The sequence below is a fragment of the Elephas maximus genome, chromosome 11 (genome assembly GCF_024166365.1).
Source record: "Elephas maximus indicus isolate mEleMax1 chromosome 11, mEleMax1 primary haplotype, whole genome shotgun sequence".
In the NCBI taxonomy this organism is placed as follows: Eukaryota; Metazoa; Chordata; class Mammalia; order Proboscidea; family Elephantidae; genus Elephas; species Elephas maximus.
Window position 1 is genome coordinate 115,399,065 of NC_064829.1, and position 62,554 is coordinate 115,461,618.

General features: G+C 39.0%; 1 protein-coding gene across 6 annotated transcripts; it reads left to right on the top strand.

Moving 5' to 3' along the window:
• Nucleotides 1–25,128: 25,128 nt before the first annotated feature.
• Nucleotides 25,129–58,075, top strand: LOC126086099 (zinc finger protein 461-like). 6 transcript variants are annotated; one of them, XM_049902230.1, is made up of 5 exons: nt 25,129–25,343; nt 26,352–26,739; nt 46,706–46,832; nt 47,890–47,985; nt 55,260–58,075. In XM_049902230.1, the coding sequence occupies exons 2-5, from the start codon at nt 26,731–26,733 to the stop codon at nt 56,645–56,647; spliced, it is 1,620 nt and encodes a 539-aa protein (XP_049758187.1). In that variant the 5' UTR covers nt 25,129–25,343; nt 26,352–26,730; the 3' UTR covers nt 56,648–58,075. The 6 variants fall into 6 exon arrangements, with proteins under 6 accessions (XP_049758187.1, XP_049758186.1, XP_049758188.1 ...); XM_049902229.1 differs by having other exon boundaries at nt 26,648–26,739; XM_049902231.1 differs by having other exon boundaries at nt 25,130–26,476; nt 26,648–26,739.
• The last annotated feature ends 4,479 nt before the right edge of the window (nt 58,076–62,554 follow it).

Below are 62,554 nucleotides of genomic sequence, written 5' to 3' on the forward strand. Positions count from 1 at the left end.
GACATCAGCAATGATATCCCTGGTTCCACGTCCTCTACTGAAACTGGCCTGAATTTCTGGCAGTTCCCTGTTGATATACTGATGCAGCCGTTTTTGAATGATCTTCAGCAAAATTCTGCTTGTGTGTGATATTAATGATAATTGTTCTATAATTTCCATGTTCGGTTGGATCGCCTTTCCTGGGAATAGGCATAAATATGGATCTCTTGCAGTCAGTTGGCCAGGAAGCTGTCTTCCATATTTCTTGGCATAGATGAGTGAGCACCTCCAGCGCTGCATCTGTTTGTTCAAACATCTCAATTGATATTCCATCAATTCCTGGAGACTTGTTTTTCGCCAATGCCTTCAGAGCAGCTTGGACTTCTTCCTTCAGTACCATCGGTTCCTGATCATATGCCACCTCTTGAAATGGTTGAACATCGACTAATTCTTTTTGGTATGACTCTGTGTTCCTTCCATCTTCTTTTGATGCTTCCTGCGTCTTTTAATGTTTTTACCATAGAATTCTTCACTATTGCAACTCAAGGCTTGAATTTTTTCTTCAGTTCTTTCAGCTTGAGAAACACCCAGCGTGTTCTTCCCTTTTGGTTTGCCATCTCCAGTTCTTTGCACATGTCATTATAATACTTCACTTTGTCTTCTCGAGCTGCCCTTTGAAATCTTCTGTTCAGTTCTTTTACTTCATCAATTCTTCCTTTTGCTTTAGCTGCTTGACGTTTGAGAGCAAGTTTCAGGGTCTCCTCTGACATCCATCTTGGTCTTTTCTTTCTTTCCTGTCTTTTCAATGACCTCTTGCCTTCTTCATGGATGATGTCCTTGATGTCATCCCACAACTCGTCTGGTCTTTGGTCACTAGCATTCAATGCATCAAATCTATTCTTCAGATAGTCTCTAAGTTTAGGTGGGATATACTCAAGGTCATATTTTGGCTCTTGTGGACTTTCTCTGATTTTCTTGAGTTTCTGCTTGAACTTGCATATGAGTAATTGATGGTCTGTTCCACAGTCAGCCCCTGTCCTTGTTCAGACTGATGATACTGAGCTTTTCCATCATCTCTTTCCACAGATGTAGTCAATTTGATTTCTTCATGTTCCATCTGGCGAGGTCCATGCGTATAGTTACCGTTTATGTTGGTGAAAGAAGGTATTTGCAATGAAGAAGTCGTTTATCTTGCAAAATTCTATCATTCGATCTCCAGCATTGTTTCTATCACCAAGGCCATATTTCTCAACTACTGATCCTTCAGCTTTGCTTCTAACTTTCGCGTTCCAATAACCAGTAATTATCAGTGCATCCTGATTGCATGTTCAATCAATTTCAGACTGCAGCAGCTGATGAAAATCTTCTGTTTCTTCATCTTTGGCCCTAGTGGTTGGTGTGTAAATTTGAATAATAGTCGTATTAACTGATCTTCCTTGTAGGCGTATGGATATTATCCTATCACTGACAGCATTGTACTTCAGGATAGATCTTGAAACGTTCCTTTTGACGATGAATGCAACACCATTCCTCTTCAAGTTGTCATTCCCAGCATAGGAGACTATATGATTGTCTGATTCAAAATGGCCAATACCAGTCCATTTCAGCTAACTTATGCCTAGGATACCGATGTTTATGTGTTCCATTTCATTTTTGATGATTTCCAGTTTTCCTAGATTCATACTTCGTACATTCCAGGTTCTGATTATTAATGGATGTTTGCAGCTGTTTCTTCTCATTTTGAGTCGTGCCACATCAGCAAATGAAGGTCCGGAAAGCTTTACCCCATCCACGTCATTAAGGTTGACTTTCTACTTTGAGGAGGCAGCTCTTCCGCAGTCATCTTTTGAGTGCCTTCCAACCTGGGGGGCTCATCTTCCAACACTGTATCAGACAATGTTCTGCTGCTATTCATAAGGCTTTCACTGGCTGATGCTTTTCAGAAGTAGACTGCCGGGTCCTTCTTCCTAGTCTGTCTTAATCTGGAAGCTCAGCTGAAACCTGTCCTCCATGGGTGACCCCGCTGGTATCTGAATACCGGTGGGATAGCTTCCAGCATCACAGCAACATGCAAGCCCCCACAGTACAACAAACTGACAGACAATCAACAGCCATAGAAGCAGCAGTCAAGAAATCAAAAGATGCGTTGCATTGGGTAAATCTGCTGCAAAGGACCTCTTCAAAGTGTTGAAGAGCAAAGATGTCACCTTGAAGACTAAGGTGCTCCTGACCCAAACCATGGTATTTTCAATCGCATCATATGCATGTGAAAGCTGGACAATGAATAAGGAAGACCGAAGAAGAACTGATGCCTTTGAATTGTGGTGTTGGCGAAGAATATTGAATATACCATGGACTGCCAAAAGAACGAACAAATCTGTCTTAGAAGTAGTACAACCAGAATGCTCCTTAGAAGCAAGGATGGCGAGACTGTGTCTTACATACTTGGGACATGTTGTCAGGAGGGATCAGTCCCTGGAGAAGGATACCATGCTTGGCAAAGTACAGGGTCAACAGAAAAGAGGAAGACCCTCAATGAGGTGGATTGACACAGTGGCTGCAACAGTGAGCTCAAGCATAACAATGATTGTAAGGATGGCGCAGGACCGGGCAGTGTTTCGTTCTGTTGTGCATAGGGTTGCTATGAGTCGGAACTGACTCGAAGGTTCCTAACAACAGGCACAAAGGGGTGGCTCACACACCTTCATGACTGTGTGCTTACATTCAACATGAGGGAGGCAAAGGGAGAATCACCACTGGGCAGAGTCCTATGCTTCTCTGGGGGAGAAGGGGGTGGGGGATGATGTTGGTCCCATTGTATAGTCCCAAGACCAGGGATGCAGCTGCAGGTACCAGAATCAGCGGTAATCCGTAAGCAAGAGACTATACCCTTGATCGAAGCCACTGTGTCAGTCCATCTCATTGAGTGGCTTCCTCTTTTTCGCTGACTCTGTACTCTCCTCTGGACAATAAAAAAGGAAGACCGAAGAAGAATTGATGCCTTTTAATTATGGTGTTGGTGAAGAATATTCAGTGTACCATGGACTGCCAGAAGAATGAACAAATCTGTCTTGGAAAAAGTACAGCCAGAATGCTTCTTAGAAGGGAGATGGCAAGACTTCATCTTAGCGGACTTTGGATATGTTATCAGGAGGGACCAGTCTCTGGAGAACATCATCCTTGTTAAAGTAGAGGGTCAGCGAAAAAGAGGAAGACCCTCACTCCTATTTCTAGGGTCAAATCACAAAACGTCCTGGGAATGAAACCTATCTCTTGAGGAGAGTTCTATAGCATCACAATTATGTTCTGTAAATCTACCTCCAGTGTCCCCAAAGGAACCTGTAGCCATTTGCAAGGGAAACCATGTTCTAGGTAAATGGAAATATGCATACTTTTGGGGCTATTATTGAAAACTGTCCCTGAGCTAACAGTAATCCCTGAGGACCCAGAAGACCACTGTGATCCAGTAGTCAGAGTGATGACTTATGAGGGTCAAGTGAAAATTAAAGTCTGAGAATCTTCCTAGGATATATCAAGAGTAGAATTACAGAGCCATTTTATGTGATGATCTTGAATACTTGTTATGTGAGGTGGAGTTGGTTAGGGACCTCATTCTATGTTTTGTCATGTGCTCCTGGAACATACATTCTCAGCATCTAAAAGAACCCCCACGTTAGCTCCAGGTCTCAAGTAGTGAGGCCACTTATGGAAGGAAGGGCCAAGTAAAAGCCCCTGGATGCCCTCTTTCTTTCCAAAATAGTAGACTAAAGGTAATATATCCCTGAGGAAATCGCAATGCCACCACCAAAGACTTAAATTCAAGGTTGATGATTCTCATCATTTTCTATTTTAGTCAGGATTATGTTTTGTTGGAGTGACAAAATTCAAAAATAATTGTGGCTTAAACAAGATAGAGTTTTCTCTCTCATACAGATGCCCATGACTGCAATCTTGATTCATCATATCAAGTAACCACAACTTTTACGTTTTCTTCTACCATCTTCAGCATGTAGCCTACATTCTCACGGATCCCACATTGGTGACTGATCTCCCAGCCAGGTTTACATTTTAGGTAAAGATTATGAAGGAGACACCCCATGCTTCAAGGACAAATCCCAAAAGCTGCATACACTATTTCATATCGGTCTCTTGACTACAAGTAGCTAAAAGAGAGCCTGGGAAATATCTTTATTCCAGGAGCCATGTGCCTAGCTAAAAAAAAAATCAAGGGTTCTACTACCAAAGAAAAATGGATAATGTGGTGACAACTAGCAGTGTCTGCAACAGTAGCCTATTTAATTTCCCTGTTTGGTCTATGAAGAAGGGGAAAATGACAGACAATTTTCATTAGTTAAGTGGCTCCAAACATTGCTGCTCCTCCAGATGTGGTCAGGCCACTGGTACAAACCATCTTTCCCGTTTCCCAATGATCAGACAACACCAAAAGCAGTTTGCCCTCATTTGGTAGGGACCGCAGTATGTCTTGACTAATTTACCACCTAAGGGACAGAACACTGAGCAATGTTTTATTTTACCCAAAAATGATAACCTGAGGCAGATAGCTCAGGTGTTAAGTTTGTCTATGAGCATTTCCTAAGAAAAAGGGCATTATCTACATAATTGCAATACCATTATCACACGTTAGAAAATTAACATTAATTCAATATAATTATGAAATGTACAGCTCATGTTCAAATTTCCCAAATGTGTCAAAAATCTTCATTAAGGAAAAAAAAAATCTAAGACCCAATGAAGTTTTATTCATTGTATAAGACTTACATACTCTTTACTTTCCTTCAGCCTAAAGCAGGAGTTCTCAAGTTTTTAGTCTTGGTACTCCTTAAATTCTTAGCAATTATTGAGACCTTCAAGGAGCTTTTCTTTATCTGGTTTATAACCAACAATTTTTACTGTATTAGAAATTAAAGTTGAGAAATTTTATTAATTTAAAAATAACAACCCATTATATGTTGATGGAAATAACACATTTTGAAATAAAAACTATATTTTCCCAAACAGAAGTTAGTGAAAAGAGTGGCATTATTTTACATTTCTGCAAGTCTTTGTAATGTCTGGCTTAACAGAAGACTGCTGGATTCTCCTATTTCTACAATCTCTAGTAATATATTGTTTTTGTTGAAGTATATGAAGAAAATTCATTGTCTGATACCTATAAAACTGGAATAGGGAAGAGTATTTTAATAGCTTTTTAAGATAATTGTGGATATTTTTGTTTGATATTACACCAAAACTCAACAAGTAGTAGTTTCTTGAGGTTAGTTATAATGTGTAATATGAAACATTAAAAGCAATAAACTTTTTATACTCTGTTCCAATAAAATTTACTTGGTTTATCTTGTGCTTTGAATGGATCTGTCACCCATGCATGATTTTATAATGTGCATTGGTATATCTAAGACCTAAATTTTTTAGTGCTCTCTTGACATCTTTGAGCTTCACAGGGCCCCAGAATGGCCTAACTCTGAGCTCCCCTGTACTCACCAGATATGCTCCCCACCACTTAGCAGGAGAGGCTCCCCTTCTGGCTAGTTCCCTGTCAGCTGGACCAGCTGTACCCTACCCATCTTCAGCCTAAGTTTCCCCTCATTGCCAGCCCACAGAACTATTAAAACATCCTCTCATAGGATCCAGGCATCACCCCATCCCCTGGTTACTACAAAGCTTGCCTCAACAGCCCCTACTGATTCACTCTGCTCCGGAGTGCAACTCCCACGTGTCCCTGCATGGCAATGGTGTGCAATGTCCTCCTACCCAGGACTGTGAGTTACGTAACTAATAAACTACTGTCAATCTCATCTGTCCAGTGTTAGGTATCATGTGTTTGGCCATCTTATACTATTTAAGGGGAGGGAATTCCCCCTTCACCAATGGAGTGAATAAGAAGTAATCAGGACAGCTGGCTGTTTGGAAAATACTGGTTCACTGAGTTTTGCAGATCTTCCATAAGTTGACACATTTCATTATACTATATTAGAGAATTACATTAGTTAATATCAGTACTAATTTTATCCAAAAAGTCTTGAAATACTGGGAAGCTGTCATGCTTATAGTGGAAGATACAAATTTTTGAAAATTCCAAATTTTGCGTAAAAATTCAAATGTTATCATTGGCATCAAATACTCTAAATTGTTTTCCTTGAAGTGACAGACTTCACTCATTTCTGAAAAAACGTCTGCCAAATACACAAGTCTGAAAAATCATAGTCTGTCAGTCCTTTCAAATGAAAATGGTGTTCCTTGAAGAAAAGTGGCTAGTTCAGCTCACAGTTCAATTGCTCACATGCTTCTCTTTGAGACAATAATCTTACTTCAATATACAGCAGAAATGGTTTATGTGTAGTTACCATTTCATCACACTGATTTTAAAGATATGTGCTCAAGTCAACATTTCATAAAAATACATTGTATTTTTTCTTTTGTCATATCTAAGAAACCATTGTCAACCAAGGTGATGAAGATTTACTCCTAAGTTTTCTTCTAAGAGTTTTATAATTTTAGTTTTTACATTAAGATCTCTGATGCATTTTGAGTATATATATATATGTGTGTGTGTATATATATGGTGTGAGGTAGGCAGGGGTTCAACTTCATTCTTTTGCATGTGAATATGCAGCTGTCCCAACATCATTTGTTAAAAAAAAAAAAACTTATTTCACCCTCACCGAATTGTCTTGGCACCCTTGCCAAAAATCTATTGACCACAAATTTAAGGGTTTATTTCTGGACTCTCAATTTTATTCCATTGATCTATATGTGTATCCTTGTGCTAGTACCACAGTGTCTTGATTACTGTAGATTTGTAGTAAGTTTTGAAATTGGGAAATATGAATCCTCCGTTTTCTTCAAGATATTTTTGGCTCTTCTGGGCCCCTTACATTTTCATATGAACTTTAGGATCAGCTTATCAACTTTTCCAAAAAGCCAGTTGGAATTCTGATAGGGCTTATGTTGAATCTGTAGATCAATTTGGTGAGTATTGCAATCTTAACAATATTAAGTCTTCCAATCCTTGAACTTGGAGTGTCTTTCCATTTATTTAGATCTTCCTTTAAACAATGTACTTTTTTGTTAAATTTAATCCGTAAATATTTTATTCTTTTTGATGCTATTGTACCTGGAACCATTTTCTTATATTTTTTTCTTTCATTGCTAATATGTAAAAATACAATTTTTTTTTATTTTGATCTTTTATCCTACAACATTGCTAAATGTATTTATTCCAATTTTTTGTGGGAGTTTCTATATACAAGATTATTTCAACTGCAGAGATAATTTTGCTTCTTCCTTTCCAACCTGGGTGCTGTTTCCTTATTTTTCTTGTCTAACTTCCAGTACCATTTTCCCCCTATTTTGAATAGGCATGTTTATAGCTGTTATACTATACCTGTTCCCACCATTGTATGTTGTGTGTGCGGGGTGAGGGGGCAGATAACTTGTCTCTTTAGTTTCACAGGTCAAGAGAAAGTGTACTTAAGGACCTAAGTACAATGTTCACATCCACCTAGACCTGAATCTCTCTCTGGACTTTGTGCTGATGTTTTAATGGGATGGGACTTTTTGGAGCCTTGGGATATGGTGAGTGTATTTTTCATGTGGGAAGATCATGAATACTGTTGGGCCAGTGAGTAGCCAGTCTCCAAGATGGCCCCTTATGGTCCCTGCCTTACTGGTATTCACAGCCTTGTGTAGTCCTCTCCCACGCTACTATGATTGGTCTTTGTATCTAACGCCATATAGGAGAAGTGAGGGCATATCACTTCTGAGATTAGCTTATTAAAGACTGCAACTTGTGTCTTGGTCTTTCTCTCCTCTCTCTTTATGACTCATAAAAAAAAATTTTTTTTTTTTTTTTTTTTTAAGCAAGCTGCCCTGTTGTGGAGATTATGGAGAGGTTCGTGTAGTGAGGAGTGAAGGCCTCCAGCAACAGCACGCAAGAAATGGAGGCTTTCCAACAACCACTTTTGTGGAAGCAGATTCTTCAGCCCCAGTCAGTCCTTGAGATGACTGCACCCCTGGGCAACAGCTTGAGAGACCAGCAGTCCTGGATTCCATACTAAATCCGTATGAGATAATGTTTGTTGTTTTCAGCTGTTGAATTTTGGGGTAAGTTGTTTTGCAGCAATAGATAGCTAATATACTAGGATCTGCAGTTTGATTGAATTTGATTAAACAGAGTAAAAAAGAGATACTTTGAAACATGTACCTTGTTCTGCAGTTTTTCACTCGGCGGTTGCTGCATCCATTGATGATCCTCACGTGAATCAGTTATGATTAGATGATTGCAAAATCATCATTTTCTACTTCTCTCATTCCTCCTAAATTTATTAGCTGGAATTATTCTTTAGAGAAAAGCTTTCCTTTTTATCTTTTTCATTACTGTGGATTTCTGGATTAAAAAAAAATTAAATTTACCATAATCTATTACCATCGTTACTCTTTTTGATGTTTAGATTGTTCGAAATGGCCACGGGAGCCCCTTCAACCTTCTGACATCACCCACATTGATTTTTTAAAAATTGAAACTAACCATACATTCTCAGAATAAATCCAACTGATCATATCATCCTTTTTATATATTGCTAGATTAACTTGTTAATTATTTTTTATTATTTCTGCATGTTTACTGATGAATGAGAAGAGTCTGTAATTACCCTTATCATAATGTCCTTGTTATGTGTTGATTTCAAGATTCTGCAGACATAAAATAATTTGGGTAGTGTTCATTTTCTAATTCTGGTAAATTTCATGTAAGATTGATGTCATTAATATTTGGAAGAATTTGTTAGTGAAACCATCTGGGTCTGGAGTCTTCTTTGTGGGAAAATTTTTCTCATTTCAATTTATTTAATATTTATAAGACTATTTAGATGCTCTGTTTCTTCCTAATGGAGCACGGGTGGTGTGGTTTGAATTTATTTGTTTATATTATCTAAGTTCTAAATTTATTGACATAAAATGATTCAGAAAGGCATAAATAATGTAATGGGGAAAGGTATATCAGAAAAATACAACAATAAGAAAAGAAAGCAAAGATTGTAATTCTGGTATTATAAAAGGCAGAATTCAAACACCAAAATAATAACTGAGACAAAAATACAACGCTGAAGGCTACACTTCAAGATGAAAGTATAACCATTATGAATCTCTGTAACACCTTAACCACCTTAGTATTGCAGTACTTATACAAGACCCAAGGAGAAATAGAAACACGCTAATATGAGACTTTAACATACCACTCTCAGTTCAAGACAGGTCAGTTGGAAAACCTAACAACATGCTCAATAAGGAGAATATGGACATACATAAAACTTTACACACTGATAATAGAAAATACATAGATTCTTCTCAAACACACCTGGAACATTCATGAAAACTGACTTTATATTAGGTCACAAAGAAACATCAATAAATTATATAAAATAGAAAAAATATAAGTGCAGTAAGTGATCATAATGCAATAAAAATAGAAATTAACAATACAATGTAAAATCAAAAGGCTCTTCCACCTAGAAAATTTAAAGCTATATTAAGCAGCTTTTGAGTGAACATGGAAATTCAATGAAAACTGTCAAAGTAATAATAATAAATATACTATGTATCAGAATATGTGGGATACAATTAAAGCAGCAATCGGAGGAACACTCATAGACTTAAACTTGTGTATTAATAAAAATGAAAGACTAAAGAGAAATGAATCAAAATTTCTAACTGAAAAATCTAGGAATACATCAAAAGACAAAATAAAGCAGAAGAAAATAAATAATAAACACAGAAATTAACTAGATGGAAAACAGAAAAACAGCTCTATAGTAAATGATGATTCTGTAGGAAAAAATCAGTAGATAAGCCAATAGCTAACCTAATCAAGGAAATGGGCAGAAATTTGGGAAATTTTTACATTATGAGATTATTTTGCACAATTCTAAGCAAACAAGTTCAAAATCTTCAGTGGAAAAACATGCACTCATAGAAAAATATACTCTACCAAAATTGACCCCAGTGAATGGAAAGCTGAACCAATTTTCACAGAAGTAGACAGAGTTACAATAGAACTGCCCCACACAAAAGCACTAGGGTCAGATGATTTTACATGGGATGGTACCAAAGTTTTAAAGCCTATCCCAATGATTCTTAAATAGTTTAACAGCATAGAAAAAGAAGGCAATTTTTCATTTTCTTTTTGTGAAACAAGTATAACATCAATATATAAATCTGAGGGAAGACACACACATAAAAAAGACCAGTCTCACTTATGAATATAAATGCCAAATCCTGAATAAAGTATTAGCAAACAGAATCCAACAGCACTTAAAGAAATAATAGATCATGACCAAGTGGAATTTACCCTAGGAATGGAATAATGGTTCACTTTTAGGAAATTCTTAAAATAATTCACTGTATTAATAAATCTGAGGAGAAAAAACCATATGATTACCTCCACAGATGGTAAAAAAAAAGGCCTTTAACAAAGTTCAGTTCCCACATCTGACAAGTCACTCAGTGAAACAGAAATTGATGACTATTCCTTAACAGTGTACGTTTATATATAAATGTTGTCAGCTGCCGTTGAGTTGCACCCCATTCAGGGCACAGTGGAAGCAAATGCTGCCTGATTCTGCACCACCCTCATGATCTGTTACAGACTGGGCCGCTGTGAGCGGCAGGATTATTCAGTGGCTGAGTATTGGAAGTAGGCCGTTAGGCCTTTCTTCCTAGTCTCAGTCTGCAAGCTCAGCTGAAACCTATTCAGCGTACAGCAAGCAACACACAAGCCTGCACTGATCGACCAGTGGTGACTGCGTTAGGTGCACTGGCCAAGGATTGAACCCAGATCTCCCACGCGGAAGGCAAGAACAGAAGGCAAGAATTCCACCACTGAACCACCTCTACTCCATATATGTATGTGTGCGTGTGTGTGCTTACGCCTGTGTGTGTCTACACAAACACAGAACATATATACATACACATATGTGTGTGCGCATGTGTGCGTGTAACATCGGAGTCCCTGGGTGGTGCAGATGGAAAACATGCTTAGCTGTTACCTGACGGGCTGGAGGTCCAGGCCCACTGAGGGCTGCCTCAGCTGTTGAAAATCCTATGGAGCACAGTTCTATTATGACACACATGGGGTCACCATGAGTTGGAATGGACTTGATGGCAATTTTTTAAAAAATGTGGTATTAGCCTTAAAGCTAACCCACCTAGGTCAGAAAGAAAGGAAGGATGCTTTTTATCTCCAATCTTATTTAACACTGTATTGGAGGCATTTGCCAACGCAACCGTAACAATTAAAGCCATACAAATTGAAAAAGAAGTAAAAGTATTTACAGATATGGTAGCATACCTGGAAATACAAGATAATTAATGATAAACTAAAATCATAAGGATCAGGATATAAAATTAACATACAAAATCAATACATTTCATATATGCAAATAATAACCACTTAGAAGAAGAGATAATGATGGAAAAGATAAAATATGTGGGAAAAACAACAAGAAATGTGCAAAACCTATATAAAGGAAATTTTAATACACTTTTTAATTGTGTTGAAAAGATACACACCAAAACATTCACCAATATAACAACTTTCACATTTACAGTTCAACGAGACTCATTATGTTTTTCATGTTGTCACCATTATTGCTATCCTTTTCCAAAATATCCCACCAACATTTACGTGAACTCAGTCCCCTCCCCCTAAACAAAAACTCTCTTTTCCCCACCTTCTCACCCCTGGTAACCATTAATATTCTTTGGTTTCTATATATTTGCTTATTTCATATAAGTGAGGTCATACGATATGTTTTGTGACTGACATATTTTGTTAAGCATAATGTTTTAAAGGTTAATCGATGCTGGGGGATGCATTAGAATTTCGTTTCTTTTTACAGCTGCGTAGGAGTCCATTGTCTGTATAGACCACATTTTGTTTATTTATTCACTTGTTGATGGACATTTCAGTTGCTTCTACCATTTACCTATTGTGGAAAGTGCTGCAATTAACACTGGTGTATGGATTTCTGTTTGCATTCCTGCCTTCACTTCTTCTGGATATATATCTAGGATTGGGATTGCTGGGTCATATGGCATTCTATGTTCAACTTTATGAGGGACCGCCAAACTGTTCCCCACAGGGACTGCACCATTTTACATTCCCACAAACAATGCATGAGTGTTCCAGTTTCTCCACAATCTCACCAACACTTGTTTTCCATTTTTGTTATTGTTTTGTTTTTTATCATTTCCATTTTAATGAGGGTGATATCTCATTGTGGATTTTTTTTCTTCCAGAATGATTTATTACTTAAAACACATTACATTAAAAAAATTTGTCCTTCTTCCTGAAGTAATATTGTTCTATAAGTTTGCCAGAGAGTTGGATTATGAAAATCCAAAGAAGACTGCAGCTGGCCGTATCTATGAAATGATGGCTTCAGTATTTGATGACCTATGTCCTTTCCTTACAGGTAAGCTTGATAAACATCCAGGAGCAGTGAGTGCCCTTTCTTAACATTCTTCATTTTAGAATTTTTTTTTTAATTGTTATCGTGCTTTAAGTTTACAAACCAAGTCAGTGTCTCACACAGAATCATACGCAGCTTGCTACATACTCCCAATTGCTCTCCCCCTCCCTCCCTCCACTCTCTCTTTTCATGTCCATTTCATCAGCTTCTAACCCCCTCTACCCTCTCATCTCCCCTCCAGGGAGGAGATACCAACATAGTCTCAAGTGTCCACCTGATCCGAGAAGCTCATTTCTCACCAGCACCCCTCTCCAACCCACTGTCCAGTCCAATCCCTGTCTGAAGAGTTGTCTTTGGGAATGGTTTCTGTCCTGGGCCAACAGAAGGTTAGGGGGCCACGACCACCGGGGTCCTTCTAGTCTCAGACTATTAAGTCTGATCTTTTTACGAGAAATTGGGGTCTGCATCCCACTGCTCTCTTGCACCCTCAGGGGTTCTCTATTGTGTTCCCTGTCAGGGCAGTCACTGGTTGTAGCTGGGTACCATCTAGCTTTTCTGGTCTCAAGCTGATGTAGTCTCTGGTTTACGTGGCCCTGTCTGTCTCTTGGGCTCATAATTACCTTGCGTCCTTGATGTTCTTCATTCTCCTTTGATCCAGGTGGGTTGAGACCAATTGATGCATCTTAGATGGCTGCTTGCTAGCGTTTAAGACCCGAGACGCCTCTCTCCAAGGTGGGATATAGAATGTTTTCTTAATAGATTTTATTATGCCAGTTGACTTAGATGTCCCCTGAAACCATGTCCCCCAAACCCCCGCCCTGCTACACTGGCCTTTGAAGCATTCTGTTTATTCTAGAAACTTCTTTGCTTTTGGTTTAGTCCAGTTGTGCTGACCTCGCCTGTATTGTGTGTTGTCTTTCCCGTCACCTAAAGTCACTTTAGAATTAAAAAAAATATATATGTTTTATCGTATTTTCAGTGAAGGTTCACACAGCAGTTTAGGTTCCCATTCAACAATTCCTATACAAGTTGTTCAGTAATACTGGTTACATTCTCCATAATGTGTGAACATTCTCATTATATTTGTTCTGGTTGTTCCATTTCCATTAATCTAGTTTTCCCTGCCCCCTTAATTCTCATCTTTGTTTTAAAGTGGCTGTTGACGGTTTGGTCTCCTATAGGCAGTTTTTTAAAGGAACATAGTACAAGGCAAATCTGCTTACAAAAGATATCTTTAAAGTGTTGAAAAGCAAAGGTGTCACTATAAGGATCAAGATACACCTGACCGAAGCCACGATATTTTCAGTCACCTCATATGCATATGAAATCTGGACAAGAAATAAGGAAGACTGAAGGAAAATTGATTCATTTGAATTATGATGTTGGCAAAGAATACTGACAATACCATGGACAGCCAGAAAAACAAACAAGTCTGTCTTGGAAGAAGTACAGCCTTGGAAGCAAGGATGGCGAGACTTCATCACACATACTCTGGACATGTTAGCAGGAGGGACCAGTCCCAGGAGAAGGACATCATGCTTGGTTAGGTAGAGGGTCAGTGAAAAAGAAGACCCTCAATGAGACGGATTGACACAGTGGCTGCAACAAGGGGCTCAAACATATCAATTATTGTGAGGATAGCACAGGACCAGGCAGTATTTCGTTTTGTTGTATATAAGGTTGGTGTAAGTCAGAACCAAACCGATAAACCGATAGCACCTAACAATAGCTCATGTGGTTGTTGGCCATTTGAATATCCTCTTTGGTCAACTGCACAATACCTTTGCCCATTTTTTGATTGGGTTGTCTTTTTGTTGTTAAGTTGTAGAAGTTTTATATATATATATATTTTATACTAGGCTCTTATCTGATATGTGGTTCTGGAAAATTCTGTCCCAATCTGTAGGTTGTCTTTGCACTTTGTTGTACAAAAGATTTAATTTTTATAAGGTCCCATTTACCTATTTTTTATTTTGCTGCTTAAGCTTTTGTTGTCACATCTGATAATTTATTGTTAAATACGAGGTCCCACAACCTCACCACTACATTTTCTTCTATGAATTTTATGATTTTAGTTTTCATATTTAGGTTCTTGATCCATTTTGAATTGGTTTTTGTGTACAGTGTGAGGCATAAATACTGATTCTTCTGCATGTAGAAATCCAATTTTCTCAGCACCACTTGTTGAATAATGGAGAAAATACTGAAGCTGTCATGGATTTCCTTTTACTTGGATCCACGGTCAGTTCCCATAGAAGCAGCAGTCAAGAAATCAAACAATATATTGCATTGGGCAAATATGCAAAAGACCTCTTTAAAGTGTTAAAAAAAGCAAAGATGTCACTTTAAGGAGTAAGGTTTGCCTGACCCAAGCCAGAGAATTTTCAATCGCCTCATATACATATGAAAGCTGAACAATGAATACGGAAGATTGAAGAACTGATGCCCTTGAATCATGGTGTTGGTGACGAATAATGAATATACCATGCACTGCCAGAAGAACAAAAAAAAAAATCTGTCTTGGAAGAAGTACGGCCAGAAAGCTCCTCAGAACTGAGGATGATGAGACTTCATCTCACATACTTTGGACATGTTATCAGGAGGGATCAGTCCCTGGAGAAGGAAGGACCTCAGGCCAGGTAAAGGAGAGGGTCAGCAAAAAAGAGGAAGACCCTCAACAAGATAGACTGACATAGTAGCTGCAACAATGGGCTCTAACAGCAACAACTGTGAGGTGCAGGACTGGGCAGTGTTTTGTTCTGTTGTACACAGGGTTACTACAAGTTGGAACCAACTCAACAGCACCTAACAACAACAACAAATTTGTTGAAGAGACTCTTCCTTCCCTATTGAATGGACTTAGCACCCTTGTAAAAAATCAGTTGACCATAGATTTGTGGATTTATTTCTGGACTTTAAATTCTATTCCACTGGTCTATATGTCTATTATTATACCAGTACCGCATTGTTTTAATTACTGTAGCTTTATCTTTGGAAATCAGGAACTGTTCATCCTACTACTTTAGTCTTCTCCTTCACCATTGCTTTAGCTATTTGGAGTGCCTTGCCCTTCTACATATATTTGAGGATTTTCCATTTTAATACCCTTCTGAAAGACACAAAAGTACTTGAACAAATAGAAATAAATAGCACTATACATACGTCAATTCTCTCCAAGTTAATATTTAAATATAATGTAATATCCTGTAAAAATACAAAGTTTTTTTTTTTTTTGTAGAGTTAGGTACGTTGACTCAAAAGTTCGTATGAAAAAATATACCTGCAAGAATCTTGTATAATTGGCACAGAAATAGGCAAATAAACCAATACAATAAAATAAAAAGAAAAAAACCAAGCATAAATATGAAAATTAAGTATACAATAAAGGTAGTATTTCAAATCACCAATGAAAAGATAGCTTTTTAAATAAATGTTTTTGGGATAACTGTATATCTATTGGAAAAAAGAAAAACTGGATCAATATCTCACATCATACATCAAATGGATCAGAGTTCTAAATGTCAAAAATGTAACCAAGAAATATCAAGACAAGAAAAACCATGGGTAATTCCCTTTATAAACTATGTGTGTGGAAAGCCTTTCAAACTTTCAGATGCAATAATTGAAAATATGGATAAATTCAACTACATAAAATAAGAATAAACTTTTGTATGAGAAAAAAAATAAAATGGTAAGCTGGTAAAAACATTTGCAACATATATCACAAATGAAAGTTACAAAGTATTCCTGAAGGATATTTTCCCAGAATATAGGATTCTGAGTTGACAAGTCTTCCAGTTTTTGAAAAATGTTGTATCACTTCCTTCTGGCCTTCATGGTTTGTTAGGAGAAATCTGCTGTCACTTGAATTGTTTTTCCATACAGGTAAGGTGTCGTGTTTCTCTTGCTGCTTTTGAGATTTGTCTTTCGTCTTCAGAAGTTTGACTGTTTTTCACATACATTTCTTTGGCCTTATTTTGTTCACAACTGGCTCAGTTTCTTGAATATGTATGTCTTTTGCCAAATTTGGGAACTTTCAGTTATTAGCTGAGTACTTTTTCAGCCTCACCTTTTTTCTCTCCTTACAGGAATCTGATGATATGAATGTTAAGTTTTTTTTATCAACTGACAGCTCCAAGTCTCTGTTCTTTTTTGTCCTATTTTTACTTTGTTGTTCAGATTTGGTCATTTCTGTTGTTCTGTCTTCCAGTTCACTGATTCTTTATGCTGTCTCTACCATGTCTGCTGTTGAGTCCATCCATGAGTTTTTAAAATTTTAATTATCATATTTTTCAGCTCTAAAAGTTTTATTTGGTTCTTCATACCTTTTAGTTTCTTTGTTGAGACTTCCTTTTTTTTTTTGCTGAGACTTTCTATTTTTTTCACTTGTTTCAACCATCTACATAATTTCTCATTTAGGCATTTTTATGGTGCCTACTTTAAAATTTTTGTCAGATAATTCCAGTATCTATTATCTCGCTGTTGGAATCTATTATCTTTTTCCATTCACTTTGAGATTTTCCTGGTTCTTATTATGAGAAGTTAACATTACAGACTGTGAAGCATGAGACATTTTATACGTTATTTCTTTAGACTCTGGATCTTATTTAAACCTTTTGTTTTAGCTGATACATTGTAGAGAAATGAGTTCCTTTATGTGGCTTTTTGCTTTGATTCTTTGGGAAAACAGCTTGAGATTTTTTTCCCTAAGCTTTGAGTAAGTTACCTTTGCCCTAGTTTTCTACCCCAGAGGGTTGGTTACTTTTTGTCCAAGTTGATTGATATTTCCTGGGTAAGCTGTAAACAACTTGATGGTTTCATACTTCTGTCTAGCCCTGGGCTGCAGTCTGCTCTGTGATTGGTCTATGTTATGTAACTTGCAGGGATTGGTCAGTTTACTATGCAATATCAAGTGACTTGTGGTCCACTGAGGGGATTGGTCAGTACACGGCCCTGCTAGGACGGCCATGCATTGAAATTTACAGCAAGTTTTCTTATATAAGTAGCCAGCCCCACAGAGGTGACAAGAGATGAGAGAAGAAATAGAAGGGAGGTGAAGAACCTCCTAAAAGCGCTGTAACATGGGTCAAGGGCTGTAACAATGAAGACAGTGAGAGGCCTGGAAGAGGCCCAGTGGCATAGCCAGTGGTGATAGGCCTGGAAGGGGCCCTGCGGCAAAGTTGGTAGTGACAGTAGAAACCTCCTGCTACAGATGCTGCTAAGGGAGCTGAACAAAGCTGCTAAACTGGCTATGAACTTGGGTATTTAGCAGTGGAGAGGCCAATGGCAGGGAAGCCGAAGGCAAAGAGGCCTGCATGGCTAAGAGGGGGCATGCCGGCCAAGAGGAGGCCCGTCCTGAAGGGGCTGGGAGGAGGCCTATCCTGAGAGGGCTAAGAGGAGGCCGGCACAGCTGGCTGAGGAGGCCGGCACAGCTGGGAGAAGGTGCTGCTTGCTTGCACAGCCGAGAGATGCTGAGAGAATTGTCCTACACCGAAGGAGGAGGGATGTGCTCTCCACTTCCGGGGAGGCTTCAAGGCTTTGCCTACATGTTTCCTGATCTTGATCCTGAGTTGTAGCCTGTTGGTCCTGATCCCAAGTTGTACCATGTTACTTTATTAATAAGCCATTTAACTGTAAGTATGGTCTGTAAGTTCTGTGTGGCCATTGCAGTGAATTATTGTACCCAGCAGAGAATACAGTGTGCCACGGGGAAGGCGGCTGGTGTCAGAAACGGTGATGAAGTTGGAGTGTGGAGCTGTATCTGACTTCCACCTCATAGGAATCAGCTTTGGGCTATTGACGGTGATTTTCATACCTCCTCCTGAAGTTAGAGATGCCACTAGATCACATAGAGAAAAATACTTGAGAATTGAAAATAACCTACCACTTTTCAGGATATGTGCGTAGGACAAGGATTATGTGCTGTTGAGGACTGGACTTTCTTCCTGAGCCCATTACAGGTTCCTGGGGATAGAAACTTTAATTGTGAGTGACTTCAGGTAGTTTGAATTTAAAATTCTGTCCCTCTTGCATTGACGTTACAAAGTGTGAAATCTAACTTCTGTGTCACCTCCTCATTTAGTAAAAGTATTACATTTAGTAAAAGTATTAATAATAGTTGTGTTAGATAATTTGCATACATTGCATTGTTTCATATTATCTTTCTACAACTCTGCAAAAAAGGTATTGCTTTCCTTATTTTTCAGATGAGGCTAAATAAATTGTCAAAGACCAAAATGCTATTAAGAACCAGAGTTTGTATCAAAGTCAGGGTATATCTGACTTTAATACTAGCCCTCTTTTGATTAATCCATAGTAACCAAAGGGTGAATACAACCCATTGTCTCCTATGCCAGCATGTGTGTATAGTCAATGTGGTGGAACTTCTAATTAAAGATGAAAGACTTAACATAAGTATTTACCTCTATTTCCTCTTCGTACGCACTAATATGAGTCTAAGGAACATGAGGACACAAGAAAAAACAGAAGGAACTAGCAGATCTTAAAATTCTAAAACCTACACTGACAGTCAGAGAAGCCATGAAAGAACCTTGCTTGCACTGCAGATGCCCAGAAAGGCTAAAAATTGGTAAAATCAAACAACCCTGGAGAAAACAGACCTAAAACAGAAAGACTAGCTGAGAGCTGTTAAGAATCAAGGAAACTCATAGATATCCTATTCCACTTTGACATTCAGGATAAGGGCCTTCCCCCATGTTAAGAGATAACAAGGTTTGACCCACTGGAGAGGAAGAATTGGAGGGACTCTGAGTTTGAAGACTGCATGCACAGCTAGAGTATACTTTAATCCCTGGAACCTATGAATATGTTACCAACATGGCAAAGGGGAATTAAAGTTGCAAATGGATTTAAGGTTGCTAATCAGCTGACTTTAAATTAAAGAGATTATCCTGGATTATCTGGATATGCCTGATGTAATCTCAAAAGTCCTTAAAACTAGAAGGAGTCAGAGTGCTCCTATATGAGCAGGATTCCACCTGCTCTTGCTTCCTTGGAATATGGAGGAAGGGGGCCACAAGCCAAAAATGTGGGTGGCCTCTAGAAGCTGGGAAAGGCAAGGAAACAGAATCTTCCCTAGAGCCTCTAGAAAGGAAAGCAGCCCTGACAAAATACTGATTTTAGCCCACTGATACACGCCGGACTTCTGACCTAGAGAATGGCAAGATAATGAATTTGTATTACGTAAACAACTACGTTTGCGGTAATTTGTTGTAGTAGCAATTTGAAACTAACACAGCTACCAAACTGAAAATGGGAAGGAGTTTGGGAATAAGTACTAAGTGCACTCAGCTCCTAGAATGCTGTGAGCCAGGCCCATATCTTCCAGAGGAGGGAATGGAAGAATCTTCTCTGGAGCATCTGAGTCACCCAAGAGCATACCAACGTTTGGGGTTTCCCCAATGAAAGAAATCAATAAATCCCATAGGTCAAGAAACCACACTCATACACACATAGTTTTCGGTAGTTTTTAGAACTACTCTTAAATATGAGCAGACAGTCAAGGATTACTTAAAGACAGAGACTAGAAGACATAGAACACAGAGACTAAAAGAAAAGAAAAAAAAATTGGAGGGAATGGAAATGTCATAGAGGGAAGGAAATTTTAAAGAACAAAACTATCATTAATACCCTCAGAGATAAAATATTGCATCCAAAAAACAAGTACAGGATATTATAAAAAAGGGAAACATTACCAGAAAAAAAGAGAGTCTTTGGAAAAATAAACTAACTTAAACTTTCTGAGTTTTTAATTTCTATTAAAGAAATCTCTCAGAAAGTACTATAAAAACACAAAGAAATGGAAAATAAGACTGAAAAACTAACAACAAAAAAAATAATGGACTAGTCTAGGAAATTCAGTATTGAGTAATAAGAATTCCAAAGAGAGAGAGAGAGAAATGAAAGAAATGTTTTCAAAGGAATGATGGGATTTCCCAAAACTGAAGAAAGATGAATGAAAACTGATTCACACCATGTATACCATCATGAAACTTCATAATACTAGGGGACAAAGTTAAGACGTTCAAGGAATAAAAGAAAACAGGCTGTGGATTTCTATACCCAGAGAAATTATCAACTGTGAGCGTAGAAGAAAATTTTTCAGACGTACTAGGTCTCCAAAAATTTACCCACCAAATACCCTTTCTCAGGAAGCTAATTGAGAATGTTCCGTACCAAAATGAGGGAATAAACCAAATAAGAGGAAGATATGGGCTCCAAGAAAGAGGAGATCTAACACAGAAAAGAAGGGGATCCCCAGGATAATAACAAAGAGAGATTCCAGGATGCGAATGAGCATCAGGCCTAGCAAACAATCAGTCCAGACTGTAGCAAAGCCAAAGTCTTAAGGAAAGATGACCCAGAGGTGAAACTGATTAAGACTAGCTCAGATATTTTGGCATCTTCAGAGGAAAACCTACTTATTCCAAGGTGTGGGTATGAACTGGTGATAGGGATATAGAAAACTATTCAAATAAACATAATTATAACTCCAGAGACAAAGAGTTTTAAAGGAAATGCAAACGCAGTAAATAATACCTCAGTTTAATAGTGTTTACACAATTCTAATAATACAAACGCTATTATTATATATCAGGAGGGTGGTTGAGAGCAAGTGTGCATGGAGGGGTGTGGGAATGGCAATAAAGTTGGTAAATCATACTATCCAAAAAAAAAAAAAAATCCAATAGTGGTAAATAAAAAAATGCCTAAAATTGAAAAATAAAAGTTACAGTTTAAGATTTTGACACAGGTGAATGCCAAAAGAAACAGCCTTAAGAGCTGTAAGTGATTTCTTCTAGAAGAAGGAAAGGGGATACAATGGTAGTGGATGCATAAGATGGGTATCCACTATAAGCCTTATAAAACAAATTGGTTATTTTTAACCATATGCATTTATAAGTTTGCTTTTTAAGCATAGGCAATGTGGTGGTTACGTTGGAAAAACCATCTTTATGTGTAAGATATTGGTATCATAGAAGACACATAGCTTGTAAGAAATTGAACAGAAGAGTAGATTCTAATCCTGAATCACACATCAACAGTGCAGTGTAAACGAGTTCCGTGACCTGCTTTGACCTATGGTATTATCAGTTGAGATATGAGGGTAACACTTAAGAACTCTGGATATCTGTCCATTTCTTAGCTCTCTGAACCACAATACACTGATAGCAAAGAATAAAGCTACTTCCTTAGTTCTCTGCTTTTCAATCTTTCTCAAAGTCCACCAAATAATACCAACCCTGAGAGGGTAAGGGGATTACAGTGGGAAAGGGGTGTCTAAGACACACTCCCAAACAGTTACCCTATAACAGATTTTCTTTGAATCTCCTTTCATGGTGATTTTGCAGTCTTCATCACAATGAATTATCATTTTATATTTTAAAAATCTGGTTTAAATTATTGCTTTGATCTTTTAAATTTCCCTCCAAATTTTCAAGTAAAACTGATCCTTCAGGAAGCATAACCATAGTTATCTTTTTAGAGATAAGGAAAACGAGGCTTTAGACTAGGTACCATGTCATACTCAATCTCACAGACACACTCATATCACCAAACCAAAAGCAAATTCATTGCAGTCGAGTTGATTCCGACTCATAGCGACCCTATAGGACAGAGAAGAACTGCCCCATACAGTTTCCAAGGGGCACCTGGTGGATTCGAACTGCCAACCTTTTGGTTAGCAGCTGTAGCTATTTACCACTATGCCACCAGGGTATCCGCGTGATATCACAGTCTCTCATAATTACTACATTCAGATCACAATAGCACACACATATACAAACACATACACAATCTTCCATCCAGTTTTTAACTCTCATAAGTCACAATCAAACACACAGAAAAGCGTTTACCAAAATCTCTCTGCACATATCTCCCACTCAATCATAAATCCAAACTCACTGCCACTGAGTTGATTTCAAACCCCATACGATTTCCAAGGCTGTATAAATCTCCACAGAAGCTCCTGGGGCGTGGTTGGTAGTTTTGAACCAATGACCTTCTGGTTAGATTGCTTTACCCACTGCGCCACCAGGGCTCCCAGTTAAACCTCACATGCATTAACCTCAAAGCCACAACAGCATAATCGCCTATCCTATCACTGTGACACAGTTCAGCCACAGATTTGAGTACAGTCACAAACCACATTCACATAATCATTGTCCTCTCACCTGTGACAATCTCAAGTGCGAACCGTCTCATGCACGACCAAGAATCAGAACACAATCACTTACTCACCAGATACCACATTTCCTAATATCACACTTCATGGGGTTTCTGGCCCCTCAGTGACGTTGAAAACTTTTAGCCAGGATTTGTTCCTTCTGGAACATCATCTATATAAGCGTCCACCCCTGAGTCACTCCTAGTGTCACTGTCTGGGCTAGTGCTGCCTACCAGGCCCTACACTGATTGCTCGCTGGGCTGGCCTGGCCTTGCCCTGCTCTCCTCACTTCCTGGGGCTCCCCAACTTCTGGAAGTCTCACTGGCCCCCACCAGAGCCAGAACCAGCCTGTGTCCTCCTCTGCCAGATCCCCTCCTGCCTGTCTTCACCCAGAGCTCGAAGGGCCCCATCACCCTCCCTGACTGTCCATACTCAGGGTCCTCACTCCCCTCAAACGTCCACCCTCAGGAAATGTCTTTTTGGAAAACTGAGTCAGCTCATAGCACCTGCCTGAGCTGACCCACACTGGAGGCCAGGACACAAAATTAACCCACAAAGTCACCTCACACTGCTCTGCTGCATATATCTGCAAGCCTTCGTTAGTTGCCAGATAAGTCTGGTTCTGACTCATGGCTACATTATACACACACAAACAAAAAAACCCAAACCCATTGCCTTCGAGTCGATTCCGACTCATAGTGACCCTGTAACAGAGCGAAATGTTGTCCTGGGCCATCTTTGTGGTTATCGCGTTGTTTGAGTACATTGTTGCAGCTACCGTGTCCCTCCATCTCATTGTGTTTTATTGACTATGCAAAGGCATTCGACTGTGTCGATCATAACAAATTACAGGTAACATTGCGAAGAATGAGAACTCCATACACTTAACTGTGCTCATGAGGAACCTGTACATGGATCAAGAGGCAGTCATTTGAACAGAACAAGGGGATACTGCATGGTTTAAAGTCAGGAAAGGTGTGTGTCAGGGCTGTATCCTTTCACCACACTTATTCAGTCTGTCTGCTGAGCAAATAATCTGAGAAGCTGGACTATATGAAGAATGTGGCATCAGGATTGAAGGAAGCCTCATTAACAACCTCTGTTATGCAGACGACACAACCTTGCTTGCTGAAAGTGAAGACGACTTGAAGCACTTACGGATGAAGATCAAAGACCACAGCCGTAAGTACGGATTACACCTCAACATAAAACAAAAATCCCCACAACTGGACCAATAAGCAACATCACGATAAATGGAGAAAAGACTGAAGTTGTCATGGATTTCATTTTATTTGGATCCACAATCAACACCTATGGAAGCAGCAGTCAAAAAATCAAAAGACGCGTTGCATTGGGCACATCTGCTGCAAAAGACCTCTTTAAAGGGTTAAAAAGAAAGATGTCACCTTGAGGACTAAGGTGCGCCTGACCCAAGCCATGGTGTTTTCAATCACATATGCAAGTGAAAGCTCGACAATGAATAAGGAAGCGTAAGGAGGACTGAAGGAGAACTGACGCCTTTGAATTGTGGTGTTGACAAATAATACTGAATATACCACGGACTGCCAAAAGAACAACAAATCTGTTTTGGAAGAAGTAAAGCCAGAATGCTCCTTAGAAGCAAGGACGGCGACTACGTCTCACATACTTTGGACATGTTATCGGAGGGATCGGTCCCTGGAGAAGGATATCATGCTTGGTAGAGGACCAGCGAAAAAGAGGAAGACTCTCAACGAGATGGATTGACACAGCGGGTGCCATAATGGGCTCAAAGGTAAGGATTATGAGGATGGCGCAGGTCCGGGCAGTGCTTCGTTCTGTTGTACATGGGGTTGCCAACTCCACGGCACCTAAGAACAACAATCTCATTCAGGGTTTCCCTCGGTTTTTTTTCTCGGTTCTCTACTTTTCTCTCTGGGATCAAATTCACCTGCGGCGCCGCCACGGCCACTAGACCCTCCCAGCATACGTTGAAAACCGAGGCGCCACAAGGCCAGTGCCCGCGGGGCCGCCGCTGCAGACGGGCACGATCAGGCCACCTCACACTGCCGCTCACACAGGCACCGCACGGCATCCTAACGCCTCCCTATCGCTGTGCACGTGAACCCACGGGGAGAGACGCAAAGCCAGGCGTGAGGCCGCGCCGTTTCACATGCCAGCTTCCTCACACACGACACCCTCTCCCTCTCCATCGGACTCACCCCCGGACGCGCGCACGTGCGGCCTCACACAAAACAGCCCACACCACAACTTCACAGTCGGAGTCGGGAGCCCTCAGCTTCAAACTCTAATTCTCTTACGCCTCAGCGCGCGCACCAACAAATTGAGGGGTACGGCCAGCCACTGTGCCAGGCCTGACATCTGTCCTCAAGGAAAGTCGACGACCCGGTCCTGAACCCAAATCTTGGTCTGCGTTATAGAAACGAAACCGACGCGCCACCACTCCCGGCCTGTGTAGAACCGCGCAGGCGCAGTCCGCACTCACGGCGGACTCACGGCGTTCGGTTCCGGGCTCTTCCTCTCGGACTACATTTTCCAGAGGACACCGCTGCGAACGCTCCTTCCGGTGGGCGACTTGGTGGAACGGTCTAGTTTGTGAAGCAGGTGAATGCGTCCCGCTACTGGCAACAAGGCAGAGTTCGGCGTCGGTATCAGAACCTGGATCCGAACCCTTCCTGCGGAGGCTGAAGGTGAGGAATACTGGAGTCCCAGGGCTGGGGAAGAGGATTATCCGGAGTGTTAGGCCCCTGAGTGTAGGAGGGGTGGGTTGTGTTGTGAGCGTGCTTGACGGGGGCTGTTAGTTATGACAGCGACAGGGTGCGTGACTGTGCTTGTGTGACAGACTGGATGTGTGTGAGTGGAGTTTGTGACTGTGGCCATGACTGTGGGTGGCTATTTGTGTAAGTCGCATTCAGACTTAGATGAAATAAAAGCACACTTAAACCGTTAACACTCACGCTCAGTCAGGCACTTATACACACTTGAGGACTCAGCCTAGATTCTCTCTCTCTCTCGCACACACACACACGACACAAAGTTGAAATCACATAGTCCACCTCACATCTATCCATCATCACAGACTCAGACAAAGCCACATAGATAGTAAAAAGAACAACAAAACAAAAACTAATGCCCGCTTAGTCCTCGCTCCCAGCAGTTATCTGAAGAGCTCACTCAAGAGTCATAGAAATATATTCACCCATTTCCACAGCCACCATCTACTCCACATCACACTTAAGGTCACACAAAGTTTGAGCTCCAAGAAAGGCCTCTTGTTGTTGTGTGCCACCCAGTTGATTCCGACTCAGCACTATGTGATGGGGTACAACTGCCTCAGAAGTTTGCCTAGGCTGTGATCTTTACCGGAGCAGATCACCAGGTCTTTTCTCCTGCAACCGTCCGAGGCTGGTGTGTTAAAACCACCGAGCTTTCTTTAGCAGTGGAGCACTTTCACCATTGTACCACCAGGGCTCTTTAAGAAAGGCCTGGTGTCTTGTAATTCTTCTCTTATCTCACTGCTTCTACTATTCCACTTAGAAATACCCAGGAGGAAAAACAAACAAGAAGAACAAAAAACAACCAAAAGCTTTGCTGTCAAGTTGATTCAGACTCCATCTGTGATGTTTTAGCCTCTATTTTTGAAATCCCTGTTAGACATACATTGGGCCTTTGGGATTTATTTTCTATTCTCATGGCAGGTCTGATCAGCTCTGTTTGGGGTCCATTTCATCACAGGATCGGGGCACTGGTCTGGCCTGAATCCTTCCTGCTGAGGAGCCTGGGTCCAGTCTTCCTTGTATCCATCTAGCTTGTATGGTTTTGAGTAAGCTAGGATTTGTCCATATTTCCTCTAATCTCTTTTGTATGTGTGTATGGGGGTTGGGAGTAGGAGACAAAAAGGGGAAGAAAAATGTCATTCTAAATTAGCATTTTGGGAGCTCAGAAGCAAGATTGTCTCATGTCTTTTTTTATCTTCCCTCTCCCCACCACTCAGCAACACCTTCTTTGGACTCTGAGTTTATCCTATAGTGGAACCCAGAAGAGGACTAATAAATATATTCAATTTAAAAAAAAGCCATGGCTCATGTAAGTTGGTGTTTTCTTGCTTTTAATTGAAGTAGTCCTTTTTTGTACAGGTCACCTGAACATTTGCGTTGTTTATCCTGACATTGTTACCTAGCTGAGACTCATACAGTAACTTAGAAGTGGGTAAGTGATAGTGCCAGAAGTTCAGGGCCCTCTCTTTTTGTTCCTTTCCTCAGTAATCGTTCTTCATCTCTCACGTGCTTAGTCTTTTGCTGGGAACATGGAGAAAACTGAAATAATATTTTTTTGAAGTATAGGTGTTTCTCTTGTCATAACTTTGGTTTAGTGAGGTGATTGAACAGGTATTTACCAGCTACCTACTATGTATCAGGCACTCTTCTAGGTAACTAGGGATAAAAAAATAAGTGAAAAAAAATCACATGCAAAAAATCTTTCCTGATGGAGTAGGAAAAAAAAAACGAACTGTTGCTGTTGAATCAATTCAGACTCATAGTGACCCTATAGGACAGAGTAGAACTGCCTCATAGGCTTTCCAAGGAGTGGCTGGTAGAGTCGAACTGCTGACATTTTGGTTAGCAAACAAGCTCTTAATCACTGTGCCGTCGGGGCTCCTAAATGATATAGTGCAAGACTTAAAACACCACACCCCACACATATAAAAAGTAAAAAGAATTAACAAAATAATTACATGATAAAACTAAGAAAAAGACCAAATATATTATCAATAAATTTATATGGCCTTAACTCACCTCTTAAAGACTCGTGTTGAGTTACGGAGAAAACTTCAACTCTGCTTTATAAAAAACAAACAAACCAGCTGCTATCGAGTCACCTCCAACCCATGGCAACTCCACGCGTGTCAGAATAGAACTGTGCCCCGGAGGGTTTTCAGTGGCCGATATGGACTCAAACCACCAGCCTTTTGGTTAGCAGTTCAGCATGTTGCCTGTTTGCACTCCTCAGGGACTCCCTGCTGTACACATCAGACACCGAAAACAAAGTGATTCAGACAGGTTGAAATAAAAGGATAGACAAATTATACCAGACAAGTGGACACTAAAAGAAAATAGATAAAGTGAAATGTGGGCTATGTCATAGCAGTGAACCAGGCAAAGAAGGACACTATAAAATTCTAAAGTGTACAGTTCACAATGAACGTACACTAGTCACGAATGTCTCTACATCAAATATAGCAGCAACTTTTCCTAAAGCAAAATTTAGAGCATCTACAAGAAGATACAGACACTTGCCTACACCGTTGTTGTTAGGTGCCATCATGTTGGTTCCAGCTCACAGCGACCCTATGCACAACAGAACGAAACACTACCTCGTCCTGCGGTATCCTCACAGTCTACTATGCGACACTCAAACCACCACAGTATGACAAACTGACAGACACAGTTGTTGTTAGGTGCTGTCGAATCAGTTCCGACTTAGAGCGACCCTGTGTACAACAGAAAGCGCTGCCTAGTCCTGCCCCATCCTCACAATCGTTGTTATCCTTGAGCCTATTGTTGTAGCCACTGTGTCAATCCATCTCGTTGAGGGTCTTCCTCTTTTTTCACTGACCCTCTACCTTATCAAGCATGATGCCCTTCTCCAGGGACTTGACAGACACTAAAAAAAAAAAAAAATTTTTTTTTTTTTTAATCACCTCTCAGTCCAGCCAGGCCAAGTGGACAAAATTTAATAAGGAAATGTTGTTGTTAGGTGCTGTTGAGTCAGTTCCTACTTGAAGCAACCCTGTGTACAACAGAATGAAACTTTACCTGGCCCTGTACCATTCTCACAATTGTTTCTACGTTTGAGCCCATTGTTGCAGCCATTGTTCTATCCATCTCTTTAAGGGTCTTCCACTTTTTCAGTGACCCTGTACTTTTTCTACCATGATGTCCTTCTCCAAGGATTGGTCCCTCCTGACAACATTTCCAAAGTAGCTGAGATGAAGTCCCATCAACAGCCACACTTCTAAGAAGCATTCTGGCTGTACTTCTTCCAAGACAGATTTGCTCATTCTTTTCGCAGTCCATGGTATATTCAATATCCTTCCTTACTCATTGTCCAGCTTTCCCATGCATATGAGCTGATTGAAAATGTCATGCCTTGGATCAGGTGTCCCTTAATCCTCAAAGTGACACTTTGCTTTTTAACACTTTAAAAAGGCCTTTTGCTGCAGATTTGCCCAATGCAATACATTGTTTGATTTCTTAACTGCTGCTTTCAGGGGCTTTGATTACAGATCCAAGTAAAATGAAATCCTTGACGACGTCAATCTTTTCTCTGTTTATCATGATGTTGCCTATTGGTCCGGTTGTGAGAATTTTTGTTGTCTTTATGTTGAGGTGTAATCCATACTGAAGGCTGTAGTCTTTCATCTTTTTCGGTAAGTGCTTCAAGTCCTTTTCACTTTCAGCAAGCAAGGTTGTGTCATCTGCAGGTTATTAATGGGTCTTCCACCAATCCTGATGCCCCATTCTTCTTCATATAGTCCAGCTTCTTGGATTATTTGCTCAGCATACAGATTGAATAAGTATGGTGAAAGGATGCGACCCTGACACACACCTTTTCCTGTTTTAAACGTGCAATATCCTCTTGTTCTGTTCAAATAACTGCCTCTTGGTCTATGTACAGGTTCAGCATGAGCACAATTAAGTGTTCTGGAATTCCCATTCTTTGCAATGTTATCCATAATTTGTTATGACCCACACAGTTGAATCTGTTGCATAATCAATAAAACACAGGTAGACATCTTTCTGGTATTTGCTGCTTTCAGTCCAGATCCACCTGACATCGGCAGTGATATCCATTCCACGCCCGCTTTTGAATCTGCTCGAACTTCTGGCAGTTCCCTGTTGATGCACTGCTGCTTCCGTTTTTGAATGATCTTCAGCAAAAGTTTACTTGCATGTGATATTAATGGTCTTGTTCAATAATTTCTGCATTCCGTTGGGTCACCTTTCTTGGAATGGGCACGACTATAGATATCTTCCATTCGGTTGGCCAAGAAGCTCTCTTCCAAATTTCTCGCCATAGACGAGTGAGCAGTCTTTGTGCTGCATTCATTAGCTGAAGCATCTCAGCTGGTGTTCTGTCAATTCCTGGAGCCTGGTTTTTCGCCAGTGCCTTCAGTTCTGCTTGGACTTCTTTCTTCCGTACCATTCATTCTGGATCATATGTTACCACCTGAAATGGTTGAACATCCACCAGTTTTTTGGGGGGACAGTGATTCTGTGCATTCCATGTATCTTCTTTTGATTGTTCCTGCGTCATTGAATTTTTTGCCCATGGAACCCTTCCATATTGCACCTTGAGGCTTGAATTTTTTGTTTAGTTCTTTTAGCTTGAGAAATGCCAACCGTATTCTTCTCTTTTGGTTTTCTAATTCCAGGTGTTTGCACATTTCATTTTAATACTTCGTTTTCTTGAGCCACTCTTTGAAATTTTCTGTTCAGCTTTTACTTAATCATTTCCTCCATTCGTTTGGCTACTCTGCATTCAAGAGCAAGGTTCAGAGTCTCTTCTCTCATCCATTTTGGTCTTTTCTTTCTTTCCTGTCTTTTTAATGACCTTTTACTTTCTTTATGTATGATGTCCTTGATGTTATCCCACAAGTCTTCTTGACTTGGGTCCTTAGTGTTCAATATGCCAAATCTATTCTTGAGATGCTGTCTAAATTCAGGTAGGATATACCCAAGGTCGTACTTTGGCTTTCCTTGACTTGTTTTAATATTTTTCATCTTTAACTTGAACTTCCATATAGCAATTGATGGTCCATTGTGCAGTCAGCCCCTGGCCTTGTTCTGAGGTAGTTGATTTGATTTCAGTGTATTCCGTATCTAGGTCCACATGTATAGTTGTCATTTATGTTTTTGAAAAAAGGTATTTCTGATAAATAAATCACTGGTCTTGTAAAATTCTATCATGCATTCTCCACATGTTTTTATCACCGAGGCCGTATTTTCCAATTACTGATGCTTCTTTGTTTCCAGCTTTGGCATCTCACTCCATTTTAGTGAATGCTTTATGTACATTTGAAAACAAACCAAAGGAAAAAAAATCGTAATTCCAGTCACCACTTGTCTGTCGTTTGTCTTGCTGTGGTGGCTTGTTTGTTGCTGTGGTGCTGGGAGCTATGTCACCAGTATTTTAAATACAGCAGGGTAACTCATGGTGGACGGGTTTTGGTGGAGCTTCCAGACTAGGGAGAAGGACCTGACAATCTACTTCTGGAAGAAAAAAAAAAAAGCCAGTTGAAGTCTTACAGATGGCAATAAGGAGATCAAAGTACCAAATCATGTAATTAATCAGATCCACCTTATTGATATATATTAATTTCTGTATCCTGATAACAGTGAGTATGCATTCTTTTCAAGTGCCCATAGAACACTCAGAAAAGACAAAATATTAGGTCATAGTAAAATCCAAAGAATACGAATAATAAAGAACATTCTTGGAACAAAGTCAAATATGACTAGAATTTAGTAATAGAAAATTGAAGGTACTCCTACTGACAATGTGTAAATTGTCTTACTAACTCCTGGGTCAAAGAGGAAATATAATCCAAAAGTACAAAATTTCTGGTAATCGATGATAGCACTACAATCTGGAACCCATGGAGTTTAGTTAAAGCAGAATTCTGAGGAAAACTCATAGCTTTAAATACTTTTACCAGTAAAAAAGAATGAAAGTACACGACTTAAAAGTCAATAGGATGAAATATGTAAGGTATTTGCGAGATAAGGAACCATATGTGTTGCAGAAAACAAACACTAGAAGTAGTAAGCTGGTTCTTTTACAAAATCAATGAAATAGATCACTAAACCTGGAATCAGGAAAAATGGTGGGGGGTGGTTCAGGGGAAGAAAGCACAAATACACAAAATAAAAATAGAGAAATCCACAGAACAAAAATTGAAAAGAATCTCGTGAAATGATTCTTTGGAAATAATATATATACACATATACATATGTGTATACGTACGTATCCCATTTCCAGAGCTCTAGTGGTACAGTGGTTAAGAGCTCGGTTGCTAACCAAAAGGTAGGCAGTTCGAAATCACCAGCCTCTCTTTGGAAACTCTATGGGGTAGGTCTACATGAGTTGGAATTGATGGCAACACGTTTTTTTTTTTTTTTGGTAAACCGCTAAAAAAAAAGCAATAGAAAACTAATAAACCATTTGAACCTGGAACTTCTTTGTGCGGAGATTTTTAATTACAAATTTAATTCCTTTAAAAGGTATAGTGCTCTTTGGGTTTTTTATTTCTTCCTGAATTAGTTTAGTTGATTGAAGGAATTTGTTAATATCACCTTAAATGTTGAATTTATTGGCATAAAGTTATTTATAATTTTCCCTTATCCTTTTAATGCCTGTCATATCTATAGTGATGTCCCTTCTTTAATTCCTGATATGGGTAACTTATGTCTTCTTTTCTTGATCAATATAACTAGAGGTTTATCATTTTTACTGATCTTGTAAAAGAACCAGATTTTTATTTTTTTCATTTTTCTCGTTTGCCCCTGTTCTGTTTCATTGATCGCTGATCTTATTTATTCTTTCATTCCTTTGGCATACTTTGGGTTTAATTTTCTTTTCTATTACTAGCTTAAATTTCCCATGTGATTTCTTCTGTGACTCACGGGTTATTTAGAAGTGTGTTGTTTAACTTCTAAATATTTAGGGATTTTTTTTCAGATTATTTTTCTGATGATTCATTTTTTATTTAATTCTGATGTGGTCAGAGAACATACCCTATGATTTCAATGTTTTTTAATTTACTGAGACTTGTTTTATGGCTCCAAATTTGAACTATCTTAGTGAATGCTCCATGTGCACTTGAAAACAAAAATGTACTGTACTGTTGTTGGACAGGAAACCCTGGTGGCGTAGTGGTTAAGTGCTACAGCTGCTAACCAAAAGGTCAGCAGTTCGAATCCGCCAGGTGCTCCTTGGAAACCCTTTGGGGCAGTTCTACTCTGTCCTGTAGGGTCGCTATGAGTCAGAATTGACTCGATAGCAGTGGGTTTGGTTTTTTTGGTTGTTGGACAGAATGTTTGTCAGTTAGATCAACTTGCTCTATCAATTACTATGAGAGGAATGTTGAGACCTCCAATTAAAATTGTGCGTTTGTCTATTACTCCTTTCAGTTCTGTCAGTTTTTGCTCTATGTATTTAGAAGCTTGTTATTAGGTACATGCACCATTTAGGATTATTATGTCCTTTTGATGAACTGACTCCTTTGTCATTTTGAAACATTCCTTTTAATCCTTGGTAATATTCTTTTACTTGAATTCTGTTCTATCTGATATATTAATAATATAGCTATGTCAGCTGTCCTTTACTGGTATTTAATGGTATATATATATATTTTATATATATATTTATATATTTTATTCTTTTCTTTTAACCTCTTTATTTTAACTGTGGAGTCCTGGTGGCACAGTGATTAAGAACTTACCTGCTAACCGAAAGTTCAGCAGTTCGAATTCACCAGCTGCTCCTTGGAAACCTTACGGGGCAGTTCTACTCGGTCCTGTAGGATTGGTGTGAGTCAGAATTGATTCAGTGACAACGGGTTGGTTTTTGTTTTATTTGTTTGTTTTTTGGTAGTTTAAGTGTATCCATTCGTTATTAACAAATAGCATGTGGTTGGGTCTTGCTTTTTTATCCAGCCTGAAAATCTCTGCCTTTGAAATTTTAGACCTGAGTTTGGCAAGTTACGGAGTGCAGGCCAAATCCAGCCCTCAGCCTGTTTCCATGTGGCCCTCAAGCTAAGAATGGTTGTACATGTTTTCAGAGTTGTAAATAAGCGAACAAAAGAATATATGATACAGATTATATGTGGTCCATAGAGCCTAAAATATTTACTGTCTAGCCCTTTACAGAAAAAGATTGTCGAGCACTGGTTTAGACCACTGAAATTTAATGTAATTATTGACATAGTTTGATTTTGATCTGCCATCTTATCATCTGTTCTTTCTTCCTCCCCACCCTCTCATTTTCGTGTATTCTCTTAGATTAATTTAGTATTTTTTAGTGTCCCTGTTATTTCTCTTAGAGGATTATTAACTATTTCTTTAAGGGGACCTGGTAGTATAGTGGTTAAGTGCTTGGCTGCTGCCTGAAAGGTCGGCAGTTTGAACTCACCAGCTTCTCCCCGAGAGAAAGATGTGACGGTCTCTTTCCATCAAGAGTACAGCCTTGGAAACCCTATGGGGCAGTTCTGTTCTGTCCTATAGGGTCACTATGAGTCAGAATTGACTCAACGGCAATGGGTATAGAGCAGTTAACTATTCCTTTTTTTTTTTTAAATAGTATTTTATTGTGTTTTCGGTGAAGATTTGTCAGTAGTTAGATTCCCATTCCACAATTTCTACGCAAGTTGTTCAGTGACATTGGTTATCTTCTTCACAGCATGTAAACATTCTCATTATTTCTGTTCTGGTTGTTTCATTTCTGTTAATCTAGTTTTCCTACCCCCTTACATGCTCATCTTTGTTTTCAAGTAATTGTTGACCATTTGGTCTCATATAGGTGATTTTTTAAAGGAGCACAGTCCTTATGGTTCATATTCATAATTTTTTTAGCCCATTTGTTATTTAACTACTAGGTGACTTCAGGGGTTAATTTCAGTTTCAAGTTTGAAGAGTAACTCAGGGCAGTAGTCTCAGTGAGTCCTCCAGTTTCAACCATATAGTAGGTATTTTTTTTTTTTTAAGGAGTTTAAGGTTGTTTTTACATTTTTCTCCCATTCTATCAAGTTCCATCTATTGTGAGCCTGATTAGAATGGTTGGTAGCAGTAGCCAGGCACCATCTAGTTCTTCTGGTCTTAGGGTAGATGAGGCCATGGTTCATGTAGCCTATTTGTCCTATAGACTAGTTTCTTCTTTGAGTCTTTTGTTTCCTTTTCTCTTCTGCTCCTGATGAGTAGAGACCAATAGTTGTATTTTAGATTGCCGCTTGAAAGCTTTTAAGACCCCAGACACGACTCACCAAACTGGAATGTTGAACATAACTTTATGAACTATATTATGCCAACTGAGCAAGCTGTCCCTTCAAGACTATGGTCCTAATCCTTCAAACCCAGAAATCTAATCCCATGAGGTATTTGGTTATATCTAAGAAGTATTTGTAGTGGTGCCCCCATGTGCTCTATTATATATATGAATATATGTGTATGCAGTCACGTAGATGCATATTTCTATGCATATACCTATAGATACACATATATACATACCTATGCACATATATGCCTACATTCATACATCTATACCTACACATATATTTTTTGGTTGTTTTTGCTTCTTGTTTCAATATTATATATGACATCACAATCTGGCCTTTTTTTCTTGTGTGCTTTTTAGTGATGTCATTCACTTTCATCAAGCTGTATGTACTTCATCCTCATTCGATGTTACCTTTCCCATCACCATCTCTACTATCGAGAGAGTGAATCTCTCTCCCTTCCCCTGGTAACCACTAACGAACATTAGTTTCTGTGTATTTACTTGTTCATGTCATTTCATAAAAGTGAGAACATACGATGTTTGTTTTTTTGTGATTGACTTATTTTGCTCAACATAATGTGGTCCAGGTTCATCCATGTTCCGAGATGTTTTGGGAACTCATTTTTCTTTATTGCTGAGTAGTATTCCATTGCATGTATATGCCACATTTCACTTATCCATTCATCTGTTGATGGGCACTTAGGTTGTTTCCGTCTTTTTGTTGTTGTGAATAGTGCTGCAGTGAACATAGGTGTGCATGTGTCTGTACAGCTATTTCTTTTTGTTTTACTATTGTAGGGTTTGTTTTAGAGTTTGCAGTGTGCCTTTTTAAAAAGTTTATTACAGTCTCCCTATAATTTTGTACCACTTCATGTGTAATGGAAAACCTTACAACCTTCCATTTCATCTTCTCAGCGTTTTGGCTATTGTCATACATTTTACTTTCTAAATATGTTTAAAGCACATATGCCTTTTTTTTTCTTTAGACAGTCAATTATATTGTAAAGAAATTAATATAATACAAAGGAAAAAGTTTTTTTTTTTTTTTCAATTTACCTTCATGTTTACTATTTCTGGTGCTCTTCATTCCTCTGTATAGATGCAAGCTTCTACCTAGTACCAATTTTTCTCAACCTGAGGGATTTTAATATTTTTTTGTAACACAGGTCTTCTGGTGACAGATTCTCTCAGCTTCTATTTGTCTGAGGGGGAAAAAAAAACCTTTATTTCATCTTCATTTTGAAGGATTTATATGTATATGGAATTATAGATTGACAGCTTTCTTTCAGCACTTTAAAGATTTTGTTCTACTGTCTTAATTACCTCCATTGTTATTATTGAGAACTATCCTCTAATTCTTATTGTTGTCATCCTATGTCTAATGTTTCTTTTCTGTTTTTTAAGTTCTTTCCCTTTGTTTGGTGTTCACCAATTTGATTATAATGAGCCTAGGAGTAATTTTCTTTGTATTTATCTTACTTTGGGTTCATTGAGCTTCTTGAATCTAGGGATTGCTGTTTCCTTTTTTTTTTTTAATCAAATTTGGGAAATATCTTGGTCAGTGTTTCTTCAGATTATTTTCCTGTTCTACCATTTCTTCTTCTGAAGCTCCAATTACATATATGCTGGATTTATAGCCTTGGTGGCAGAGTGGTTAAGAGCTCGGCTGCTAACCAAAAGGTCAGCAGTTTGAATACACCAGCCGCTTCTTGGAAACCCTTTCGGACAGGTCTGCTCTGTCCTATAAGGTCACCATGAGTCAGAATTGACTCGATGGGCACGGATTTTGGTTTTCTGGGGGTTAGGTCATTAAAGTTCTATTTTCAGGTTTTTTCTCTTTGGGCTTCAGTAAGTGATTCCTACTGACTTGTCTTCAAGTTTACTGATCCTTCTTTTGTGTTTAATCTGCTATAGGTCCAATCCAGTGATTTTTAAATTTCAAATAGTTTATTTCTCAGTTTTAAGATTTGCCTTTGGTTCTGTTTTAGAGTTTTTAATTTTCCCCTGAATTCCTTATATTATTACCCCTTATACCTATGATTTCCCCTGTAGACTCTTTAATGTATTATAATAGTTTTTAAAAGTCTTTGCTAATCCTACCATCTGTGCCATTTGTGGGTTTATTAACTGATTTTCTCTTGAGTATGGATCACGTTTTCCTCTTCTTTTGTATGTCTGGTAATTTTTTATTGTATACTTGACATTGCGTATTGTATGTTGTGGACTCTGGATTATGTTAATTCCCTCTGAAGAGGGGATATTAGGACCATATAATTATATATAATTACACATAATGTGAATGCACAAAACTTAAAACAGTTTGTTACTGGTGCATAAGTAGACAGATCAAGGGAACAGAATAGAAAACACAGACATGTATAGAAATGGAAATTTAACCTGTGATAAAGGTTATATCTCAAATCAGCAGGCTAAAGATGGACTCGTGATAAGTGCTGCTAGATAGCTAAGCAGCCATCTTGAAAAAGATAAAGCCTGATCTATATCTCATGTGCCATACAGAATAAACTCCAAATATATTGAATAATTTCAGTATAAAAAATACAACCATAACAGTACTAAAATAAAACATAGGTGAATTCTTTCATTAACTTGGGTGTAAAGAAGGGCTTTCTAACTATGACTCAAATCCAGAAACTAAAAAAGAAAAGATTGCACATTTGACTAATAAAAATAAAATACTTCATGGCAAGAAATGCTTGTAAGCACTCAATAGACAAATGACAAACTGGGGGAAGTATTTACAACTCATGCAAGGAAGATCAACAGCCCAGTAGGTAAAGAGTCAAAGGCCATGAACAGAGAGTTCAGAAAAATAAATATAAAGGGCCCTTATAAAAAGAATGCTCAACTCAGAATTAAAGAAATGCTAATTAAAACTCTGCTGACATATAATCTCTCCCCTGTTAGACTAGTAAAAGTAAAATGTTTTGACAAAACACTGTTGATAAGGCTATGAGAAAAGAGGCATTCTCACATGTTGTTGGTGTAGAGCAAAATGTATCAACTCCTATGGAGGGCAATTTGACAGTTTCTAACAAAATTACAATTTTTTTTTTTTCTGTTTATATCCAGCAATCTCAATCCTGGGACTTTTTCTTACAAAAATATCTGTATATATATATACGAAATGATATATTTATAGGATTATACATTGCACCATTGTTTGTAATAGCAAAGGACTGGAAACAATCCCAATGTCCATCTATAGAGGTCTGGTTAACTATACAATGGTAAGTACAAAAAATGGAATGATATATGCCTATAAAAAAAAGAATAAGGGAGCTATTAGCCAGTAATGGCAAGATAAGTGAACAAAACAAGTACAGAACAACTTATATATTATACATATAGTATATTACCTTTTATGTCCACCACACATCTGTCAGTTTGCCGTACTGTGGTGGCTTGAGTGTTGCTGTGATGTTGGAAGCTATGCCATCCATATTTCAAGTACCAGCAGGGTCACCTACTGTGGATTTCAGCAGAGCTTCCTGACTAAGACAGACTAGAAGGAGCTGGTGATCTGCTTCTAAAAAATTTGCCAGTGAAAACCTTATGAATAGCAGCAAAACATTGTCTGATACAGTGCTGGAAGATGAGTTGCTCAAGTTGGAAGGCACTCAAAATGTGACTGGGGAAGAGCTGCCTCCTCAAAGTAGAGTCGACCTTAATGACGTGGATGGTGTCAAGCTGTCAGGACCTTCGTTTGCTGATGTGGCACAACTCAAAATGAGAAAATAGAGCTGCAAACAGCCATTAATAGGAACATGGAATGTATGAAGTATGAATGAAGGAAAATTGGAAGTCATCAAAAATGAAATGCAGAAAGATTGATATCCTAAGCATTAGTGAGCTGAATGGACTGGTATTAGCCACTGTGAATCAGACTATCTTATGGTCTACTATGCTGGCCGTTACCAAATTAATGGCTTTACATTCATCATCGAAAAGAACATTTCAAGATCTATCCTGAAGTACAATGCTATCAGTAATAGGATAATATCCATATGCCTACAAAGAAGACTATTTAATATGACTATTACTGAAATTTTTTGGAGCCCTAGTGGCGCAGTGGTTAAGAGCTATGGCTGCTAACTAAAAGGTCGGTAGTTTGAACTGACCAGTCACTGTTCGGAAACCCCATGGGGCAGTTCTACTCTGTCCTATAGGGTTGCTATGAGTTGGAATTGACTCAGCAATGGAACGGAATATTGAAATTTATGCACCGACCACTAAGGCCAAATATGAAGAAACTGAATTTTTTTACCAACTTCTGCAGTCTGAAATTGATCAAACATGCAATCAAGATGCATTGATAATTACTGGTAATTGGAATACAAAAGTTGGACACAAAGAAGAAGAATCGGTAGTTGGAAAATATGGCATGGTGATAGACATGACGCCAGAGATCACATGATAGAATTTTGTAAGACCAATGACTTCTTCATTTCAAATACCTTTTTCCAACAACATAAATGGCAACTATACACATGAACCATGCCAGATAAAATACACAGGAATGAAATTGACTACAGTGGAGAACCTCAATATCATCACTCAGAACAAGGCCAGGGGCTGACTGCAGAACAGACCATCAGTTGCTCATATGCAAGTTCAATTTGAAGCTGAAGACAATTAAAACAAGTCCATGAGAGCCAAAGTACGACCTTGAGTATATCCCACCTGAATTTAGAGACCATCTTAAGAATAGATTTGACACACTGAAACTAACGATTGAAGACCAGACAAGTTGTGGAATGGCATCAGGACTTCATACACAAATAAAGTAAAATATCACTAACAAAACAGGAAAGAAAGAAAAGATCAAAATCGATGTCAGAAAAGACTGAAATTTGCTCTTGAACGTAGAGTTGCTAAAGCAAATGGAAGAAATGATGAGGTAAAAGAGCTGAACAGAAAATTTCAAAGGGTGGCAAGAAAATATAAAGTAGAGTATTATAATGAATTGTGCAAAGACCTGGAGTTAGAAAACAAAAAGGAAAGAACAAGCTTAACATTTTTCAAGCTGAAAGAACTGAAGAAAACATTCAAGCCTTGGGATGCAATATTGAAGGATTCTGTGGGGGAACATATTGAATGACACAGGACACATCAAAAGAAGATCGAAGGAGTACATTGAGTCACTGTACCAAAAAGAATTTGTTGATGTTCAACCATTTCAGGAGGTAGTATATGATTAAGAACCAATGGTATTGAATGAAGAAATCCAAGCTGCACTGAAGGCATTGGTGAAAAACAAGGCTCCAGGAACTGACAGAATACCAGTTGAGATGTTTCAACAAAGAATGCAAGACTGGAAGCGCTCATTTGTCTATGCCAAGAAATTTGGAAGACAGCCGCCTGGCAAACCAACTGGAAGAGATCCATATTTGTGCCCATTCCAAAGAAAGGTGATCCAACAATGCGGAAATTATCAAACAATATCATTTATATCACACACAAGTAACCAAAAAAAAATTTTTTTTTATTGTGCTTTAAACGAATGTTTACAAATCAAGTCAGTCTTTATACACAAAGTTATATACACCTTGCTACTTAGTCCTAGCTGCTCTCCCACGAATGAGATAGCACACTCCTCTCCACCCTGTATTCCTTGTGTCCATTCAACCAGCTTCTGTTGCCCTCTGCCTTCTCATCTCGCCTCCAAACAGGAGTTTCTCACATAGTCTCATGTGTCTACTTGAGCCAAGAAGCTCACTCCTCACTGGTATCATTTTCTATCTTATAGTCCAGTCCAATACTTGTCTGAAGAGTTGGCTTTGGGAATGGTTCCAGTCTTGGGCTGACAAAGAGTCTGGGAACCATGACCTCTAGGGTCCTTCTAGTCTTAAGTCAGACCCTTAAGTCTGGTCTTTTTATGAGAATTTGAGATCTGCATCCCACAGTTCTCCTGCTCCATCAGGGATTCTCTGTTGTATTCCCTGTCAAGGCAGTAATCAATGATAGCTGGTCTCAGGCTGATGTAGCCTCTGGTTTATGTGGCCCTTTCTGTCTTTGGGCTCATCTTTACCATATGTCTTTGATGTTCTTTATTCTCCTTTGCTCCAGGTGGGTTGAGACCAATTGATGCATCTTAGATGGGCGTTTGCTAGTGTTTAAGACCCCAGGCACCTCTCACCAAAGTGGGATGCAGAACATTTTCTTAATACAATGTACTATGCCAGTTGACTTAGATGTCCCCTGAAGCCATGGTCCCCAAACCCCCGTCCCTGCTACTCCGGCCTTCGAAGCATTCAGTCATATTCGGGAAACTGCTTTTGGTTTAGTCCAGTTGTGCTGACCTCTCCTGTATTGTGTGTTGTCTTTCCCTTCACCTAAAATAGTTCCAGCCTACTATCTAATTAGTGAATACCCTCTCTCCCTCCCTTCCCACCCTCGTAACCATCAAAGAATATTTTCTTCTGTGTTTAAACTTTTTTTTGAGTTCTTATAATAGTGGTCTCATACAATATGTGTCCTTTTGCAGCTGACTAATTTCACTCAGCATAATGCTTTCCAGATTCCTCTATATTATGAGACGTTTCATGGATTCATCATTGTTCTTAATTGTTGTGTAGTACTCCATTATGTGAATATACCATAATTTACCCATTCATCTGTTGATGGGCACTTTGGTTGCTTCCATCTTTTTGCTATTGTAAACAGTGCTGCAGTGAACATGGGTGTGCATATATCTGATTGACACACAAGTAAAATTTTGCTGATGATAAGTCAAAAATGGCTGCAGCAGTTCATTGACAGGGAGCTGCCAGAAATTCATGCCAGATTCAGAAGAGGACGTGGAATGAGGATACCATTGCTGATGTTAGATGGATCTTGGCTGAAAGAGAATACCAGAAAGATGTTTACCTGTGTTTTGTTAACTATGCAAAGGCATTCGACTATGTGGATCATAATAAACTATAGATAACACTGCGATGAATGAGAATCCCAGAACACTTAATTGTGCTTATGAGGGACCTGTACATAGACCAAGAGACAGTCATGCGAACAGAGCAAGGGATACTGCATAGTTTAAAACCAGGAAAGGTGTGTGTCAGGGTTGTATCCTTTCACCATACTTAGTCTGTATGCTGAGCAAATAATTGGAAAAGGTGGACTATATGAAGAAGAGTGCGGCATCAGGATTGGAAGAAGACTCATTAACAACTTCTAATTTGCAGATGATATGGCCTTGCTTGTGAAAGTGAAAAGGACTTGAAGCACTTACTGATGAAGATCAAAGACCATAGCCCTCAGTATGGATAACCCCTTAACATAAAGAGAACAAAAATCCTGACAACTGGACAAATAAGCAACATCAGGATAAACAGAGAAAAGATTGAAGTTGTCAAGGATTTCATTTTACTTGGATCCACAATCAATACCCAACAGTCGAGAAATCAAATGACGTATTGCATTGGGCAAATCTGCTACAAAGGACCTCTTTCGAGTGTTCAAATGCAAAGATATCACTTTGAAGACTAAAGTGCTATTTTCAGTGGCCTCATATGCATGCGAAAACTGGAGAGTGAATAAAGAAGACCAAAGAAGAATTGATGCATTTGAATTATGGCGTTGGCGAAGAATATTGAATATACGATGGATTGCCAGAAGAAAGAACAAATCTGTCTTCAAGGAAGTATAACCAGTATGCTTCTCAGAATCAAGAATGTCGAGACTGCATCTCATGTACTTAGGACATGTTATCAGGAGGGACCAGTCCCTTGAGAAGGTCATCATGCTTGGTAAAGTAGAGGATCAGTGAAAGAGAGGAAGAGTTTCAATGAGATGGATTGACACAGTGCCTGGAACAGTGGGCTCAAACATAGCAACAATTGTGAAGATCGCACAGGATCAGGCAATGTTTCCTTCTGTTGTATGTAGAGTCACTGTCATGGATTGAATTGTATCCCCCCAAAATATGTGTTGACTTGGTTAGGCCATGATTCCCAGTATTATGTCCTCCATTTTGTGATTGTAATTTTATGTTAAAGAGGGTTAGGGTGGGATTGTAACACCCTTACCCAGGTCATATCCCTGATCTAATGTAAAGGGCATTTCCCTGCGGTGTGGCCTGCACCACCTTTTATCTCTCAAGAGATAAAAAGGAAAGGGAAGCGAGCAGAGACGGGGGATGTCATACCACCAAGAAAGCAGTGCCCGGAGCAGAGTGCATCCTTTGGACCTGTGGTCCCTGCGCAGAGAAGTTCTAGTCCGGGGGAAGATTGATGAGCAGGCTGACTGAGAGAGAAAGCATTCCCCTGGAGCTGACACCCTGAATTTGGACTTTCAGTCTACTTTATTGTGAGGAAATAAACTTCTCTTTGTTAAAGCCATCTGCTTGTGGTAATTCTATTACAGCAGCACTAGATGACTGCGACAGTTGCTCTGAGTGGGAACCGATTCCAGGGCACCTAACAACAGCAAAAACCTTTTGTGGAAAAGTATTTATGCATGTTTACCTGTATTTGCTTAAAAACACTGGAAAGACATACAAGAATCATATAATGTGCTTATCTGTAGGAGGCAAGGGACTCCCTGGGTAGCGCAAATGGATAAGCGCTCTGCTACTAATAGAAATGGTGGTGGTTCAAATCTGCCCAGAGGTACCTTAGAAGAAAACTCTGGTGATCTACTTCCAAAATATCATAGCTGTTGCCAACTCTGTGAGGTGTTCATGGGGTCACCATAGTCAGAACAGACTCGACAGCAACTGGTTGGTTGGCTTTATAGGTGGCAGGAGGTAGGAGACAAATGAATAGGCCGGGGCAGGAGCAAGACATCTGAATGGATACCTTTTTAGTTCTGAACTTTTTAGGAAAGAAAAATAAAATATAAAAAGAAAGGTGTGTCATTAAAGTTGATGATCTTCCCTAGCCATGTTCAGCTACTTAATGCATTGAGGAGGTAGGAAGACAGTAGGATTTATCTAGGATTCAGGCTTTGCAAACTGAGTATGAAATGAGAGGGTCAGAGAAATTCGTGTTGAAAGTGATGATGAAGTTGAGTGATTAGTTCGGTATGGAATTTAAGTTGCATAAGAAGGGGAGAAGTAGAGCGGGGTGAATGACAGTATAAAGATGATTAGGGAGGGATACTTAAATTGGTATCTTGGAAATGTTGCAATTTATTGCTAATGACAAGGTCTAAGATAGTAACCTGGGAAGTAAGTGAAATAGAATGGATGACAGTCGTTGAAGTAGAGGAGGTGCTGGAATTGGAAGGTCAGGATGTTAGAAAGAATAAAACCCACCTAAACCAAAACCATTGCTGCTGAGTCAATTCCAACTCATAGTGACCCTGTGTGACAGGGTAGAACTCCCTCACAAGGTTTCCAAGTATGTAAATATTTACAGAAGCAGACTCTCATATCTTTCTCCCATGGAGCGGAGCAGCTGGTGGGTTCGAACTGCTGACCTTTCAGTTAGCAGCCCATCACATAACCATTGTGCCACCAGGGCTCTCCTAGAAAGAATAGGACTGTGATTATTTGAAGTCCCTGAAAATTAAGACAGGAATAATATTGGAGATAGTGACTCTGATCAGGAGCTAAAACTCCTGAGGGGCACAAACCTAGATGTCAGCAAATCATTGCAACCACCAAAAAACCAAACGCATTGGTCGAGTCGATTCCAACTCAGAGGAGCCCTACAGGACAGAGTAGAACTGCCCCACAGGGTTCCCAAGGAGCAGCTAGTAGGTTCAAACTGCTAACATTTTGGTTAGCAGTGAAACACTTAACCACTGCACCACTAGGGCGCCAAATCATCGCAGCAGGGATGTAATGCATGGTCTAGTGTGATGAAATGATAACATTAGAGTTTAGAGAAGAAGGAGGGGTAGCTTTCTCATACCAGCGATGAGGAGTAAGGAGGACAGCGGTGGGAGGGTTGTGGGAGAAAAAACAGCCACCACTTGAGGTGTCCCTCGGGGAGCTGGTGTCCTAGGGATAAATGGTTAATTAGATCACATATGGAAAATCTTTTAATTTCTCCACAATTTTGGGTTTTCCAATTAGATATGGGAATCACTGGGTAGGGAGACCTTTTGCTTTGTGAGGCTCTAGGATTTGGTGGCAGTAAGATTACTGCCTTCATATAGATTGAGGGTCTCGCCAGGAAACAGATGAGACCAGTTACAAAGTCCATATTAGACTGAACAGGATATGCTAGATGTAGGTTACATCTGTGTGAGTCTGAATCGTTCTGCATCAGTACCCTCTAACTTAAGAACATGGAAAGTGTACAGGGACGGGTGGTGGATGCTAACAGTGTAATTGCAGAATCCCAAAACTGGAAAAGACCTTAGAGACTTTGTTCACCCCAGAGATGCAAGTTTAAGAGAATGATTAAATCTTTTATTTATAAAATCAAATTTATGCCAACAATTAAAAATAAGATGTTACTATTGATGCAGTGGTCAGTGAAAAAGAGGAAGACCCTCAACGAGATGGATTGACACAGTGGCTGCAACAGTGAGCTCAAGCATAACAACGATTGTGAGGATGGCGCAGGACGGGGCAGTGTTCTGTTGTGCATAGGGTTGCTAGGAGTCGGAACCGACTGGACAGCACTTAACACCAACAATTACTACGTAACAAGCCACCCCAAAAGTTAGCAGATTAAAACAGTAATCATGGTTTAGCTCACAAATCTGCAATCTGTATAGGATTCATGATGCTGGTTCACCCGTCTTCCATGTGGTACAGCTTAGATGGGTTGACTGGGAATAGAGTATCCACTTTCAAGATGGTTCTCTCAACACAACAGAGAACCCCTGAGGGAGCAGGAGAGCAGTGGGATGCAGACCCCAAATTCTTGTAAAAAGACCAGACTCAATCGTCTGAGACTAGAAGGACCCCAGTGATCATGGTCCCCAGACCTTCTGTTAGCCCAGGACAGGAACCATTCCCAAACTCTTAAGACAGGGATTGGACTGGATAATGGGATAGAAAATGACACTGGTGAAGAGTGAGCTTCTTGGATCAAGTAGACACAAGAGACTACTTTGGCGTCTCCTGTCTGGAGGGGGTCAGAAGCTGGCCAAATGGACTAGAAAAGAGAGAGTAGAGGGAATGAGCGTGCTGTCTTATTAGGGGGAGAGCAATTAGGAGTATATAGCAAGGTGTGTATAAATTTTTGTATGAGACTGACTTGATTTGTAAGCTTTCACTTAAAGCACAATAAAAATTACAAAAAAAAAAAAAAGATGGTTCCCTCACATGGCTTGTAAGTTGTTGCTGGCTGTTGGTCTAGGAGCTAAGCCAAGGCTCAGTTCCTTTCCACGTAGTCATTCTGCGGTCTTCTTGGGATTCCTAGGAACATGGTGGTTGGGTTTGAAGGACAAGAGTCCCAAGAGAGTAAGGTGGGAGTATGAAGCATTTTTATGATCTAACTGCAGAAGTTGCAGTAAATTCTGTTATACTCTACAGGTAGAATAAGTCACAAATGTTATCCAAGCGTCATGGAAAGGGAACATTCCAGTGAGAAGCATGTCCATGTAACAGTGAAGAAGAGCATACAGGATGAGAGATACTGCTGTGTCCACCTTTGAAAAATAAAATCGGTGCCAGATGTTTACTAAATAATTTGCATGACAAGTAAAAAATGCTTAAGACACAATAGTCATAATGATGAGGAGCTTTCAAGTCCTTTTACTCAAGATGGATATTTTTGTAAGACATTCTGGAAAGGTGTAAGGAGCTTTTCAACCATTGGGAATCTCTAGTACGTACTAATTTCTCGACTTGTCTGATTACAGAAGTTTCCTGTTCTATGCGAAAGGGTGTGTCTCCGGAAATTGAATTGTTTTAGAGTGTGTAGCCCCTACGCCTTAGACACAATGAATCCCTTCTTGACCGATGTCGCTGGCTTCCAGCCTCAGTCTGTTCACTCACTATACCGCCCCCTCCCTGCAGTGCCTTCTTTTAGCACTTCTCCCTTCTTTTAAAAAGTGCTCTGATTTGTCATTGCAGGCGTTGGTGATGTTCAGAGATGTAGCTATAGATGTCTCTCAGGAGGAATGGGAATGCCTGAATCCTGCCCAGAAGAGTTTATACAAAGATGTCATGTTAGAGAACTATAGCAACTTGGTTTCACTGGGTAAAGTTATCCGTCCCTTTTATTTGTAAAATCAAATGTTATACAAGCAGTTGAAAAGAAATGTTACTTTTGCTGTATGATAAAAAATAAACCACCCCCAAAATTAGTAGATTAAAGCAACTACAATCATTGTTTGGCTCACAAATCTTGTTTTTTGGAATGACTGCTTTTCCCCCTATAAATTTTAGGGCTACCTTTCAAATAACTAGGTGAATTTTCTCTTTGGGTGGAAATAGGCATAGCTAGATGGAGGTGTACCTTCATTTTCCCCATCCTCATGCCTTCCTTTCGTCCTTCTTATCACTATCTGTCTTCTTGGATGATTAAGGAGGCAGAAACGGAATTCTGTGACATTAAAGCATAACATTGTTAAAGAAATCAAGCTTTGTATTTTGTTTTACTCCCACTGGACGAAACCTACAAGTTCACTAGCCAAGATTAAAACTAAACACATGGATCCTAGGTGTGAAGCTCTTTAACCTTCCAGATTAATGTAGTGGTAAACCCCTCAAAAAAAACAACCCCATTGCCATCAAGTCAGTTCCAACTCATAGCGACCCTATTGGACAGAGTAGAACTGCCCCATAGGGTTTCCAAGGAGGGCAGGTGGATTCCAACTGCCGACATTTTGGTTAGCCGCTCTAAATTTATCACTTATAACTCAGACGAACAATGTTGCATTTCCTAAAACAAGCACAATCTCTTTTAAATGATTTGTATTTGGAAGTTACATTCTAAGAACTTTGCATTTCACATTGAAAAAGTATCTAGAATAAATGTCTCAGGAAGCTTCTTCCCCGCCCCTCCGCCACCCCCAGCAAAATACGAGGGAGAGAGCTTACATACGTATAAATATGTTATCACGGGTTGGTTTGCTTTGTTTCCTAGGACCCTGAGTTCACCTCCAGAGTATTTCATCCCCTCTCTCGTCTTTCCTGTGTAGACTTTATGAACGATCATTTTGACCTCTAGACTATTCTAATTGTAATCAATCCTGAATCACACTGTTTGGGGACTTCCATTTCCAACATACCTCCATTCCTTTTCTTACGACCAGGACTTTCCATCTCTAAGCCTGCTGTGATCTCGTCACTGGAGCAAGGGAAGGAGCCTTGGATGGCGGTGAGGAGCGTACGAGGAGGATGGTGCCCAGGTGAGCGTGCAGGGCCGGGCAGCGAGGGCCATTCTGAGCAGGCGCTGCACCTTTGGGAGAGCTCTTGGGAATCCGCCCTCGAAGGCCTAAGGCCTGCGGAGAAAAGTGAGATCGTTTCGGCATAAACTGCCACAGAACTTTGCTTATACCCCAACTTTCTGCTTCCCTGCTTCACTTCTCTATTGTTTTCCATCTTAAAACAGAAGGTACTCTCTCTTCTCTCCAAGGATCATCCTTTTACCTATTCTTTGAACCCAGTTTCTTTTTTCTTTTTAAAGTTTTCTATATATGAGTCTTCATTGCCTAAAAATCCATCTGTCTGTTGATGGATCCATGATTCATTGATTCAGCAGTATTTACTGAGTGCCTGCTGTGTGCCGGATACTGTCATAGGGGCCAGGCATATTAACAGAATAATCTACTTTCATGTAGTTTGTACTGGAGTGGGGAATGAAGAAATAAGCATTCCAGTGTCCATGAAGAAGAGCAAGGTAAGGGTATAGATAATATTTGAAGAATGTTGGGTTGGCAGGGTTATTTTACACAGAATAATTAGGGAAGACCTGTCTGGTTGGAGACTCCAACAAAGATCTGAAAAACTTGAGAGAGTAATCCGTGCAAATATCTAAATATCTGGGGGGAGAAGGGGAAAGAACAGTAGTTCTAGGCAGAGAGACTAGTAGTTGCACAAATCCTGACGTGGGGATAAACTTTGCATTTGAGAAATGGCAAGAAGGTCTCTATAGTTAGAGCAGACTGAGTGATGGGGAAAGTAGGAAGAGATGAGGTTAGAGATTAGGCTAGGCCAGGTCATTTGGGTGGCACAGTTAAGCACTTGACCACTAGTTGAAAGTTTGGTGGTTCGAACCCACCTCAAGGTGCCTTGGAAACTTTCCTGGTGCTCTGCTTCTAAAAGGTCACAGCCTTGAAAACCCTATGAAGCAGTTCTACTCTGCACATGGGGTCGCCATGAGTCACAATTGACTAGATGGTGACTAACAACAAGAAGCCATTAGAAGAAGTTTGAATTTTGTTTTATATTTGATGGGGAAACCATTGGAGGATTTTGTGCAGTAAATGAAGTAGTTAGATACATGTTTTAAGATCATTCTGGTTGTTGTGTAGAGATTGAACAATGGTAATAGTATTTGTGCCCATTCCAAAGAAAAGTGATTCAACAGAATGCAGAAATTATTGAACAATATCATAGCGTTATGGATTGAATTGTGTCCTCCAAAAATGTGTATCAACTTGGCTAAGCCATGATTCCCAGTATTGTGTGGCTTTCCTCCATTTTGTGATCTGATGTAATTATCCTATGTGTTGTAAATCCTGCCTCTATGATATTAATGAGGTAGGGTTAGAGGCAGTTATGTTAATGAGGCAGGACATATTTTATAGGATTAGGTTGTACCTTGAGTCAATCTCTTGAGATACAAAGAGAGAAGCAAGCAGAGAGGAGCGGGACCTCCTACCACTAAGAAAGAAGATCCGGGAATGGAGCACTTCCTTTGGACCAGAGGTCCCTGTGCCAAGAAGCCTCTAGACCAGGGGAAGATTGATGACCAGGATCATCCTCCAGAGCCGACAGACACATAAAGCCTTCCCCTGGAGCTGGCGTCCTGAATTCAGACTTCTAGCCTCCTACACCGTGAGAGAATAAAATTCTGTTTGTTAAAGCCATGCACTTATGGTATTTCTGTTATAGCAGCACTAGGTAACTAAGACACATATGCAGGTAAAATTTTGCTGAAGATAATTAAAAAAAAGGTTACAGAAGAAATTCAAGCCGAATTGAGAAGAGGACGTGGAGCCAGGGATATGACTGCTGATGTCAGATGGATCTTGGCTTAAAGCAGAGAGCACCAGAAAGATGTTTACCTGTGTTTTATCAACTATTCAAAGGGATTTGACTATGTGGATCATAACAAATTATGAATAAACATTGCAAAGAATGGGAATTCCAGAACACTTAATTGTGCTCATGCAGAACCTGTTCTTTGACCAAGAGGTAGGTGTTCAACCAGAACGAAGGGATACTGTGTGGTTTAAAGTCAGAAGAGGTGTGCATCAGGGTTGTATTCTTTCACCATACTTTCTCAATCTGTATGCTGAGCAAATAATCAGAAAAACTGGATTGTATGAAGAAGAATGGGGCATCGGGATTGGAGGAAGACTCATTAACAACTTGTGATTTGCAGATGATATACAACCTCGCTTGTTGAAAGTGAAGAGGACTTGAATTACTTACTGACTACAGCTATCAGCATGGACAACCCCTCAACATAAAGAAAACAAAAATCCTCACAACTGGATTAATAAGCAACACCACGATAAATGGAGAAAAGGAACCGACTTGATGGCACCTTACAACAACAGCATGTTAATATAAATGACATTTTACGATAACTGTATTTTTGAAAACGTAAATATTTAGTGAGAAAAGTGGTGATGTTTTACATTTTTGCACATCTGTTTAATGCCTGATCTCATCAAAAAAAAAAAAAAAAACTAAGTATTGGGAAGGTATCAGGCTAAGAGGGATGGATACAGGTTTTTCAAAATTCTAGTTTTTACTTGGGGAAACCTAGAATTGTATCTTTGGTAAATACAGTGAGTTTTTCTTGAAGTGAAGATTATTTTTTGTCTGCCAAATATCCAAGTCTGAATCACGATAGCTTATCTATTTTCTTTTGAGTAAAAGTGGAATTCTATGAAAAATGTGGCTAGTTCAACTTGCAACTAAAACAGTGTCGTAAATTCCCTGAGTCTAGCAAGGAAAAAGTAAAGAGTTTTACTGAGGAATAGAAACTATTCAAATCGGGAAACACAAAGCCAGAGCGTTGGAGTGTTCCAAAGTACAGGGGGATGAGGGAGCCCTTTCATAGGGCAGAAATGAGGAGGGAGCCAGAGACAGCTATGCAAGCATTTGATTGGTTGACATTTACAGCAGTTGTTTATGGGTAAGTCTCATTGGTTGGGGTTTAACCATGAAATTAGCCTTAGAAACTGGCTGACCACAGTTCAGCCAGGTGTTTCCTGGAAAATGAGAGAGAAAAAAAAATCTTTCTGGCAATTTTGACTTTTCACGCATACTTCCCGAGAATGGCAAAGCAGATGTAACTTCTTAGAAATAGTCAAGTTGCCAAAATGGAGTCGAGCCTACGCTCCAGTCAGAAGCCTCAGTCACGTCAAATGCCTTAGTTTTGGAATTCTCTTTGACAATGATCAAATACATGTTTCTCCTTGAAATAACCAATTTACTTGATATACATCAGAAACCTGATTTGTCACACAGAATATTAAAGAGATGTATATTGACGAATGAGGTTAATAAAACGAATGGTTTTTACTGCTTTGTCACAGAGATTTTAAGTGAAACTGGCACTTTTTTATCATGAGGCGTGGCAGTGAAGGAAACAGTGACTACCAGCACACTATGGCACCGATGCCTTTATTTGCGCTAAGATACCAGCAGTTTTACTTACCATTTCCTTTGTACCCTCATTGCAAATAACACAATTTTCCAGGAAGATTCATGAGATTAAGAAAACTTATTTCCTTGGGATAGTTTAATACTATAGTGATGCATATACAAGAGGATCTGCTTCAACAGTTAGTTGGTACCAATACTGGATGAATACAGACAGAACACCAAATTCAGCTGTCTGTAGGTTCATCCATTTGTAAGACAAAAGCACAGTTCTGCATATTAAATATTAACTACCTTCATGTTTACAGCTAAATCTTTAATCTGACAAGTTACTATATTATTGGAAAGTGGTACTGCTGTCATTTCTTTATGACGTTTTAACCAGCAGGCATTTAGGGACGTCACAAGTACAGGTCTCTCAGCTGTTGTGTGTATTTCTCCAGTCAGTGATTTACCTATAAGATGCTTCAGGTGCTTTTTAATTTTTTGTTTGACTAGTTGAATCTACTTTGGCTTTTGAAGAGCTCATCCTGTCTGTGTTTAAAATATTCAGTTGCTTTTCTTTAAGCTCTGAATGACTGGTCTGAAAATGACATGGCAACTTAACTAGCATTACAGTACTGTTTGAAAAGTCCTGTTGGATAAGATATAATAAGACCAACTGTTAATATATCTAAAGCAAAGGGAAATCTAGCTTTTGCTGTATGTTCATTTCTTATTGCACAGTTTGTTTGGATTCCTTCCTGCCATGAATCAGAGAATGTCAGTTTATCTTTTTCAGTATCCTTAGATGTAGGCAGTGCACCTGTGGATTGAGAAAGCTAGTCTTCTCTGTTTTAAAAGCTAACATCTACCCTTAAATATAAGAACACATTATAAATTATTTAAAAATATTACCCTAAAATGAATTGTTTCTTTTTGTTTCCATGCTGGCACATGAAAAACTTTGGGATTTCAAAATAACAATTTCTTACATAACAAAGAGGTTACAGAGAGAAAAACAAGTATAACCAAATGTAGTTACTAGGAGCAAAGGTGAAGTACTGAGAACAAACCAAGTTAATCTCTGAAAGATGCACATGTTTATACCCTAAATCTACTCCTTCAGAAAATTCTAGAACACACAAAAATACACAGTTACACATTCTGTTAGATTTCAGACATGATGTCATCACCGTAGCCTCTAGAAAACTCCACACTGTATGCTAGCGGGAAAAAATGAGTGAAAAAGGCAAAGGATGTCTTAGTATTATTTTGAAGATAGTTTTGACTTTACAGACCTCCTGAGAGGGTCCTGGGCACTGTCGGGAGTCCCTGTACCACTTTTTGAGTACTACTGCTATAGAGCAACGGAAATGAATAAACTACTGCTATACACAATATTAGGGAGTCCCTAGGTGGCACAAACAATTAAGTGTTCAGCTACTAACAGAGAGGTTGGAAGTTCGAGTACAGCCTGAGGCACTTTGGAAGAAAGGCCTAGTGATCCGCTTCCAAAAGTTCAGAGCCATCGACAACCCTCTGCATGGTTTTGCTCTGAAACACACGGGGTCGCCGTGAGTCAGAGTTCGCTCAACAGCAGGTGGTTTGGTTTTTGTGTATGTAATATTGAGTGAAAAAATTTGGAGGAAATAAAGTACATGCTATATGATTCCAATTATCTGAAGTTTAAGAACAGACAAAATCAGTCTGTAGGGTAAGAAGTCAGGATAGCGCTTACCTTTGGTGCATGGGTGTGACGGGGAAGAAGCTTGAGGGAGACTTCAGGGCTGCTGCTCATGTTCTGTTTCTTGGTGAAGTGGTGGTGTTTTGCGTGTGTTTACTCAGTGAAAAATGTGATCTGTAAGCGATATAGGAAAGTGTGTTTTTATGTGTGTGTGTGAGTTTTATGGTAGACTAAAAACATGTCTGCACATTTTTTGACAGTCCTCTCATCAAAAATACAGAATCTAACTCTCCTCCCCTTGAAAATGGGCTGGCCTTAGTGACTTCCTTCTCACAAATACAGTATGGCAGACGTGCCCCTGCATGCCTCACGCAGCTTAGTCACAAAAGTAGGTACAGCTTCTGCCTGGCTCGCTCTTGCTTGTGCTCTTTCACGCTCTTTCTCAAGAAACATGCTTTTGGAACCTTGAGCTTCATGTAAGAGGCACCTGATACCTTGAAACAACTGTGCTGGAGAGAGAACATAAAGATGAAGAGCCCCAGGAGTCCCACCTGTTCGGATCTCAGCTCGGGTTCCAGACATGTGAGTGAGGATGCTGTGACTCCAGCTCAACCATTGTCTGATTACAAGTGTAGAAACTCTGAGTGAGGAATGCCTGGCTGAGCAGTTCGTTCCTAGATCTGAGAGATAACAGTAATACTGATGCTTGTTACCTTTAGGGTAGTTTGTTATAACTGAGCGTGAGTTCATGCATTTACATATAAAGTCACTGCAGTAGAGGTGGGAGTGAATAGAGTCGTGGAGACATGTCTACTCGTTATTACAAATTTAAGGACTTTAAGTGATTATGATTCTCAGCAGTTACATCTATATAATTTATCTTTATTCTCATCTTAATTCCCTTTCTTTAATCATTTAATTAATTTATTCAGCAATTGATTATTGAATACCTATTATCTTTTAGAGATTGGTTATATTGTGGTTTTTCTATCCTTGAGTAGCTTTAGGAGTAAGAAAATAAACAGATTGAAAAGATGAATAAATAAATGAATATGTAATTCCAACAATAGAACTTAAAGCAAGGACTTAATTAGATATTATTTGGAATACCCCTTTGAGGGAATGACTTTTAATCTGAGACTTGGATGAAAAGGAGCCAGCCATACAACGAATCTTGTTGAGAGGATTCCTGGCGGTTGGAATAGCTAGTGAAAAGCTAGAAGATAGTTGTTGAAAGGAAGTTAGTGTGGTTGTAGCATAATGAGTAAAAGGGAAACAGACTCAAAATGAGGTCTTAGAGGTAAGCAGAAACCTTATATTCTCATGGTAATGAGTTAGATTTTTAAAATTTCAGTTGAGTGGTAAGCTATATTAGTTTGGGCATAGGTTTAGCTGCATGTGACAGAGACTCAAAATAATATAGTGGTTTAAACTATGTAGAAATTTTGTTTTCTCATGCATTGAAGTCCAGGCTGGAATGGCAGCTCTGTTATGCAGAGTCATGTACCAGGTATGACACCACGTCCACACTGCGACCAGCAATGCTGAGGAAGAGGCTGTAGGTGTGGGTTGGTTGGCTCTGTAGGAAAGTTCTACATTTGTTTAGGGAGAACCCAGTTATAAGGCATACCCAGCTGCAGAGGAGCCTGGGAAATGCAACGTTTATATTGGGCAGCCTTATTCTAAAGTAAAAACCAAAGGTTTTGAAAATACACAAAAAGGGAAGAATAGATAATTGGGGATAACTAGCAGTCTCTGACATATAAGCCTTTGACCTGATGGAGAGCGTTAAACACACAGACTCTTGTAGATTCTGATTCATTTGATCTCATTTTAAGACTGACACTCGTAGATTTTTATTCATTTGATCTAGGGTGTTTAGAAAACATCTGTAATTGCTACAAGTTCCCAAGGTGATTCTGAGGTTGATCAAAATTTCAGAACCAGTGACCCAACTTGTTTCCATAATTAACTTCCTTCACTTTCTTTCATGAGCTCTCATTTCTGTGTTCTTCTTAGCCTTTATTCTTTCAAATGCATGACAGTATGTAAGACCTCTCCAAGACTTTCATTTTGTATGTGAATTACTTTCAGTTAGCTCTCATTTCTACCATAGATATTTTATTTCTCTTATAATAGGAAAGCAGTAATTAAAATTTGTTTCTTATCTTTCAGACTTGGTATCCAGGTGTGAGCCCAAGAAGTTCTCTCCAAAAAGGGACATTTATGAAACAGTATCATCCCAATGGGCTATCGTTGAACAACGTAAAAACATTAGTCCTGAGAGATCAATTTTCAGAGATATTTGGGAATGCAAAAGTCAGTTTGAGGGACAACAGGAGGGCTATTTCAGGCAATTGATGATCAACCATGAAAACATGTCTATCTTTAGCCCACATACTTTACTCACTCAGGAATTTTTTAATAGACGAAAAATCTCTGAATGTAAGCAATGTAGAGAAAACTTCAGTTGCCATTTATTCTTTGGTCACCACAAAATAATTCATTCTAAAGAAAAACCTTATGAATGTAAAGAATGTGCAGAAATTATTAATCCATCATACCTTATTAAACAACAGAGAACTCAAAATAATGACAAATACAATGAATATAAGGAAAGTTGGAAAGTCTTTATGCATTGCTCACAACTCAAACAACATCTAAGAATTCATAGTTGCGAAAAGCGCTACGAATGTAAAGAATGTGGGAAGGCTTTTAATTATGGCTCAGAACTCACCCTACATCACAGAATTCATACTGGCGAGAAACCTTATGAATGTAAGGAATGTGGAAAGGCCTTTAGACAGCGTTCACAACTTACTCAGCATCAGAGACTTCATACTGGTGAGAAACCCTATGAATGTAAGCAATGTGGGAAGGCTTTTATTCGTGGCTTTCAACTTACTGAACATCTGAGACTCCATACTGGTGAGAAACCCCATGAATGTAAGCAATGCGGAAAAACTTTTAGGCATCGCTCACACCTTACCATACATCAGAGAATTCATACTGGTGAGAAACCCTATGAATGTACAGAATGCGGGAAGGCCTTTAGCTATCACTCAAGCTTCTCTCACCATCAGAAAATTCACTCTGGCAAGAAACCTCATGAATGTAATGAATGTGGGAAGGCCTTTTGTGATGGCTTACAACTTACTCTACATCGGAGGATTCATACTGGTGAGAAACCCTATGAATGTAAGGAATGTGGAAAGGCTTTTAGACAGTGCTCACATCTTAAAAGACATCAGAGAATTCATACTGGTGAGAAGCCTCATGAATGTATGATATGTGGTAAGGCCTTTAGGCTTCATTCACACCTTATTCAACATCAAAGAATTCATACTGGTGAGAAACCCTATGAATGTAGGGAATGTGGGAAGGCCTTTAGCTATCAATCAAGTTTCTCACACCATCAGAGAATTCATTCTAGGAAGGAACCATATGAATGTGGGAAGCTCTTTAATCATGGCTCACAACATAATCCACATCAGACACTTCATACTGGTGAAAAGCCAGTAAAATTTTCTCTCCTCCGTCACCGTTTTAGTCTAGTGCCATGAATTTATTCTTGGAAATTGAAAATTTTTTTAAAGGAAAAACTTGATAATGAGTTTTATTAGTATTGCTTTATTTCAGTAATCCTTGAAAAATTGAATATTCTATTTCAAGTCGGAAAATGGAAAATTGGGTGTGGTTTTAACACAGTGTCTAAGTTAATGTAATAAGTATTGTAAATAAAATTTTCTAAAATGATCTAACATATTTTCACTGAAACCAATGAAGTATGGCAGAAATAAAATGAAAACAATCTCTTCTCCTCCCACAAATCCCTGAAGTAATCAATACATGTGTGTTGCTCCTTTCTTCATGCTGAAACATACCTGAACACTTGAAGGGTTTGTTGCATGTGTGTGAAGGAGGTTTTACCTCCTGTCATGACATATTTCACTGCAACTTGCCTTTTTTGCTTAATACATAATCACAGACATTTTCCAGGTCAATATAGATTTAACTCATTCTTCTTAAAGCTTTAAAAAGCCTTCCCACGTTCATTATATTCAGAATATAAAGCTCTAGTATGAAATGTAAGCATTTTGAGCCATTTTCTACTGTAAACATTCAAGTTATTTCTATTTCATTTTTACCAGAAACTACCATGCAATAAATATCCTTATGTGGTCATTCTTTTATTTCTGTTGAGTAGATAGATTCCCAACAGTGAGATTCTTGGATCAAAGAGTATCTGGATTGTATGTGCATGTGTGTATGTTTTGACAGTACATTAATCTTTCAAAGGTGTTTTTATTTTTTGTTTAGATAATAAAGTAAATGTTACAAAATCCAAAAATTACAAAAAAGTAAAATGAAAAATAAACTCCCCTAATATCCAGTCCTATAGTCACTGTCTTAGGCTGGGTTCTCTAGAAAAGCAAAACCAGTGAAGCATATAAATATATATAGAGAGAGATTTATATCAAGGAAATGGCTCATGTGATTGTATCCCAAATTTGTGGATCAGGATAGAGGCTTCTCTTGATTCGTGTAGCCACAGGGGCTGGCAAACCCAAGATCGGCAGGTTGGAGAGCAGGGCTCTTGCTCGCAGGCTGTGAAGACTGACGAATCCCCAAATCAGCAGATAAGCTGGTAGCTCAAGTCGCAAGAACTGGAGGTTGGACAAACAGGAGACAGCCACAGGATCCAGAGTGAGCAAAAAAGTCAGAATGTCTGCTTATATTTAGATGCAGGCCACACCTCCAAGGAAACCCCCTTTCAGCTGATTGGCTACTCGCAGCAGATTCAGTCACGGGAGTGATCACATATAAACACTGAGAATCATGGCCCAGCCAAGTTGACACACAATCTTAACCATCACAGTCACCTCCTTGCCCTTGACAGTTACTTTTGTAGTCTTCTTGAATATCGCTGATGTTCCAGGTAAAAATTTTTAAATCCCTTGGACAAAAGTGAATTAATCCTAAGTCTATATCATGACACATTCTCATTATTGGTCCACATTGGACCCACTTTCATTATTTATTTTGAAAATATTCTAGAAATACAAACATTATGTCAGTTATCAACTTACTGCCTCTTAGCTCCAAATACTTCATTGCCTGCTCTGTAACAATAGAACTGGACTCGGTAATACTCCTTTTTTGATAGCTGGCATGATGTTAAGCTTTGTCAGTACAGAGCACTGGAGTGACACTGGAGGACGAGTGGTTTTTCTCTTCCCGGTTTTTTTGCGCTCCTCTTTTCAGACTCCTGCAGTGCCTGCATCTTCTCCTGCACCTGGCTTCTGCGGCATTGCAAGAGCCAGCAGCTTCCAGCAGCCTCCCCTGGCACCCTTTTGGGTGGCTTCCCCGCAAGTTCTGAGGTTCAGTGGAGCTCTCTTTTTCACAATTTAATGGAAATTGCTCCAGTGTTTCACCATTTAGAAGGATGTTTACTTTGAGGGGGGTAATTTTTACATCTAAATAGATCCCTTCTATCCCTATTTGGCTTCCTTTTTTATTATAAATGCTGATTGAATTTTATCTTGGTGTAGTCATGTGGTTTTCTTTCTAGTCTGTTCATGTTATGAGCTGTGTTGATACATTTCCTGGTGTTGACCCATTCCAAAGTCAACTACAGTGTTCTGTGATTTACTAATTCTTTAATATATAGTGTAGGATTCTGTTTGCTAATGTTTTGTTTAGAATGTTTGTGTTGCCATAAATAAGTTTATTATTTTTTAATCTATTTTGTTCTAATGCTAGCTTTATAAAATAGTTGAGGATCTTTTCATCTTTTAGCTAGGCTGGAATAATTAATATAGCATTACAACAATCTGTTTTCTAAAGGCTATATGAATTTAATTGCAAAATCATGTAGTCCTGGTGTATTGTCTTGTTTTTGAATGGCATATTTTAATTTTTCTAATCTCCACTGTGGCAGTTATGTTTGTGTGTATACTTTATTTGTAGCCACTGGATTCCTCTGGGGGTCTGCCCTAGCATGGCTCTTTTGAGAACCCTTTTATGTCTTACTAAGTAGTATGTTACGAGAGTCCATATACAATAAACATCCCTACATAGTTTCCCTTTATGACAATCTTTTTTTATGAAAAGAGCTTTTTAAAAAAATTTTATTGAACTTTAAGAGAAAGTTTACAAATCAAGTCAGCCTCTCATACAAAAATTTATATACACCTTGCTATATACTCCTAGTTACTCTCCCCCTAATAAGACAGCACACTCCTCTCCCCGCTCTATTTTCGTGTCCATTTGGCCAGCTAAAACCAGGTTTAGATATGATCCAGAATCTCAACACCCAAAACATCCAGGTTTAAATAAAAATCATTCATCATAGCAAGAACCAGGAAGATCTCAAACTGAATGATAAAAGATAATTATAGATGTCAACACAGACATGACAGTAATGTTAGGTTTATCTGACAATGATTTTAAAGCAGCAATTATAGAAATGCTTGAACAATCAATTATGAATATGAATAGAAAGTCCCTGCAAAGAAATATAAATTCTCAGTAAAGAAATTAGAAGATATAAAAGAGTGGTCACATAAGACTATGTGGGCAGCTCCTGTCTGGACGGGAGATGAGAGGGCAGAGGGGGTCAGAGGCTGGCCTAAGAGACACGAAAACAGAGTGGAGAGAAGGAGTGTGCTGTCCCATTAGGGGGAGAGCAACTAGCAGTATATAGCAAGGTGTTCATAAATTTTTGTATGAGAGACTGACTTGATTTGTAAACTTTCACTTAAAGCACAATTAAAATTTTAAAAAATAAGCAACAGGAAAAAAAAAAGATATAAAGAAGAACCAAACAGACATTTTAGAAATAAAAAAATCCAATAAGTAATATTTAAGAATGGAGGGGACGGAGAAGAAGATTCATGAACTACAAGATAGAACAATAGAAATTACCAAGGCTAAACAACAGAGAAAAAGTAAATGAACAGAGACTCAGGAACCTTTGGGACTATAACAAATCTAACGTTTTTATCATCAAAGTCACAGAAGAGAGAGGGTGGAGAGATGAAAGAATAAATAAATAATGGCAGAAAACTTCCCAAACAAACAAAAAAAATCCATTGCCATCGAGTCAATTCCGGCTCATAGGAACCCAATAGGACAGAGTAGAACTGCCCCGGAGGATTTCCAAGGCTGTGAATCTTTACAGAAACGGACATCTTTCTCCTGCAGAGCGCCTGTTGGATTCAAACAGCTGACCTTTCAGCTAGCAGCTCAGTGCTGTAAGCGCTGCACCACCAGGACTCCTCGAAAACGTCCCAAATTTGGCAAAAGACGATCAGGTTAATGAAGCTGAGCCAACCCCAAACAAGGTAAGCCACCCAAAATTCACACATCATACACAAACTTCGGAAAACTAAAGACAGAATCTTGCAAGCAGTGAGAGACAAACAACACCTTCCTTTTAGGGGAAACACAATTCAAATGACAGTGGATTTCTCATCAGAAGTCAGGAAGGCACAAGGTATTTCAAGTGCTGAAAGAAAAGAACTGTTAATTGTGAATTTTATGTCCCGAAAAACTGTCCATCAAGAGTGGAGGAGAAATGATGACATGCTAAGATGAAGAAAAACTAAGTTAATTTGGTGGTAGAAGAACTAGTCATAAATAATGTCAAAAATAAGTTCTCACTGGGGAAGCCAGCACAACCTGTACAAGGCAAGATCATGGTAGCTCCGTAGACACATCCAAACACCCTGAGGGACCAAAGTGCTGGGCTGAGGGCTGTGGGGACCAGGGTCTCAGGGAATATCTAACTCAGTTGGCATAACATCAAAGTAATAATGTGGAAATACTACAAACAACTCTACACAGATAAATTTGACAACTTGGATGAAATGGAGTACCTCCTCGAAAATCACAAACTGACCCAAAATAATTTGAATAAACATGTAACTAATAAGGAAATTGAATACATAATCTTAGAACTCCCACAAAAGCAATCCCCAGGCCTAGATGGTTTCATTAGTGAATTCTACTAACCATTTAAAGAAGAATTAACACCAATTCTACCCAACTATTTTGAAAATAGAAACTGAAGGAACATTTCCCAATTTATTTTTTGAAGCTAGTAATACCTTGATACTCAAACCAAAGATATTACAAAAAAATACATACCAATATCCCTGATGAATATAGATGATAAGACCTTTAGCAAAAGTTTAGCATGTAGAATTCAGCAATATATAAAAAGAATTATACACCCTGACAAAGTGAGAATTTTTCCAGAGAAGCAAGGCTGGTTCAATGTTCACAAATCGATCAATGTAATCCAACATATTGACATGGTAAAGAAGAAAATTACACAATCATATCAATAAATGCAGGAAATAAGCATTTGACAAAAAACACCCATTCATGATAAAAACTTTAAAAAACAGGAATAGAGGGGAACTTCCTCAATCTTATAAAGGGCATCTACAAACATTCTACAGCCAACATCGTACTTAATGGTGAAAGACTGAATGCTTTCCTCCTAAAATCAGGACCGAAGCAGGGATGTTCATTTTCACCACTCTTATTTAACACACTGCTGCATGTTTTACCCAGTGCAATAAAGCAAGAAAGGGATTAAAAGGCACACATATTAGAAACATAGATATAAAATGTCTCTATTTTCAGATGACATGATTGTCTACATAAAAAATTCCAAGGATGCTACAAAACAAATTGCTAGAACTAGTGAGCTAAGTAAGGTTGCAGACTGCAAGGTCAATATATAAAAATCAATTGTACTTCTATATACTGAATGAACACATGGAAGCCAGAACTAAAAATTGTACTTCTATATACTGAATGAACACATGGAAGCCAGAACTAAAAATACAATACCATTTACTATTTCAAAAAAATGAAATAGGAGTAAATCTACCAAAACATGCACACAGGACTTGTATGCTGAAAAGTACAAAATGCTAATGCAAGAAAGCAGAGACGATTTTCAATAAATGGGGAGATATAACATGTTCATGAATCAGAATACTCAACATAGATGTCAACCCTCTCCAAATTGATATAAAGCTTAATGCTTCTGTGTCATACACCCATCTGGATTTTTGTTTTCCCATGAGTTTTTCCTGGTGTTTTCTTACTATCTTGTGAGTCCTTGAATGCTTTTATAGATTTTTTTTTTAATGTTTTATCCATAAACTTTTTGCTGCTTTCCCTGGGAGGGGGTTCAAATTATTTGCTCACTGTTACTGGAAATTTTGGTTGACAAAACATTTCATTGTTGTTGATTTTTAAAATTTTTCCTATTTGTTTTTTCACAGCCATTAATCCCCCTAAATGTTCCAAGCTTGGCTTTTCCTCTAGCTGCCATCTAGATCCATAAATATTTAAAGGTTCAGGACTTATGGGATGGTGTTAGGGACAAATACCTTCCATTTAATCCTCAGTTCATTATTCCTCTAATATAATGGAAATTACCAGACTAG

Coding starts and splice junctions, on each gene's coding strand:
- LOC126086099 (XM_049902228.1), top strand. CDS start 46,592: ATGTCGCTGGCTTCCAGCCTCAGTCTGTTCACTCACTATACCGCCCCC. Junction 46,833..47,889: donor TAGCAACTTGGTTTCACTGG/GTAAAGTTATCC, acceptor TCTTACGACCAG/GACTTTCCATCTCTAAGCCT. Junction 47,986..55,259: donor ACGAGGAGGATGGTGCCCAG/GTGAGCGTGCAG, acceptor CTTATCTTTCAG/ACTTGGTATCCAGGTGTGAG.